This window comes from Glycine soja, chromosome 18 (assembly GCF_004193775.1).
Source record: "Glycine soja cultivar W05 chromosome 18, ASM419377v2, whole genome shotgun sequence".
NCBI classification, from domain to species: domain Eukaryota; kingdom Viridiplantae; phylum Streptophyta; class Magnoliopsida; order Fabales; family Fabaceae; genus Glycine; species Glycine soja.
In genome coordinates this window covers 25,773,235-25,845,323 of record NC_041019.1, presented here as the reverse complement: position 1 = coordinate 25,845,323, position 72,089 = coordinate 25,773,235, and the positions used below count along the sequence as shown (strand labels likewise).

The window sequence follows — 72,089 nt, the reverse complement described above, 5'->3', positions numbered from 1 at the left end:
AGAACAATGCATGCCCTGCTTAAAAAGTACGGGGTGGTACACAGGGTATCCACACCATACCACCCCCAGACCAATGGACAGGCAAAAATTTCTAACAGGGAGATCAAGAGAATTTTAGGGAAGATTGTGCAGCCAAGCAGGAAAGATTGGAGTACCAGGCTTGATGATGCTCTCTGGGCACATCGGACTGCCTACAAAGCACCCATAGGAATGTCTACTTATCGGGGTGTCTTTGAAAAGGCATGTCATCTTCCAGTGGAAATTGAGCACAAAGCATACTGGGCAGTGAAGACTTGCAACTTCTCTATGGATCAAGCTGGTGAGGAAAGAAAGTTGCAACTGAGTGAGTTAGATGAAATCCGCCTAGAAGCCTACGAGAATGCCAAGTTCTACAAAGAAAAGACCAAGAAGTTCCATGATAGCATGATAGTTAAGAAGGACTTCATGGTTGGGCAAAAAGTGCTATTGTATAATTCTAGGCTTGGACTCATGAGTGGTAAGTTGAGGTCTAAGTGGATTGGTCCTTTTATTGTTACTAATGTTTTTCCTTATGGTACAGTTGAGATCAAAAGCGACTCCACAAACAAGAGCTTCAAGGTCAACGGACATCGACTTAAGCCATTCCTCACGAACCCTTCTTTAGTGGACGTAGTGGTGGAAGAGACTTCCTTACTCCACCCTACTCTTCCTCCACCATGACTTAGGGAGTTCTTCTTTTCCTATCTTCTTCTTTGCTTTTATTACACTTGTCCAATTCTATTTGATGGTTTAATTGTTTTAATCTCTTAATTGTGCTACATTGAGGACAATGTGTTGTTTAAGTATGGGGGGGGGGGAGTGTTCTTTGGTTTTTGTTAGTTTTGTTGGTTTTGTTAATTTGTTAGTTGTGTTAATTTGTTAATGTTGATTAGTTTCGTCGGATTTTTAGTTTAATATTTTGGGTCAATTCTGTGTGCGTGTACGACTTTGCATGTTTTTCTTTGAATCATAGGATATGTTCAAGAAATGGGTAATTTTTTTTAAAATAAAAGTTTTTGACATTTTGTGACTTGAAATCCTTGATTCTCCTCTACATGTCATGATAGTTTTGAAAGCTCAATTTGAAAGTGATGAGTTTACCTTTGTGAGAATTTGAGCCATCCATCATCATAATCATTTGGTGTGTTTTGCCCCATTGATTGCGTGCACAATAGCCTTGGCTTGATTCTTGTTGATGCTTCCTAATTCACGTGCATATTTGGATATGATTGAGGCAATTTTGTTCTTATAAGCTTCTAGCCAAATGGACTTACCTTGACTTAATTCCTTTGATAGCCCTTTTGAGCCTTGTTTCCCTTTCCTTGTTTTGAAGCTCACTACAAACCTTAAGTGAAAAACCATGATATCACCATATCCTTAAGGAATTTTGGAGCTTTGGAATTGTTTTGGGAATAAGTGTGGGGGTTTTTGTTTCATTGGATAACATGTTTTGTTGGCCATGCTTCATGATATATTTTGAGCCATACTTGATATACATTGCATATTGGTTAAATGTTGGACATGCTGAATATGATGCTGTTTCTCAAAAGGCTACAGAGCAAAAAAAAAAAAACAAAAAATATTATAAAAAAAAATCGAAAAAGAAAAAGAAAAACAGTAAAGTTGAGTGAATAAGAAAAGAATGATGAGACTCTTGGTTCTACTCTTTATGTTTAAATTTTATCTTTACTTCTTTTTATTTTCTTATGTTTTCTTAATATGCACTTATTCCCCATTGCTCCTCTATTCCTTTGGGATTCAGCCACTTATTCCATATTTTTCCATACCTTGTCCTTGGCCCCATTACAACCTTAAAAGACCTTTTGATCCTCATGTGCTTGTGTTTATAGGTTGATTGTCAATTTTAGGATCTTGCCAAGTTTATGTGGTGTTTGTTTTCATGGGTGCTTTGAGGGTAAATAGTAGCCTAGACACTTGAGAGATAGAGTGTATATCTTGTGAGGCTTTATCACTTTTCATTCTTGAGTTGATTAACTATTTTTCCATGATTGGGTTGCTTGGATGATTTTCATGAATGTCTTGACTTTTCGGATCTCCTTATGTTAGATGTTACCCATTCCTTTCATTCCTTGATGTTCATTGAGAAATATGTGAATGTTTTCGTTTTCCTCTCTTTGATATCCTTGGATTTTGTTCTTTGTTTCATTTTGCCCAGGAGTGCAAAAGGCTAAGTATGGGGGGTTTTGATGTGCCATCATTTTCTTCTATTTTCTAAACCCTTTTTGCACCATTTTAATTACTGATTGGTCTTAATTGTCAATTAATTAGGCAGTTTTATTATTTGGTCTCATTTAGCTAATTTGATGTTTTTAATCTAATTTCAGGAATTAATGAAACATTGGGCTTAATCCGGATTTTGGTTGTGCACTTGAAGAGGGAAAATAAAGCAGCGCTTACCTTAGTTAATTTTTAATTAGGAAATTTCGTAATTTTATTTTATGTGGTTTAGTGTTTATTTTGTTTTGGGTCAGAGTATTGTAATAGGGCCCAGTGACTTTGAGTGACTCTTTTTAAATAGCAGCATTGGGATTTGTGCAAGGCATTCTGTTATGTCATTCATTATTCAGAGCTTTGTTTAGGGTTTTAAGTTCTTTCTGTTCTAATGCTACTGTTTTCGTTCTTAATGCAATTTCCCATTTCCTGCTTCTGATTACAATTTTGTTCATGTTTCTTCTTCTACTTTCATTTACGTTTCTGTTTTCATTTTCGTTTCTGTCTCATTTATGTGTCTGTTATTTACGTTTCTGCTTCATGTTTCTTTTACGTTTTCTGTTTGAATCTATGGAAGGCTAATTATTCTGGTGTTGTTTCCTTCTGAGGAAGAAGCCCAACTCTCTATGAGGTTTTGTCTATAATGTGGTTCCCTGGCAGTTTTCCCTTCACCAATTAACCCAAATTCGTGAACATTAATCAGTGCACGCTTCGTGTTCGATTAATTGCCTCTGAGCCTAACTTGCGTTCATGCTTAATGGACGAAGGGCTAACTGGTGTATGTGGTGCCTAATCACGTATTGACAACCCTAGGTTGATTTTCGCTTAGTAAATTGAAATAGGGTTGGATTAAGTGGTTACTGTTAGGGACGAATTCTCCATAACCCAGGATAAGAGAATGGCTTCTGAATAAGAGGAAACAACCCATTTTTAATATTATTAGTTTCGTATTCCAGTTTACTTGTTCTGCTCCTTAAATCACTAAACAAACAAACCCCCCCCCCCCAATCGTTACTGTTACTGCAAGTATATTATGAACATTTGGTTTATCACTGCTCGTTGGGAAACGACCTAGGATCACTTCCTAGTTATTGCATTATCATGTTTATTTGATTCGGGTACGGCCTCGATCAGTGCAAAAAGCTAAGTGTGGGGGATTTTGATGTGTCATTATTTTCTCCTATTTCTTAACCCTTTTTGTCACCATTTTAATTACTGATTAGCCTTAATTGTCAAATTAATTATGCAGTTTTATCATTTAATTTCAGGAGAATTATAAGCAATTGGGCTTGGATCCGAAATTGGGCTGAACCGGCTTGGACTTGTAGAGAGCAGACAATTTTATTTTATTTCATCCAATTTTATTTTATTTCGTCTAGTTTTATTTTATTTCGTTTTGGGCTTGGACTTAAAATAGATTTGTAAGCTTGGGGATGAGGACCTATATAATAGAACTAGGTTTTTAGTATTAGGGAGCATGAAATTAGGAGAAGAATTTTAGGGTTTTGCATGTTACTGTTCACGCGCACTGTTCTCGTACCAATAAATTTTGTTTTCTGCTTCAATTTGAAATTTCATTTTCTGCTTCTCCCCTTGAATTCGTTTTCGTTTTCTACTGATTAATAGAAGGCTGAGTTTCCAGTGTTTTTTTCTCTTGAGGATCAAGCATAACTCTCTTTAAGGTTTTGTTATTACTATTGAATTCTGTTCAGTTTTTCCCCTTCGCCAATTGCTCTATATTTGTTGCTACTAATCCATGCATGCTTAATGCTTGATTAATTGTCTCTATGCTTAATGTACGTTCATGCTTAATGGACATGTGAGAGGGATTAATTGGTGTATGTGTTGCTTAATCATATAATGACAACCTTATGTTAATTTTCGCTTAGTCAATTAATTTCGGGTTGGATTAAATGGTTGAACTGATTAGGGACAAATTCTCGTAACTTAGGATAAGAGACTTGCTTTTGAATCAAGGGGAAACATGTTTTAATTCTATTATTTTCTTATTCAAGTTTGCTTGTTGTTTAATTTACAAAAACAAAACAAACCCCCTCCCCCAATTCGTTACTGTTTGATTAACATATATTATGAACGTTTGGTTGATCATTGCTCACTGAGAGACAACCTAGGATCACTTCCTAGATACTGCATTTTTAATGTTTATTTGATTCGGGTACGACCTCGATCAGTATGATACATTGGAAAGTGATTCGAATAAGCCTTTGTATCTGGGGTGCAAGAAGTCTTTGATGTTGTTGTCAACAGTGTTAAGTCTGGTTAATTTCAAGGCCAAATATGGGTAGAGTGACAAAAGTTTCACTTCACTGCATCAGGTATTGCAGGATATGCTTCTAGAGGAAAACATGCTACCAAAAAGTTACTATTAGGCAAAGAAGATATTGTGTCTGATAGGTATGGAGTATTAGAAAATTCATGCATGTCCATATGATTGCGTACTGGACAAACATGAGTTTGAGGAAATGCATAAATACTCCAGGTGTGGGGTATCACGGTACAAAGTGAAGGATAATGATGAGTGTAGCAGTGACGAAAGCACAAAGAAAGGCCCCCTAGCGAAGGTGTTATGGTATCTTTTGATCATTCTAAGGTTTAAGTGTCTGTTAGCTAATGAAGATGATGCAAAAGACCTTACATGGCATGCAAATGGGAGAAACTACGATGGAATGCTCCGCCATCCGGTTGATTCCTCCCAGTGGATGAAGATTAATCGTTTCTATCCAGATTTCGACAAAGACATAAGAAATCTTAGGCTTGGACTTGCCACTGATGGAATGAATTCATATGGTAGTTTAAGCACTCAACACAGTTCGTGGCCTATTTTGCTAGTAATTTACAACTTGTCTCCTTGGTTGTGCATGAAGCAAAAATACATAATGTTGTCTATGATGATATTAGGGCCAAGATAGCTAGAAAATGACATCAATGTTTATCTTAGTCCCTTGATCGAAGACTTGACAAAGTTGTGGGACGAGGGGGTTGCCATGTTTGACGGGCATCGAAATGAGACATTCAAGTTGCGTGCAATCCTATTTTGTACCAATAATGACTTTCCAACATACGAGAATTTGTGTGGATATAGTGTTAAGGGCCATCATGCATTATCTGTGAAGAGGACACAAGCTACGTACAACTGAAACATGGAAGAAAAACAGTATACACTCGACATAGACATTTTCTAAAACCTTATCACCCTTACCAAAGATTGAAAAAAGCTTTTAATGGAAGTCAAGAGCATGAAAGTGCACTAATACTATTAACAAGTCACCAGATTCTTGAGTGGGTTGAGGACATCAATACTATATTTGGAAAGTCCCAAAAGAAGCTGACAAGTAAAACTTGCCTATGGAAAAAGAGGTCAATATTGTTTGATCTTCCATACTGGTTTGATCTACATGTTAGACACTGTATCGATGTTATGCATATGGAGAAAAGTGTGTGTGACAGTATCATTGGCGCTTCTTAACATTCAAGGTAGGACAAAGGATGGTTTGAATACTAGTCAAGATAGGTATAGGTGACCAGTTACATCCAAGGTCTGATGGTAACAAAATATACTTGCCTCCAGCATATCATACTTTGTCAAGAAAGGGGAAGACAAGTTTCTGTCAGTGTCTACGCCGTGTCAAAGTGCCATAGAGATACTCTTCAAATATTAAGAGTCTTGTGCAGCTGAAAGCTATCAAATTAGTTGGCTTAAAGTCTTATGATTTCCATGTCTTGATGCAACAATTGTTAGCCGTGGAGATTTGAGACATTTTTCCTAACAAAGTGAGGCATGCCATAACTCACTTGTGCTGTTTCTTCAATGCCATCTGTAGCAAAGCCATTGACTTTGTAAAGTTAGATGAGTTGGAAAATGAGGCTGCTATTATCTTGTGTCAGTTACAAAATGTATTTTCCTCCTTCATTTTTCGACATCATGGTTCACTTAATTGTTCATCTGGTGAGGGAAATTAAATTGTGTGGTCCCATATATTTATGGTGAATGTACCCAGTTGAGCGATACATGAAGATATTAAAAGGGTATACAAAGGATCTACACTATCCTAAAGCATTCATTGTTGAAAGGTACATTGCAGAAGGAGCTATTGAATTTTGTTCAGAGTACATTGAAAAGGCAAAACCAGTTGGGCTTCTTGAGTCTCGGCATGATGAGAAAGTGGGAGGTTGTTAGTTGTCTTATACGACTAACTTTTGTATAGAAAACATTTTCCAAAACTTGTATAGTTCCCCCAATTTATAGTTATTTTGTAGGGATTTGTAAATAAATCTTATTTTCTTGTTATAACTGTCTCTAGAATACTTTCCATGTGATTTAATGATAAAATCTGTACAATTTCAGGTCAAAAGAGGCTAAATTGTGAAGTGTAAAAGTAGTTGTTGCACTAAGCGCAAGCATTGGGCTTAGCGCGCATCCTGGGCTAAGTGCAGCTTCAGCGCGCTTAGCGTGACCAAGGAATCTGGAAGAGCACAGGAATCAAGGCCGCGGGCTAAGCGTGAGAGCAGCTCACTAAGCGCGATGTTTGTCTCTGACCAGGCTCAGCACAACAATGGTGCTAAGCTCAAAATCACTAACTCGTGCTAAGCGCGACAGAGTTTATTTAAGGCCTGAATTGTCAGAATTAGGGTAGACACACTTGGGACCAAAGCTGATCATTGGCACAGATTTCGAAGTAGTGCTCTAGAGGTGTCGCAACCTACCCTTCGGCGGGAGGGCGACGCGTGACTCGCGGGATGCGTGTTCCACGAAAGGAATACGCGCGGAGTCGCCACCAACATTTATTTGAGGAAAACGTCGGAAAAACCGGAAAAGACGTGATCTACGAACTTTTAAGTGAAAGGTTCGGGAGTTGTATTTACGCACGGGGAAGGTATTAGCACCCCACACGTCCGTCCCAAGGGACGGCAGCCTTTAATCGAATGTGCAAACATGACTTTGATTTTTTATGTTCCCTTTTTATGTCTTTATATCCTTTATACCCTTTTTATATTTTAACTCTTTTTGTGGTCGACAAGGGTGTTTCCCTTTGCTCCTACGTATTCCTCAATTGCAATGAGGAAATCAGACCTACGTAGTTCTTTCTTATCAAGTGATTCTTTTTTACTTAGGTGATCATTTTAAGGCGTTGGACCTTGAAAATGATCCATTTTACTTAGTAAGAAATTGAAATGATAAACTTCAAAAACCTATTTTTATGGACGAGCTTGACTAGGCGAGTTGATTTTAGCCTTAGTTTCACCTTAGTTATTAGTCAATTCGATTAAGAATGAGAAATCCCAAAGAGAAAACGTCCAATTGATTTTTCGCTTTATTTTACTAAAAAGATGTTTTTTGATTATTATATTATTTTTTACCTCTTTTTTTTATTTCCAACGTGGTTACGGCACGACCGAACGGTCGGAATTCATTTTAACCGAAGTTAACGGATAATACAATTCAAACGATCGGTGGAAATTTATTTTATTTTTAGATCAAGCGAGGAATGACTTAAATAAAATGGCTTAAGCACGTCAAAAGGGGGTATAAAAAGTAAATAAAACGAGAATAAAAATACACGAAACACAATGTGGACCACCACGGGTACATAGAATGAATCGAAAAGCTTGGTTCGAGGTACTTACCAATTGAAGATCGAAGAACGATGAAGAACGAATGACGAACGTCGAAGAACGGTCGAAACCTTCACGAAATTCCTCACGGAAACGTTACGGAAACGTTTCGGAAGGGCCTCGGCTTAGATTTTCTTCACGGAAACAATTTTTCCAAGCAAATTTGAAAGAGAGAGAAGTGCCTAAGGGGCTGACCCCTTTTCCACTTCACTTCCTCCCCTATTTATAGCAAAATAGGGGAGATGCTTGCCGCCCAGCTCGCCCAGGCGAGCTCAGCTTGCCCAGGCGAGCAGGGTTGCTTCCTCCAAAAGCAACAGCCTTCTAGAGGAATCTTCTGGAGGGCCCAAGTGGGCCTGGTTGCTATTTGCACCCCTATTTTTGCTAAGTACACCCCCTTGCCTTTTTTTTGGTGATTCTTTTTTCGTAAAGTTACGGAAACTTACGAATTTCGTAACGATACTTGTTTTCTTTCCGTAATGTTACGGAACCTTGTGGATTACATAACCATTCCCTTTTTGACTTACGGAATGTTACGGAACCTCACTAATTGTGCAACGATGCTTCCATTTGATTTTTGGTGTGTCACGGAACCTTACGGATTGTGCATCAATATTTTCTTTTGTTTTCCAGCATGTCCCGGAATTTCACAAATTGCCTAATGATGGGTGCCAAGCACCTCACAAGGACCAAACAAAAGTCGCATGTCATCAAGCAAAGGTCCCCGGACGAAATTAGGGTATGACAATTGCCCCTCTTTACTTGTCTTTTATTGGAGATAAAAGGAAAGTAAAGATAAGACACTAATTTCGTTCCTCTCGGTTGACAAGAGTCGCGGGTGACCATAAAATTTCCGCATGCAAATGACTTGTTGTTCCCGGCGGAACAAAAGGTGCAGAAGACGATGTCAGTCTCTGCCTGCTATTAAGCGTTCTGTCTTACAGATAGCAAAAGAATGTTTATACGGATAACCACTCGGGTATTTTCGCCCGTCAGCGTGACTCAAAAGTCAGTATGACAGATCTTGTAAGTGCGGAAGATGATGTAAATCTTCGCGTGTCAACGGGCTTGTCGGCCGCGATTGACGAAGGGTGCAGAATGACCATAATTTGTCTCTGCGTGCCATCGGACACAACTGTGTCTGAATGGCAAAGGGGTGCGGAATGACCATAATTTGTCTCCGCATGTCATCGGACCCACTGCCTCTGGATGACAAAAGGGTGCAGAATGACCATAATTTGTCTCTGCGTGCCATCGGACACGATTGTGTCTGAATGGCAAAGGGGTGCGGAATGACCATAATTTGTCTCCGCATGTCATCGGGCCCGCCGCCTCTGCATGACAAAAGGGTGCAGAATGACCATAATTTGTCTCTGCGTGCCATCGGACACGACTGTGTCTGAATGGCAAAAGGTGTGCGGAATGACCATAATTTGTCTCCGCATGTCATCGGGCCCGCCGCCTCTGGATGACAAAAGGGTGCAGAATGACCATAATTTGTCTCTGCGTGCCATCGGACACGACTGTGTCTGAATGGCAAAAGGTGTGCGGAATGACCATAATTTGTCTCCACATGTCACATGACCTCAGGGTCAGTATGACAGAGATTGTGGGGCGGCCGACAAAAGCAAGGCTCTTGCTCCTATGTATCCTCCAATGAGAAACTCAGACCTACGTAGTTCTAGATAACTTGTGAGACTTGAAAAAGTCTCCACCGGAAGATGCTGACATCTCCGGAAAGGGCGCAGATGACCACATTGGCCTCTGCTCATCAATCACACTTGGGGTCACTGAATGACGAGGTGCGGATAACCGTAAGGTGTCTCCGCGGGCTACCTGCTCTTGGGTCATGACAACAAAAGGTGGTGTGGTCGACAAAAGCGAGGTTTTTGCTCCTACGTATCCTCAAATGAGGAACTCAGACCTACGTAGTTCTGTATAACTTGTGAGACTAGAAATAGTCTCAGTGTTTTCTTCGCTAAAATGTGAACGTGCTTTAGTAAAGAGATAAAACTTCCAACTAATCAGATCAACATATGCTTTTCGGACAAAAAACAATGTGTCTATCGGGGAAGGAGAATCTGCTGATGAAATTTTCTCATAACCACAAATGAGATTCTGGATGTTTAGCATTTCGTTTCTAAATGAACATTTAGAGGAAACACTGGGTTCGACAAAAATAGAAGAAAATCACTCAAAGTGTATCAATCTCGCACAGGTAAGTGTTTCATCCTAATTCCGAACCATAGATATGTCATGACTTGACTTTGCAAATTATTTCCTATCAAATCAAAAATTACATGCGTGATCATGGATCAATAGGGCTTCCCTTGGGAATGGGTTCTTTTGGTGGGTTTTTTTTCGGCTTTTGTGGGTTTTTGGCCTTTTCCTTTTCTGTTTCTGTTTTGCGCGAGGCGAACAAGTCACCGACGCACAGGATTTTGGTTGGTAATCAAAGGGAGAAGACCACTTTTAGGTCATGGTTTCCTTTCCTTTCTTTTGTTCATTTGGTGACAATTCTGTACTGTTCAGATATTGTCTGGTCAAAAAGACCTCTCTGCACATTTCTTCTAGTTTCTTTGATCAGGAACTTTCTTTCCTTCCTTTTTTACTTTCTCCCATTCTTTGGTTGGGAATTTTCTTTCTTTTCTTTTTTCTTTCTCCCACTCTTTGATTGGGAATTTCCTTTCCCCTTTTTTTTCTTTCTCTTTGATTGGAAATTTTCTTTCCTTCTTTTTTGCTTCCGAGGGTAAGGATTGACATTCTCACCCTGGGTCAAGGTTTATGGTGAGTTAGGATTTTGGCTCAAGGCTTGTAGAATGGCTAGACATGATACATGTCAGGTTTTGGTTTGGTTCAAGGATAAAAAGGGATGCCCCACATTATTTCCATGACACAAATGCAAAAATGATGATTTGGAAACTTTATGCAAAGCTGGTCATGCATGCACCTATGTGGACACTCAAGTGTCAAATTTTTATGGTCATGTGATGCTAGGGCTCAGGATTCATTTCCTCTATTTTAAATCAATCCAATGTTTCCAAAATATGTTCTTTTATCAATTTGTGCATTCATTCGAGTCCATTTCGGGCGTCCGGGAAAATTTCACAGCATTCACCCTTCAGGTGTACACACATTTTTTCAAAAACTAGTCATGATCAGTGATTTTTTCAAAGAAAAGTTGGAAGTCATCTCTTTTCAAAAGCATGTCGGTTTTTCAGCTAAACAACTTATTTTTCTTTTCCTTTTTCCTTTTTTTTTCTTACTTGCTCTCTTTTTTTCTTACTTGCTCTCTTCTTTTCTCATTTGCTCTCTTTTTCCCTTTCTTTTTTTGATTTTTATTATTATTTTTTTTTTATTTTTTTGTTTTTATTTTTATGTTTGTTTTATTATTATTTTTTTTGGACGATGTTCCTAAACGAAGAACTCTACACGGTTCCAGAATTTCAAACATCATTGATAGTAATGATATAAACACTAACGCAACAATCCAAACAAAAATGTATGCGCTGTACAAATGACAATCGAAACAACAAAACAAACATTAGTCTCTCAAGTCAAAACATAACATAAAAATGATAAGAGAAATATGAAAGAAAACATGAATCTGGGGATCTCCCAGTCATGAAGCTCCACTCCCTCCCAAGAAGTCCAGCAAATCGGCCATCTCCTCGTCCTCGTGGGCCTCCTCTCCATCGCCGGGAGCCTCTGGGGGCGCCTCTCCGGCTTGGGCCTCGGGCCAATCCCCGGGTCATGCGACCTCTGCCCTGAATTGGTTTGGAGTAGGGCATGAAAAAGAAGCGAAGCCCTGGCTCTGCATGCTGAGGCTCATCTGGTACAAACAATCATGGGTCTGCACATGTGCCCGGTGGTTGGCTGCCTGCTGGCGAACCAAATGCCGTAAATACTGCTCCATGTCAAACGACCTAGCCGGGCCAGCCTGATGAGGTGGTGGTGGCGCGCCCACGGCCTGTGGAGCATTCCCCTGAGCATGCCTCTGGGTGCAATACTTCTCAATAAAAGCCCGGGTGATGGGCGGCCGAATCACCTTGGTAGGTGCCACGGGGACTCCGAACGACTGGCAGAGTCCTGTGATCAGCGCGGGAAATCCCAAGGCCCTATTGGACTTATCTGGATCCAAAGGGTGCCTGGTAGGCGCCATACCTGCATAAATATAGATGGCATCAGCGATTAACTGAGCCATATGGATGCTCATCCGCGTCAGGATGGCGTACACCAGCTGACACTTCGGCAGGGGGAGGTCGGAATTATGATCGGTGGGCAGGATGTTGCTGAGCAGCAAAGTCATTCATATCTGAGTCAGGGTGGTCATGTTGGTGCGCATGATTCGCACTCGCCTCCCTGCAGCAGTCCGGGCAAAATCCTGCCCCGGTATGCATAGCAACTGGGCGATGGCCTCCTCATCGAACCCATCAGACCGGTTCCTCCTCTGGCCATACTCGCACTCCTGGCCCTCTTCCAGCACTAACGGATATCCCAGGAGCTGGCCGATAGCATCGGCATCAAACGGGATCCACTGACCCTTTACCCAGGACCTCATGTCACGCACGCCCTCCTCTGTTGGCCAAGCATTGGCATAAAATTCGAGGACTATTTCTGGATCGAACTTGGCCATGGGGGTAACTAGTGATGCCCACCGCCGACGACCTATCTCCTCCTGGAAATCCGTATACTCATCGTCCCTGAGCTGGAAGCTTCACTCCCGGAGAAATGACCATCCCTTGATGGCCTCGAAGCGCTGCTGGTGTACGGCACTCCTAAAGCGGTGACTGTCATACTCAGGAGCGGAACTAGTTCCTTCGGCCGCCTTATCCTTCCTGGACCTCTTTGAGGCAAGCTTCCTCGGGGCCATTTCCTGCGAAGGCAAACATTTGGAAAGTTAGTTTTACCAAGAAATGCTACTCTTAAAACAAAAATGGCATACAACCTCCTCCAATAAACACAAACATCAATGTAAATTTAGAGCAAACTCATGCACATACTTCCTTATGAACATTCACTCGCACAAGATATTCTTCTACCTAAAAAAAATGCACCCATGCGCAATCAAGGCACCTTTGTTACCTAGATTTATTTATGTGTACTTCCAAGGTGTATTTACTACTTACATCACATGCACTTCCTTGGCTAAACTTACATACATGCATACTCAAAGCATCTTGGCTACCAAAAATTGCACACGTGCACATTCTGGTATTTCTAATACCTATGATATACAAACTTTGTGATGAATCTTGGCTATCTACACAATAAGGTGCTACATTTCATGCTTTATTCAAGTGTTTTTACTACCTAAAGCCGCATGCAAATTCAAGTATATTTCCTTTTGCTGACTAAAATTGTATTCAAATTAAAAGGTATTTTTGTAAGGTATTTTCTCTACATAATATGCAATATATATATATATATATATATATATATATATATATATATATATATATATTTTGTGAGACATTTTGACTACCAAAAAAATTACATGTACATACATCCAAGTATTTTGCTACCACACCCAAAGTGTAACTTGCCAAAGGTATTTTGCTACCTATTCTAAACCTACACATTTATGATGAGCAAAATCCCTAAACACCTAGGCGTAGGGAAATTGTAGCGTGGCTCATAGCTGATTACTGGCCAAAAGGGGTAACTTTACCCAATATGCACCTCCTCTTGTGTTCTTTTGCATAAAAACTTTGGTTCCTAGGCCTAGGATATATGTGGGGCAATTACTCTAGCCCTTTCGGACTGAATGCATGTCTCAAAGAATAGAAAATATGTGCAAACGAAAAATGCCCCATGGGTTGTTTCCCTATGAAAACCACGCGCTAATGCCATTGAGGCATTTCACCGAACACTTGGTGGGCGCGCGTTTAGGCATCAATAGCAAGAGAACGGGGACAATGTGGCATGTCCCATTGCTTCAAAATGCATTATAGGCCTAGGGCCATCTCATACAAACCCCCAATTCAACCCAATCAAGCAAGAAAACAAACCAAAATTGCCCCACATATTTGAGCACATTACCACAATTTAGAGCAACAAAAGGAGATCAAAATACACCAATGAAAAGCTAGAAAGCTTAAGGATGGAATACTTACTTGTTGGTGATGAATAAAAGCGCAAAACGGAATAAAAAAATGCGAAAAATGATGACCCTAGGGCTGCAAACTCGTAAATCCCATGGGTATTGCATTTGAAGGGGGGAAAAAGAAGTTTTTGAATGCAAAAGCGCCCCCCCTTTCGTCACCTTTATATTTGGGTGTAGGGGTTGCTCGCCCAGGCGAGCTAACCTGCATTTTTTTTTTTGTTGAGGGGAACATTAACCATGTCCCCTCCTTTTTCACGGGTTAGCGTTTACCTAACTTGAACCTACTTAAGTCAGAATTAGGCGTTGATTACTTATTTTTAAAACAAACAAATAGTAAAAGGAAACTGTGAATACAAAGTGTCGCAACCTACCCTTCGGCGGGAGGGCGACGCGTGACTCGCGGGATGCGTGTTCCACGAAAGGAATACGCGCGGAGTCGCCACCAATGTTTATTTGAGGAAAACGTCGGAAAAACCGGAAAAGACGCGATCTACGAACTTTTAAGTGAAAGGTTCGGGAGTTGTATTTACGCACGGGGAAGGTATTAGCACCCCACACGTCCGCCCCAAGGGACGGCAGCCTTTAATCGAATGTGCAAACATGACTTTGATTTTTTATGTTCCCTTTTTATGTCTCTATATCCTTCATACCCTTTTTATATTTTCTCTTTTTGTGGTCGACAAGGGTGTTTCCCTTTGCTCCTATGTATTCCTCAATTTGGGATGAGAAAATCAGACCTACGTAGTTCTTTCGGAACAAAGTGTTTGGTTTAAGTTGTTTTTGTCTTTTTTTGCAAAATATGTTTTTTATTTGAACAAAAGGGTCATTTAAGGTGTTGGACCATTAAACGGTCTTTTGATTTTGAAAGGAGAGAAACGTTAAGGCATTGGACCATTAACAATCTCTTGTTTTTGAAAGGAGAGAAACGTTAAGGCATTTGGACCATTAACGATCTCTTGGGGTGGTCGATAAAAGCGGGGCTTTTGCTCCTACGTATCCTCAATTGCGATGAGGAAATCAGACCTACGTAGTTCTTGCAAAAGCGGTAAAGTTACATGTTGATTTTATGCTTTTGAACGGTCCATGTTAACCGATAAAAGCAAAGAGGACCGTTTAAGGCGTTGGACCTTAAAACGGTTTTTAGTGATTTTCGGACAAAACTTGATTTGTGAGTCTATTTTAGTCTTAGTTTCACTTTGGTTATTAATCAATTCATTCAAGGAAACTTTCAAAGAAAAACGTCCGATTGATTTTTTTTATTATTTTATTCAAAGATATTTTGATTATTTTATTATTATTTTACTTTTTTTGGTTTAACCAAGGTTATAGCGTGAACGATCGGTTAGATTTCGTTTTAACAGTGATTAAACGAGATTACAACACAAATGATCGGTTGAAATTCATTTTATCATTTATTAGACGAGAAAACGGCTTAAATAAATGGTTAAAGCACGTTAAAAACGGAAGAAAAGAAAACTGAAAGTAAACGAAATTAAAGTGAAAGTAGACAAAACAAGAAATGAATTGAAAGTCTCGAATTCGAAAACTTACCCGTTGAAGAACGAAGAACGAACGAAGAACGGATGAAGAACGGTGAAGAACGACGAAGAACGATGAAGAATTTCCACAGAATCGCTTACGGAAGCGTTACGGAAGTACTTCGACTTGATTTTTCTTCACGAAAACGTGTTTTTTGCCCAAAATAGCCGAAATGCATAGCCAAAGGGATCTTGAACATTTTGAAACAGCTCCCCCCTCCCCTATTTATAGAAAAAAAGGGAGGTGCTTGCCGCCCAAAGACTTAATGAAGAAGATTTCTAAGCGCACCCGAATTACTAAGTTCACCCCCCTTTTCGTATTTTACGGAAAAGTTACGAAAGCCTTACGGAACTGTTTTCGAATTTGATTTTCATCTTTTTTCTCTTCCCTTTCACCAATGTTAAGTGGAATATGCTTACCCAAGGTTTTCGGAAATTTTACGGAAGTATTACGGAAGCCGCGGAAGCCCCGAAAACCATTTTTCAAAAACGTGGAGGAGCTTGCCGCCCAGTTGCTTCCTCCTTAAGCAACCCAACTTCCAAAATGTTCTAGAAGGGCCTAGATTTGAATTGCTATTTACACCCCTATCTTGATAAGTTCACCCCCTTACCTTTTTTGGTGATTCTTTTTTCGTAAAGTTACGGAAACTTACGAATCTCGTAACGATACTTGTTTTCTTTCCGTAATGTTACGGAACCTTGCGGATTACATAATCATCCCCTTTTTGACTTACGGAATGTTACGGAATCTCACTTAATTATGCAACGATGCTTCCATTTGATTTCCGGTGTGTCACGGAAACTTACGGATTGTGCATCAATATTTTTTGGTTTTCCGGCATGTCCTGGAATTTCACAAATAGCCTAATGATGGGTGCCAAGCACCTCACAAGGACCAAAGAAAGGTCGCATGTCATCAAGCAAAGGTCCCCGGACGAAATTAGGGTATGACAGTTGCCCCTCTTTACTTGTCTTTTATTGGAGATAAAAGGAAAGTAAAGATAAGACACTAATTTCGTTCCTCTCGATTTGACGAGAGTCGCGGGCGACCATAAAATCTCCACATGCAAATGACTTGTTGTTCCCAGAATTTCACAAATTGCCTAATGATGGGTGCCAAGCACCTCACAAGGACCAAAGAAAGGTCGCATGTCATCAAGCAAAGGTACCCGGACGAAAATTAGTGTATGACACTAATTTCGCTCCTCTCGGTTGACGAGAGTCGCGGGTTACCATGACTTGTCGTTCCTAGAATTTCACAAATTGCCTAATGATGGATGCCAAGCACCTCACAAGGACCAATGAATGGTCGCATGTCATCAAGCAAAAGGTCCCCGGACGAAAATCAGTGTATGACACTAATTTCGCTCCTCTCGGTTGACGAGAGTCGCGGGTGACCATGAAATTTCCGCATGTAAATGACTTGTTGTTCCCGGAGGAACAAAAGGTGCAGAAGACTATGTCAGCCTCTGCATGCTATCAAGCGTTCTGTCTTACAGATAGCAAAAGAATGTTTATACGGATAACCACTCGGGTATTTCCGCGTATCATCGGGCCCGCCGCCTCTGGATGATACAAGGGTGCAGAATGACCAAACTTGGTCTCTGCTTGTCATCGGGCCCGCCGCCTCTGGATGACAAAAGGGTGCGGATAACCGTAAGGTATCTCCGCGTATCATCGGGCCCGCCGCCTCTGGATGATACAAGGGTGCAGAATGACCAAACTTGGTCTCTGCTTGTCATCGGGCCCGCCGCCTCTGGATGACAAAAGGGTGCGGATAACCGTAAGGTATCTCCGCGTATCATCGGGCCCGCCGCCTCTGGATGATACAAGGGTGCAGAATGACCAAACTTGGTCTCTACTTGTCATCGGGCCCGCCGCCTCTGGATGACAAAAGGGTGCGGATAACCGTAAGGTATCTCCGCGTATCATCGGGCCCGCCGCCTCTGGATGATACAAAGGTGCACGTCACATGACCTCAGGGTCAGTATGACAAAGATTATGGTGCGGCCGACAAAAGCAAGGCTCTTGCTCCTACGTATCCTCCAATGAGGAACTCAGACCTACGTAGTTCTGGATAACTTGTGAGACTTGAAAGGTCTCCATCGGAAAATGCTGACATCTCCGGAAAAGGCGCAGATGACCACATTGGCCTCTGCTCATCAATCACACTTGGGGTCACTGAATGACGAGGTGCGGATAACCGTAAGGTGTCTCCGCGGGCTACCAGCTCTTGAGTCATGGCAACAAAAGGCGGTGTGGTCGACAAAAGCGAGGCTCTTGCTCCTACGTATCCTCCAATGAGGAACTCAGACCTACGTAGTTCTGGATAACTTGTGAGACTTGAAAAAGTCTCGGTGTTTTCTCCACTAAAATGCAAACATGCTTTAGCAAAGAGACAAATATTCCAACTGATTTAGAGCAGCATATGCTTTTTTGAGTGAAAAACAATGCATCTACCGGGGAAGGAGAGTCTGCTGATGAAATCTCCCATAACCATAAATGAGATTTTGGATGTTAGCATTTTGTTTCTAAATGACCATTTAGAGGAAACACTGGGTTCGACAAAAATAGAAGAAATCCACTCAAAGTGTATCAATCTCGCACAGGTAAGTGTTTCATCCTAATTCCGAACCATAGATATGTCATGACTTGACTTTGCAAATTATTTCCTATCAAATCAAAAATTACATGCGTGATCATGGATCAATAGGGCTTCCCTTGGGAATGGGTTCTTTTGGTGAGTTTTTCGGCTTTTGATTATTTTTTTGCCTTTTCCTTTTCTGTTTTGGTTTTGCGCGAGGTGAACAAGTCACCGACGCACAGGATTTTGGTTGGTAATCAAAGGGAGAAGACCACTTTAGGTCATGGTTTCCTTTTCTTTCTTTTGTTCATTTGATGACAATTCTGTACTGTTCAGATATTGTCTGGTCCAAAGACCTCTCTGCACATTTCTTCTGGTTTCTTTGACCAGGAGCTTCCTTCTTTTTTACTTTCTCCCATTCTTTGGTTGGGAATTTTCTTTCTTTTCTTTTTTCTTTCTCCCACTCTTTGATTGGGAATTTCCTTTCTTTTCTTTTTTGCTTTCTCTTTGATTGGAAATTTCCTTTCCTTCTTTTTTTTTTTTTTTTGCTTCCGAGGGTAAGGTTTATGGTGAGTCAGGATTTTGGCTCAAGGCTTGTAGAATGGCCAGACATGATACATGTCAGGGTTTGGTTTGGTTCAAGGATAAAAAGGGATGCCCCACATTATTTCCATGACACAAATGCAAAAATGATGATTTGGAAATTTTATGCAAAACTGGCCACGCATGCACCTATGTGGACACTCAAGTGTCAAATTTTTATGGTCATGTGATGCTAGGGCTCAGGATTCATTTCCTCTATTTTATATCAACCCAATGTTTCCAAAATATGTTCTTTTATCAATTTGTGCATTCATCCGAGTCCATTTTGGGCGTCTGGGAAAATCTTCACAGCATTCACCCTTCAGGTGTATACACATTTTTTCAAAAACTAGTTATGATCAGTGAATTTTTCCAAAGAAAAGTTGGAAGTCATCTCTTTTCAAAAGCATGTTGGTTTTTCAGCTTGACAACTTATTTTTTCTTTTTTCTCCTTCTTTTTTTTTTATCATTATCATTTGTTTATTTCTTTTTCTTGTTTGTTTTTTTCCCCCCCTTTTTTTTCATGAGGTATTTTGCTACCTAAACATGTGTATATTTTTGCGAGGTATTTTTGCTATATACATGCATATCCAAGGTATCTTGCTACCTAAACATACATATATATGTTTTGTAAGGTATTTTTGCTGTATACATGCATATCCAAGGTATCTTGCTACCTAAACATACATATATATATTTTGTGAGGTATCTTTTTGCTACATACATGCATATCTAAGGTATCTTGCTACCTAAACATACATATATATATATATTTTGTGAAGTGTGTTTTTGTTTACATACATGCATATCTAAGGTATCTTTCTACCTAAACATACATATATATATTTTGTGAGGTATGACTACCTTCCGAGCTTGTGCTCGTTTTATTTAAATTCCTAGGATCATGAGCAACTAGGTGTGTCTTACTATGAAAAGTGATCAAACAACAAGCACAGATTCAAAAGGTACTAGGTTGCCTCCTAGTAGCGCTTCTTTAACGTCTTTAGCTGGACGCCTTATGACTTGTCGGTCACTGACCTAGTACTTTGCTTACCTTTGGCTCTGGACTTGGTCGCCTGCTGGTCGGCCATGTGTCGTAGGCAACGCTCTAACCTTTTTGCGGATGAGCTGAGGTGAACTCTAGAGGTGGTGGCGGTGTGTCTATTGCCCGCTACCGGCCATCCCAATGCTGCTGTGGTGTTTCGCCCTGCGCCTGCCTGGGGGCGCAGTACTTCTTGATGAAAGCTCGATTGGTAGGGGGCCTGATGCCCTTGCTGGAGGTGACAGGTACTCCGTAGAACTGACAGAGACCCGTAATTAGAGCTTGACAACTCCAAGACCCTGTTGGACTTCTTCGGGTCCACTGGGTGTCTTGCAGGCGCGATCCCTGCAAATAATAGATGAAATCAGAAATCAGTTGAGGGAGGTGCATACTTATCTATGATGATGTGACCTTGCTGGGGGGGTACGGGCACCCTGTAGGATTGATAGAGGCCCGTAACCAGAGCTGGAAACCCCAGGGCCCTGTTGGACTTTTCCGGGTCCACTGGGTGTCTTGTGGGTGCGATCCCTGCAAACAATAGATGGTATCAGAAATCAGTTGAACTATATGCATACTTACCCATGTCGGGACGACACAGACCAACTGATACTTTTGCAGGGGGAGATTGGCATTGCGGTCGCTGGGCAGAATGTTGCTAAGTAGCAACGTCATCTATATCTATGTAAGAGTGGTCATGTTGGTGCGCATGATCCGCACTCGTCTCTTTGCAGCGGCACGGGTGAAATCTTGCCCCAGTATGCATAGTAGCTGTGTGATAGCCTCCCTCTCTGGTTGTGCTCGCACAGTTGGCCGTCCTCCAATATCAGGGGGTGGCCCAGGAACCGTTAAAAGGAAACTAATGGTCCCTTAACCGGGAGTGCAAGTCTTGGTTAAGCATTTAAGGATAGAGGACCTTAAATTCTCTTAAGGTGCGGATGTGGAGCACACTGAAAATGAGGACACGTAGCCCTCTAAAGGTGAGGGCGTGCAACCCTCTCAAGGTGAGGGCGTGCAGCCCTCTGTTGGCGAGGACGTGTAGTCCTCTAAAGGTGAAGGCGTGTAGCCCTCTGTTGGCGAGGACGTGTAGTCCTCTAAAGGTGAGGGCGTGTAGCCCTACGAAGGTGAGGACATGTAGTCCTCTGATGGCGAGGGCGTGTAGCCCTCTGAAGGTGAGGACGTGTGGTCCTCTAAAGGTGAGGGCGTGTAGCCCTACGAAGGTGAGGACATGTAGTCCTCTGAAGGTGAGGGCGTGTAGCCCTCTGACGGTGAGGGTAACTAGTACCCAAGGTGAGGACGTGTAGCCCTCTCAAGGCGAGGACATGTAGTCCTCTGGAGGTGAGGGCGTGCAACCCTCTGATGGTGAGGACGTGTAGTCCTCTCAAGGCGAGGACGTGTAGTCCTCTCAACGGTGAGGGTAACTAGTACCCAAGGTGAGGGCGTGTAGCCCTCTCAAGGCGAGGACATGTAGTCCTCTAGAGGTGAGGGCGTGCAGCCCTCTGATGGTGAGGACGTGTAGTCCTCTCAAGGCGAGGACGTGTAGTCCTCTCAACGGTGAGGGTAACTAGTACCCAAGATGAGGGCGTGTAGCCCTCTCAAGGCGAGGACATGTAGTCCTCTGAAGGTGAGGGCGTGCAGCCCTCTGTTGGCGAGGACGTGTAGTCCTCTAAAAGTGATAGGTACAAGTACCCAAGGGTCCACCCTTATGAGAAAGCAAGAGATCGACTCATCGAGAGGGCTGGTCATCCCAAATCCACAAGATTTGGACATTAGATGTAGGAAATCTATGCAGTTAACATGATTTTTAGGGATGCAGATGCATGCAACCTTTGTCGTGAAATTTGGTAAATGCGGACTTCATATGAAACAATGCAATGTAATGGAAAGTTGTACAATGACATTCTTTCCCTATTTTGTGATTTTGATTTTGATTTGATTTTTTTTGGAAAACATAGATTGACTGTCCTTTTGAAAGAGGTGATAATTCATGCGACCTTATCCTATCTTTTGCAAATCTCTCCGGGAACTCCCTCAAAGTGTATGTTCTTTTTGATTTAGTCACTTGACCATTTTGGAGTGACGGCAATGGAGCCATTTGATGTTTAATCAATCCATCGAAATCCTAAGGTTTGTCCCCCCCTTTTTTGTTGAAAACATCGATGGGTGAGAACTTTTGATCGGCCCCTATGTTAACTTGAGGCTCATGGACGGTGCCCCTCATTGCCCCAGTGTAAGGCTTTGAGGTACCAATCGTTGCCTTTCGTCATGACCTTGTAGGAGGGAACCTATTGGGTGAGAACTTCTAATCTGCCCCTAGGTTCGCTTGAGGTTTTTGCATGGTGCCTTTCGTTGCCCCAGTGTAGGGCTTAGAGGTACCAAGTGTTGTCTTGTTTTCACGACCTCGTAGTGAGGAAGAATGAAAGAAGCAGTTGATTCTTGCAAAAAGAATTTTCCAAGGACGGGAAATAGTTGAAGGATCTTTCAGTTGATGGATTAAGTCAAATGACTCCTATGTAGAAGCAAGATGTTTTGATGTCTTGATGATGCTAAAGGATCAAATGCTTCTAAGTTTTATTCAAGACAAGAATCCAAGAAAATCAAGATATATGATCAAGTTTGATCTCTTTAGAATCTTTAGGAAGAAGTTTCCAAATTGAAACAAACAAAGGTTTGACCAAAGAATTCTATCATTTCAATTTGAGATTTGCTCTCTGGTAATCGATTACCAGTAGTTAAAAATATTTTAATTCAAATTTTTAAAACATGTAATCGATTACATAAGTCTTGTAATTGATTACCAGAGGGGATTTTCAGAAAATAATTTCCAAGAGACATATCTATTCAAATGTTTTATGAACGGCCATTCAAATGTTTTAAAGAGAGTTTTTATTGCCCAAACAGTTTTATCCTCTCGAAAGATCAAGAGTATTTATGAACTGAAATGTCTTATCCTCTCAAAAAGGTTCCTTGGTCAACCACTTGCATATTCAATAAGGAATTTTGATTGGTCTTCATTGTACAATCTATCCCTTTTAAGAGAGATTTCTTCTTCTCTTCTTCTTACTTCTGAAAAGGGATTAAGAGACTGAGAGTCTCTTGTTGTAGAGGATTCTTGAACACAAGGGAAGGGTTGTCCCTGTGTGCATTGTTAATCCGAAAAGAGAGAGTGATAGTTCAATTGGGGAATAGTCTTTAATTCAACCCCCCTTTTTCTTAAGGTAACTGAGGCCATTTGTCCAACATCCTATTCTTGATAACTCACTTCTCTCTAAAAAGACAAAATGAGGTCACATGAACGTCTATATTTTTACTTGAAAACACAGTCAATCAAATGCTTTTTTATTTTTTATTTTGAAACTTATTTGTTTTGAACTTTGCTCGTTGTTTTACGGTACCCCCACCAACGTGCAAGATGAGTAATCTCTGATTGAACGGTCTTGGAAGTCAACACTCAGGAGCGCAGGTTGCTTGAGCAAACAGACCAATGGCTTACACCCACATTCCGGTGAAAGTTGAATAAGCAAACATGCGTTTGTGAGAGGATGAGGGGCAAAGATATCAACTTTATCCATTTCATTTAACATTGTAGCTGTGGTTAACAATAATGGCATAAACTTGGAAACCATGATCAGTCATTAGGGACACCTAACAACAGCTTTCAAAATTGCCCCATGTGTGGCATCTCTTGTCAATGTCAGGATTTACACGCAATTCTCCTCAAATTTCAGCCAGCCCGCATCAATTAGACCTTGCACCTTACGCTTCAGAGCCCTACAATGCTCAATGGAACGCCCCGGGGCTTCTCCGTGACAAGCACACGTTGCGTTCGAGTCGTATTCTCGGAGAAATGGAGGTTGATGAACCTTGGCTAGGGTTATGGCTACCATTGAATTATCAAGTAGATATGGGATCAAGTTTAGCATATGACAACGGAATTTGGGGTGAACCCTACAGGCTTTTTGCTGCAAAATTCCTTTTTGTTGGTGTTTTTTTTTGGTTTGTGCTAAAGGTGGTCTTCGTCATTGGAAGTGCGGTAGACAAACTTTGTGGTTGATTTAGGGATGGCCTTTGTGGATAACTGGGTGGTGGGGTAAGGAGGAGGTTTGTTATTGGCTGAGTAATGACATTGTTGGGTTGGTGGGAAACTTGGCCGTACAGGAATGGCAGTCACAGCATGGGTTTCTCCCTCATCCTCACCCTCTTTATTTGCCCCAGTTTTCTCAGTCGTCCTAGTAGGATGATCAAATTTGCCTTTTTTCATACCCACATCGATCCTTTCACTGGCAAAGACCAAATCCTCAAAGCTTTGAAGGTGTGTAGCCCACCTTTTTCCATAGCAGAATATTGGTAATGTGTCTACTATCATTGTCATCGTTTTTTCGTCATTGAGGTGCCACTTTGAGCTGCCAGGTTCTCCACCTTTGGGTGTATTCTTTGAAAGATTTGTGCCCCCCCTTTTGCACATGTTCTGTAGTTGCATCCTATCCGAAGACATTATACTGACACTGCCTAACGAAGGCCACCCCTAGGTCCTTCCAAGAATGGACTCAAGAAGGTTCCTAAGTTAGTATACCAGGCGACAGTTGTCCTAGTAAGACTTTCTCAGGAAAAATGTATCAGCAGTTTCTCATCTTTTGCATATGCCCCCATCTTCCGACAGTACATCTTTAGATGGTTCTTGGAGCGAGTAGTCCCCTTGTACTTGCCAAAGTCCGGCACCTTGAACTTGGGAATGACCATGTTTGGGTATTAGGAACAACTCTTCTAGGTTAGCAAAGGTATAATCTTCACCTCCTTCAATGGCCCTGAGCCTTTCCTCTAGATGATCCAACTTTCCCATTTCTGCCATAGCACGAGGGTTTTTACTTGTCGTGGAATGCAAGAGGTGTAGTTGTGGGTGATACTGAGGGCCTTCCAAAGGGTTTTCAAAGGGTATACCACCAACTACTTGCCCTTCAGTGGCATATCCGAGCCAAGGCTCGAAGTCAGCTAGATTGTGGTGGGGAATTTCATGTGTCTCCCCTATGGTTTGAGAGATATGTGCCTGATCAGATTGAGGTTATTGGTTCTCAATGAGTATCGGAGTGGAGTTATTGAGATTTTCATTGAGAGTGTATGCCACATTGGGTGGTGTATAGTTGGGAGGCAAGCCATATGATGGGAAGGCGTGCTCGTTTTGAATTTGCACATCATGGGGTCGTCCGTACTTCCCAAATCTTTGCCTATCATATTTGAGGTTGGATGATTCATTTGGTTGATGCCGGAAGGGGACGTCGGGTTCACCTTAGCGACAGCGCTAATAGCGGCAACTATAACCGCATTGGCTTCCATTATCTTCTTCATGCTCATCATGGCCTTCATCATTGTGGCCATTTGCTCTTTTATGGCCTCCATTTTCGGCCTTCATCTTCTCTTGCACCTCCTCTGCTTCACCCATTACTCTAGCTCTAGCACGAGTTCGGTAAGGGCGCCGTAAAGCACGTCCTTTTCTTTTTGATAAGTTCATTTTATTTTATTTTATTTTATTTTTCAAGGAAAGAATGCAATGAGCAATGCAACCAATGAAAAGCATGGATGTATGCGAATGATGTACAGTTGAAGTATTGCGAATTTTTACGCAAGATATGGGGTTGAATCAATTTAGATTTTCAACATGATCCATGACATCTTTGTCAAGGTGAAACTGGAAGTAACAAGGACATCAACAATCCTAACTATGTTTGGCAGTAGACGAAGCAGTGATGTGACTCGATTCATTTTTTGCCCCAATTTTGCAAGACGGTTACTTCCATATTTCAACTTGACTTGATGAACCTTTTTGTAAAAGCATGAGCTTGGTTCAACCCCGTATCCCAGGGAATGGCAATTTTGATCGCCAATACTTCAACAACATTTCATAGGGATGAAAGACTCGAGAATACGCATGCTATGCATGGAAAATGTAATTATGAGATTGAGATGCCCGAAGAAACACCCTTTCTTAGTTAAACATGCATCAGGTACCATGTTCAATCATTTTGTTTTTAAGTGAAATGGGTTTATGATCCCAACATGGTTGGCTCATGGTACGGAATATATGCAACTAAGAATGCTGCGTGAATTTTTGTGCTTCCTTTTTTTGTTTTCGTTTTGTAGAGGAAAATGCAAGGCTCATGCATGAGCAAACATGAAAATAAAAGGTATGCAGTTTGTAGAACAAAAAGTATGTTGAACGCATATGCATGATGATGCAATGACTCATGCAAAATGTGAGGCTGGAATATGATAACGGACAAATGCAGGAACGATATGTTCATTATGATGTTATGAAGAGATGCTTATGCGATGCATGATATGAATGCATTTTACGGATACGGGAGCCCGAGAAATTGTTTCCTTCTTGGATACAACGTTTGGGCAGCATGGCACCCAACGCATGTTTTTTAAGAAGGCGACACGGACCCTCCGTCGGTTTGCTAAAGTGAGGGGATCAAAGACGAAACCCACGCATGATGCATATGCGAAAGGCACAACACGGGGATGTACATAGTACAATAATATTCACAAACAAATATAAGCAAAAGGGTATATGATACTTATGCATGGCAGTGTGAAAAATGGCACGCAGCGTGTTTGCTCCGTGCCCCTATTTAAGGGACCTATAAGGGAGAGAGCTAACTAGGCTTTTAGTGATAACCCCCAAGGTAGTCATATCTCTCTTGATGGTTTCTAGAGGTATCATCCCCTTCGAAGAACATACTGCAGCAGTAGGGACTACTAGCAACAATATGTTTTCAAAGAGAAAAACTCTAGATGAGGGTTCACTGTAATCAAGCAAGTCGGAGACCTAGCATGATCACGGATTCACCTCCACTCCTTATGTTCCCACGAACCCGGGTATAGGGCCCTTTTTCAACTCACCGTGTGTGCAAATAGTGTTAGTGTTTGTGTGCATCAAATGAATAAATATTTACCTCATGCATACAAAAAAAATGCACAAAAAGCATCAAAGAGTTATATATACAAGAACATAATAAGGGGAAGCCAACAAAGGAGTAAGTCATGGCAAAATTTGCACAAGATTAAATGGCCTAACTCTCTAAAAAACAGTCCCCAGTGGAGTCGCCAACTGTCGCAACCTACCCTTCGGCGGGAGGGCGACGCGTGACTCGCGGGATGCGTGTTCCACGAAAGGAATACGCGCGGAGTCGCCACCAATGTTTATTTGAGGAAAACGTCGGAAAAACCGGAAAAGACGCGATCTACGAACTTTTAAGTGAAAGGTTCGGGAGTTGTATTTACGCACGGGGAAGGTATTAGCACCCCACACGTCCGCCCCAAGGGACGGCAGCCTTTAATCGAATGTGCAAACATGACTTTGATTTTTTATGTTCCCTTTTTATGTCTCTATATCCTTCATACCCTTTTTATATTTTCTCTTTTTGTGGTCGACAAGGGTGTTTCCCTTTGCTCCTACGTATTCCTCAATTTGGGATGAGAAAATCAGACCTACGTAGTTCTTTCGGAACAAAGTGTTTGGTTTAAGTTGTTTTTGTCTTTTTTTGCAAAATATGTTTTTTATTTGAACAAAAGGGTCATTTAAGGTGTTGGACCATTAAACGGTCTTTTGATTTTGAAAGGAGAGAAACGTTAAGGCATTGGACCATTAACAATCTCTTGTTTTTGAAAGGAGAGAAACGTTAAGGCATTTGGACCATTAACGATCTCTTGGGGTGGTCGATAAAAGCGGGGCTTTTGCTCCTACGTATCCTCAATTGCGATGAGGAAATCAGACCTACGTAGTTCTTGCAAAAGCGGTAAAGTTACATGTTGATTTTATGCTTTTGAACGGTCCATGTTAACCGATAAAAGCAAAGAGGACCGTTTAAGGCGTTGGACCTTAAAACGGTTTTTAGTGATTTTCGGACAAAACTTGATTTGTGAGTCTATTTTAGTCTTAGTTTCACTTTGGTTATTAATCAATTCATTCAAGGAAACTTTCAAAGAAAAACGTCCGATTGATTTTTTTTATTATTTTATTCAAAGATATTTTGATTATTTTATTATTATTTTACTTTTTTTGGTTTAACCAAGGTTATAGCGTGAACGATCGGTTAGATTTCGTTTTAACAGTGATTAAACGAGATTACAACACAAATGATCGGTTGAAATTCATTTTATCATTTATTAGACGAGAAAACGGCTTAAATAAATGGTTAAAGCACGTTAAAAACGGAAGAAAAGAAAACTGAAAGTAAACGAAATTAAAGTGAAAGTAGACAAAACAAGAAATGAATTGAAAGTCTCGAATTCGAAAACTTACCCGTTGAAGAACGAAGAACGAACGAAGAACGGATGAAGAACGGTGAAGAACGACGAAGAACGATGAAGAATTTCCACAGAATCGCTTACGGAAGCGTTACGGAAGTACTTCGACTTGATTTTTCTTCACGAAAACGTGTTTTTTGCCCAAAATAGCCGAAATGCATAGCCAAAGGGATCTTGAACATTTTGAAACAGCTCCCCCCTCCCCTATTTATAGAAAAAAAGGGAGGTGCTTGCCGCCCAAAGACTTAATGAAGAAGATTTCTAAGCGCACCCGAATTACTAAGTTCACCCCCCTTTTCGTATTTTACGGAAAAGTTACGAAAGCCTTACGGAACTGTTTTCGAATTTGATTTTCATCTTTTTTCTCTTCCCTTTCACCAATGTTAAGTGGAATATGCTTACCCAAGGTTTTCGGAAATTTTACGGAAGTATTACGGAAGCCGCGGAAGCCCCGAAAACCATTTTTCAAAAACGTGGAGGAGCTTACCGCCCAGTTGCTTCCTCCTTAAGCAACCCAACTTCCAAAATGTTCTAGAAGGGCCTAGATTTGAATTGCTATTTACACCCCTATCTTGATAAGTTCACCCCCTTACCTTTTTTGGTGATTCTTTTTTCGTAAAGTTACGGAAACTTACGAATCTCGTAACGATACTTGTTTTCTTTCCGTAATGTTACGGAACCTTGCGGATTACATAATCATCCCCTTTTTGACTTACGGAATGTTACGGAATCTCACTTAATTATGCAACGATGCTTCCATTTGATTTCCGGTGTGTCACGGAAACTTACGGATTGTGCATCAATATTTTTTGGTTTTCCGGCATGTCCTGGAATTTCACAAATAGCCTAATGATGGGTGCCAAGCACCTCACAAGGACCAAAGAAAGGTCGCATGTCATCAAGCAAAGGTCCCCGGACGAAATTAGGGTATGACACAAAGGATACTGGGCTGCCTTGCAGCGACGTTCTCTGCTTGTTTTGCGCAGAGAAGGGGCAATGATCGGTCGGTCGTGACCCCACCCCCACTCGCATCCGTCCCTATGTACCTACAAGCAAGAAACAACCAGGTGTGGCCAATCTTGACCGCGTCGTTGTCTTACCTTGATTGGTTTCTGCTGTTCATGTTTTGTCTCTACCCCATAAGGTAGCCCAAGATGATCCTGCCCCTGTTTTACCATAACAATATGCATGCGTATGCGTATGCATGAATGTTTTCAAACGCAGCAAATTTTAGTGAAAGTTGGTTTAGGTTCCATTTTAATTAAGCGCTTGGGGCATCCCATGAATTGAGCGGAAGGGCTCAGGTGATCACGAATTAACGCAAGGTTTGAAACCAATGTGAGGACTAAAACCTCGAATCCACGTTCATTTCTTTAAAAGATCGTAACGCGAGATGCAGTAGACGGGGAATCCCTGGGGGAAATCCAGAAAACACATAAAGATAAAGAACATGCAACAACATCCTTAATTGCCCCAGATTCTAAGCATAATATCGCTTGACGACATCAGAATTCACGGGTGAAGGTAGCTCTTCGCCATCCATGTTGGTAAGTACCACGGCTCCTCCGGAAAAAGCCCTCTTCACAACAAAAGGCCCTTTGTAGTTTGGGGCCCATTTTCCTCGATTGTCCTTGACAGCATGGGACATTTTCTTTAGCACAAGGTCTCCCTCATGGAACTTGCGCAAGCGTACCTTCTTGTCGAATGCACTCTTCATTCTTTGCTGGTACAAGCGCCCATGACTCATGGCCGTTAAGCGCTTACCCTCAATGGCCCCGATGACATCTATTCCCCACATGGAGAAAGGCCAAGGGGCGGTCATGACATTCAGAGGATGCGGTGGAGCATTGACATTGTCGGCGAACGCTTGACATTTGTGGCATTTCCTCACATGGACACAACAATCACTTTCCATGGTAAGCCAGTAATAACCTGCTCTTAGGATCTTCCTGGCCATAGCATGCCCATTGGTGTGCGTTCCAAACGAGCCCTCATGGACTTCCTCGATCATGTGATTGGCCTCCCTGGCATCCACACAACGCAGGAGTGTCATGTCGTGGTTTCTCTTATACAGTATGCTTCCGCTCATGAAGAAGCCGGCCGCCAACCTTCTCAATGTCCTTTTATCATTGTCGGCAATTTCTGGCGGGTATTCTTTGCTTATAACATATCGCTTGATGTCGAAATACCAAGGCTTACTGTCCCGTTCCTCTTCTACTTGGCAACAATGCGCGGGTTTGCCACGACACCAAAATTCAATGTAGGATAGATCCCCGTGCGGCGTTAGCTAGAACATAGACGCCGAAGTAGCAAGCGCATCCGCCATTTGATTTTCCTCGCGGGGAACATGATGGAAGGAGATCTCATCAAAGGTCTTAGCCAATTCCTTGATATAGGCTTTGTAGGGTATCAGCTTGGAATCTCTAGTTTCCCATTCCCCTCTCAGCTGATGGATTACCAACGCTGAGTCGCTGTACACCTTGAGTAGTTTGACATTAGAGTCAATTGCTGCCTGGACGGCTAGGGCACATGCTTCATATTCGGCCATGTTGTTGGTGCAGTCGAATCCTAGCCTGGCTGTGAAAGGTACACATTGATTGTCCGGAGAGACCAATACTGCTCCAACGCCATGGCCTAGAATGTTTGACGCTCCGTCAAACCATACGGTCCATTTGTCCCGATCTTCGTCTAATTTTTCCTCAAACAAGGCCATGATGTCCTCATCCGGGAATTCAGGATGCATGGGCTGATAGTCGTTAAGAGGCTGTTGAGCCAAATAATTTGCTAAGGCACTTCCTTTTATCGCCTTTTAGGTGACGTAAACTATATCAAACTCGGATAGCAGGACTTGCCACCGGGCGATTCGTCCCGTGAGAGCTGGCTTTTCAAAGATGTACTTAACCGGGTCCATCTTGGATATCAACCAGGTAGTATGGCTCAGCATGTACTGCCTTAGGCGATGGGATGCCTATACTAAAGCACAACACGTTCTTTCGAGCAAGGAGTAATTTATTTCACAGGTCGTGAACTTCTTACCTAGGTAGTAAACAACGCGCTTTTTCTTTCCGGATTCGTCATGTTGCCCCAGCATACACCCCATTGACTCGTCTAAGATTGTCATGTACAAGATGAGAGGCCTTCCAGGTACTGGTGGCATAAGCACAAGGGGATTCATAAGAAACTTCTTGATCCTTCCAAAAGCCTCTTGGCAACCCTCATTCCAGCGATCAGTTTGGTTTTTGCGTAAGAGCTTGAACAACGGCTCACAAATGGCGGTGAGCTGCGATATGAATCTGGCAATATAATTCAAGCGTCCCAGGAAACCTCAGACTTGCCTCTCAGTACGGGGTTCCGGCATCTCAAGGATGACCTTTACTTTTTCGGGGTCTACCTCTATCCCTTTCTGGCTTACGATGAAACCAAGCAATTTCCCTGATTTGACCCCAAAGGTACACTTGGCGGGGTTCAACCTTAATTGATATTTCTTAAGCCTTTCGAACAACTTCCACAGGTTGACAAGGTGTTCTTCCTCGGATTTAGATTTAGCAATTATGTCGTCCACGTAGACCTCGATCTCTTGATGCATCATATCATGGAACAAAGCTACCATGGCCCGTTAATAAGTTGCCCCGGCATTCTTGAGTCCAAAGGACATCACCTTGTAACAGAACGTCCCCCACAGGGTGACGAAGGTAGTCTTTTCCATATCCTCTGGCGCCATCTTTATCTGATTGTAATCGGAGAAACCATCCATGAAGGAAAATAAAGCGAAATTGGCCGTGTTATCCACGAGGATATCGATGTGTGGCAAAGGAAAATTGTCCTTGGGACTGGCCCGATTCAGGTCCCGATAATCCACACACATTCGTACTTTCCCATCTTTCTTAGGGACCGGTACAATGTTGGCAACCCATTCTGGATATCGAGCGACGGCCAGAAAACCAGCGTCAAATTGCTTCTTCACTTCTTCTTTTATCTTCAAGGATGTTTCGGGCTTCATCCTTCTCAGTTTCTGCTTTACCGGGGAACACTCGGGATTTAGAGGTAATCGGTGTTGTACAATGTCAGAACTCAAACCGGGCATATCTTGGTATGACCAAGCAAAGATGTCTTGGTAGTCTTTTAGCAGGATTATTAATTCTTCACGGATAGGTGCGGTAATACCTGTGCCTATCTTTACTTCCCTTTTTCCACTGCCAATTCCCAAGTCTACTAGTTCTGTTTCTTCTTGATGAGGCCCCATCTCTTGGTCCTCATGGGCGACCATCCTTTCTAATTCTAGGGGAAGTCCTACATCCTCGTTCCCTTCATCTTCCGTTTGATTCGTTTCTTGCTCGAAGTTGATAAGCGGGTCTCAAGTATTAGTACCTTCGGGGGACTCGTCATCGGATCTGCCGTTTCAGAAATAAAGAAGTAAACATGCAAATGAATGAGAATGGGTAGAGACGTAGGAATAGATGAAGAAAGATCCTTGTATTATAAATTCAAAAACAAAAGACACAAAGCCTTAACAAAAGGAAAAACTCTAAAGCCTAGGCCCAACTATAGAGCTTTTAAAACCATAAAGGTTTACATTATGCTCGTTGCGTAAATGCCGGGGCGTTCCTCCACTCGCCAATTTCCCAGCTGGAAATCAGGAGGGCATGGTCGTACCAAATCCAATGTACTCGGGACATCATCTTCGTATATCGCGACCACTTGACCTTCGTCCCCAGACCCACGCTTATAAAGCTCCTACTTATGTGGCAGGGCGGGCTTCCTTCACCTTCTTGTCTCAACCGCGAGCCTTGACTACCGCTCTTCCTTCCCGCGATGCTTCTCTTTATATCTGCCTGAGTGGGCTTATAGCCTAACCCATACTTCCCACGATTTCCTTTGGCATTTATCAGGTTAGTTATGCCGCCGTTATCTTTGCCTAAACCCATTCCGGGTTCGTAACCGTTCCCCAACATAACTCGGGCCATCATTACTGCTACATCGGATAGGCAAGGTTGCCCAGAGAAGGAGTCCACGGAGGAAATGCTTACCACCTCAAAAGACTGGAAAGCGGTTTCTAATGACTCCTCTGCGGCTTCCACATAAGGCATAGAGGATGGGCAGCTCACCAAGATGTCTTCCTCGCCTGATATGATGACCAGATGCCCTTCCACTACGAATTTCAACTTTTGGTGGAGTGTTGAGGGAACAACTCCTACTGAGTGGATCCACGGGCACCCCAACAGACAGCTGTAGGGGGGGTTAATATCCATTATTTGGAAAGTAACTTGACAGGTGTGAGGGCCTATCTGTACTGGGAGATCGATCTCCCCCCTAACCTCTCGGCGGGTGCCGTCGAAGGCACGAACCACCATTGAACTCGGTTTTAAGTGGGAGGCATTGAATGGTAATTTCTCCAAAGTGCTCTTAGGCATCACGTGTAAACTGGAACCATTATCGATGAGCACTTTGGCTACGATATGGTCCATACACTTGACTGATACGTGCAAAGCTTTATTATGCCCTCTCCCCTCGGCGGGGATTTCTTCTTCGGCGAAGGCGAGATAGTTGTTGGCAGTGATATTATTGACCAGCCCTCTGAAACCTTCTATCGAGATGTCTTGGGCCACGTGGGCCTCGTTCAGAACCTTTACTAGCAGAGCCCGATGAGGCTCGGAACTCATGAGTAACTCCAACAGCGAGACCCTAGCCGGAGTTTTGTTGAGCTGTTCGATAACCTTGAATTCGCTTTGCTGAATTATACGGAGGAACTCACTGGCTTCCTCTAGCGACACCTTCTTTTTGCCATCCCTTTTCTTCGGAAGACCTTTCGCTGGAATATCTTTATTCGAAGCGAGGGGTGCTTCGTCATCTTGTTCCTCCACCACTTTTCCTTTCCCCTTGACGTTCGCGGGTTGGACTGGTAGGTCCGGAGGCGCAAACACACGACCGCTATGGGTCACACCACTCAGTCCCGTGATATTTGTTACCTTAGCCGACAACGAGATGACATCGGTGGCTTCTTCTTCCTTCTCCCTCGGAGGTGTATATCTCCATGGGACTGCGTGGCTATTTTGGTACGGGAAAGGAACAGGTTTAGCTGCTAAGGGGTGTTCGGGTTTTTGCGAAGCTGTGCCCTTGGTGAAGTATATCACCAAGGGTTTGGGCTTTGCAACACTGCTCCCATCCGTGGACTGCATGCATATATGCTGCTCTTCTCTTCCTTCACTGCCAACTTCCAGTCGACCTTGATCTATCATCCGCTGTAACAATTCCTGTACTCCCAAACACGTTTCCATGTCATGCAGCTCGCCGGAATGCAGCAAACAGGAATCCTCTTTACGCCCACTATGGGGAATCACACCTCCCTTTTGTAGGGCCTCAAAGATAAACCTCCTAGGGGTTGCCACATCCCTTAAAGGTTTAGACTTGCGCGGCCTATCGGACTCAACGGCGTTAATTGCTCCCCCTCCATGATTGGCGAGCGGGTTGGTTCTCACATTGGGCCGATCCTCTTGGAAAGTCAGCCATCCAGCATCTATCAAATGTTGGACCTTGTATTTAAGGGCCAAGCATTTTTCAATGGAATGCCCCGGGACACCCCCATGGTACTTGCAAGTTGCATTAGGGTCATACCACTTTGGGAAAGGGGCTTGGAGGACCTTTCCGGGAGTCACCACGGCCAAATGGTTGGCGATGAGGGACGGCAAGAGGTCTTCGTATGTCATTGGGAGTGGGGTGAATTCTTGAAATGGCCTCGGAGGGAAGTTCCTTGTTGCGTTGGAATTACCGGCCGGGCGAGTTGTGTTCGGAGTTGGAACTTGGGGAGCTTCCCTCTGGGTGGGTGCCTTAGGCTGCAGGGGTGCTGAACTAGAGGCGTTCTCGGTATGAGCCGAGAAGCTCGGGTGATGTTGTGCGTACAGATGGGTACCATGAGGTGTCTACGGGGGCTTGACCCATGCGGGCATTGAAGAGACGGCATGGGCATCTCCTTCCTTCCTTTTTGCCCCCGTTGTCCCGATTCTTTTGGCATTCGCACTTGTGGAGGAAACGTAATCGAACTTTCCTCTTTTCAACTCTACCTCGATTCTTTCCCCGGCGAACACTAGGTCCGCGAAGCTGGACGGCATGTAACCTACTAGCTTCTCATAGTAGAACACTGGCAGAGTGTCTACCATCATGGTGATCATCTCTCTCTCAACCATGGGAGGAGCTACTTGTGCCGCCAGGTCTCTCCACCGCTGTGCGTATTCTTTAAAGGTTTCACCCTCTTTCTTGAACATATTCTGCAGCTGAGTGCGATCGGGAGCCATATCAGAATTATACTGGTATTGCCTTAGGAAGGCAGTAATCAGATCCTTCCAAGTACGGATACGGGAAGCTTCCAAATTAGTGTACCAAACTACCGCGGCTCCGGCCAAGCTATCTTGAAAAAAGTGTATTAATAGCTTTTCATCCTTAGAGTGTGCGCCCATCTTGCGACAGTACATCTTGAGATGGTTTTTGGGACAAGTCGTCCCTTTATACTTGTCGAAGTCCGGTACTTTGAACTTCGGGGGAATAACAACATCGGGTACCAAGCAAAGGTCCGTCATGTCTGCGAACGGATAGTCCCCAAATCCTTCCACGGCTCTCAATCTTTCCTCGAGGAGATCGAGCTTTCTCCTTTCTTCAGTTGCCGGGGGCGGTCCTTCCGTGGACAAAACTATTGGTTGTGTCGCGATGTTGGGTTGAGGCAACATGCTGGGTGCTGGCCCTTCGGGGATCGGAGGGTAGAACTCGACATCCCTTCGAGCATAGTCCTGAGGGTCTTTGTGGACCTCGTCGGGCTGTTGAGGAGGCTCTCTTTCAAGGACGGGAGAAGCGATATGGCCCGCATCGTCTTGCAAGGCGGGTGGTGAGTAGTTGGGCGGCAATCCATAAGGGTAAGCCGCTCAGTTGTATCCCAGGTGAGGGTTGCCATCGTGCCCCAGTGTGTCCCTTCCCCGTCCTACTATGTTTGAGGGAGGATAATGCGCAGTTGCCAAGAGAGTTGGGTCTGCTTCGGCAGCCGAACTGACAGTGGCAGCGGTCGCCGCGTTTTTCTCCATGAGCTGCCTCATTCCTAACATGGCCTCCATCATGGAGGCCATCTGTTCTTTCAGAGCCGACATGTCGGCTTTCATCTGTTCCTGTGTCTCCTCTTGATCACCCATCGTTCTAGATTTGGATCTGGTGCGATAGGGATGCCTTGTGGCGCATTTAGTTATGGTGTTTTTCCCTAAAAAACCAAACGTGAGGAGTGGGTAAAGAAAGAAAGAATGCATGCTAGAGATAAAATGCAGGAGTGATTTGATTTGCACAAGCTTTTTGGAGTAGAAACATGGGACCAACTCATTTTATTTCAAAAAGTTGTATCTAGTCAAGGTCTGAGAGACCATACAAGTTTCCTAGCGATTTCTAATTATGTGGGCCATTAAGTCTATCATATGCTGACAATAGCCGAGAAGCCCATGAATTTCTTCAGGGGCGGAGTAGGTGTCCGCCATCGCCTTGGCCTTGGCTAACAACCGGGGAAGTTCTTGACTCCCGTTCAAGGTAAGAGCAAACCGATCCATCCACACGGTTGCCTCTTGGTGTAAAGAGTCGATCACCCTTCCTCTAGCCTCTTTTTCCGCGTATACTTGGGCATACTCGTCCGCGACCCTATGCTCGTGGGCCGTGGCTAGACCTAACTCTTCTTGGTACTTGGCGATGATAGCTAGCATGTTGGTCTCCGTCTCGCATAAACGCTAAGACAAGCTTCTTTTGGACCTTGAACAGACAACTAACTAGTCTTTCAAAACCATGCTATGTGCTCGCGACTGGTCCCTCTCTTCCCTTCGCAGCTTGAGTTCATTGTTGCTACCCCACAGAGCTCCGCGAAATTTGTTCCGGCCATACTCTTCCTTGCGAGCTCTCTTGGCCTCTTGTTCAAGGGCTCTCGCGGTAGTTGCATTCTCTTCCCGTAATCCGGCACACTCCTTCCGGATGTGTGTAGCGGCCAACTTGAACTTCTCCTTGGCAAGTTTCGCCTTTCCTAACTCGCTTTTGAGAGCTTGGACTTCTTCGTCCTCTTCCGGTGCTTCAAAACTCTCTTCGCTGACGACTTTTAACTTGGCGAGCCAATCTAAACCTCGTACATGAACTTTCAGCCATTCATGGTAACCACCAATGATGCCATTACGAATGCCCCTAAGTTCTTGATCTTTCCTTAACGGGGTTTCCCATGCCTTATGGATTCTTTGTATAGCCTTGAAATTTTGTGCGCCGAAATCCCTCACAAGGAAAGGAGACATGCTTTCTTCCGTCGGTGCTCCCCTCATGGGGTACCCTAGTTGTCATATAGCGAGTGCAGGATTGTAGTTAATACAACTCCTCGTTCCTATCAGCGGAATGTTTGGGTACCCTCCAAATGAGAAAAGAACTCCCTCCTTTCCTTCCTTCCATCAGGGGAACCAATTGATTGTTCTACCTCCTATCCCAGCCAAAAGCTGGTCCCAATCTATTCCTCTCTTTTCAGTACACGAGCGATGGTTCTGGAGCGGACATGGATGCCTCGTGTCTTGCTGGAACAGGTGTGAAACCAACCAAACATAGAGGGCGGGCAAGCAACAGATGATCCGTGCGCTACTCTTTTCGCACCTTCGGTTAAATGTGTCAAATAAATCGGCCAAGACAGCTACCACCGGACTTTCTTTGCTATGGTGGTATGCAAGGAAAGCGTCGATTGCGGCTAGGTCCACCAAACCATCTACGTTTGGAAAGAGGACGACCCCAAAAATTAGCAAAGCTAACACATCCATAAACGGGACCCAATCTCCTTGATTGGCCATACCCCTCGCCTTGTCTTCTAGGTACTTCCGTGGTAGGCCCGCTATGCCGTTTCGAGTCTGTTTTATGCGGTCCAAACCTCTTGCTGAATCCTTGACCACAGTTGCAATTCTGCTCAAAGAGGGGAGACACCCGAAGGAAAGGTATCGTTTTCTTCCCCCGAGAGGACATCCAAGAATTTCCTCAAATTCTTCAATGGTTGGTACCAATTGGAAGTCTTCGAACGTGAAGCATCTCAAAGGCTGGTCGTAGTATTGGGTGAGTGATGCAATGACTTATATGGATATCTCTGCTATGGTCAACTCTAAGATCTTTCCATAAATCTTGCGGAAGGCTTGCATTTGGAGAGGTTCCATCAACCGCCCTAATTCCTTGATGCTGGTGGTATCTAGGCTTTTAACCTTGACTTGGTAAAACCTCTTGCCGGTTTGATTTGTCCCCATGCTTACTAAAGTGAGACAAAAAGCTGGTGCAAATCAAAACTCCAATATCTCATGGGTGGAATGGATGAATGCATGAAGGAATGCATATGACACAGATGCAACTTAGGAATGCGGGGGCCCGAGAAATTGTCTCCTTCTTAGATACAACGTCTAGGGTTAGCAAAGTGCCCCAACGTATGTTTTTTTTTTTAAAAAAAAAAAAAGAAGGTGACACGGACCCTCCGTTGGTTTGTTTACAGAGGGGATCAAGACAGAACCCGTATGCGATGCATATGCAAAAGACGCAATACGGGAATGACAATATTCACTAAACATAAGAAAAAGGGTATATGACTATTTATGCATGGCAGTGTGAAAAAATGGCATGCAGCGTGTTTGCTCCGTGCCCCTATTTAAAGGACCTATAAGGGAGAGAGCTAACTAGGCATTTAGTGATAACCCCCAAGATAGTCATATCTCTCTTGATCGTTTCTAGAGGTATCATCCTCTTCGAAGAACATATTGCAGCAGTAGGGACTACTAGCAACAATAAGTTTTCAAAGAGAAAAGCTCTAGATGAGGGTTCACTGTAATCAAACAAGTCGGAGACCTAGCATGATCACAGATTCACCTCCACTCCTTATGTTCCCATGAACCCGGGTATAGGGCCCTTTTTCACTCACAGTGTGTGCAAATAGTGTTGGTGTTTGTGTGCATGAAATGAATAAATATTTACTTCATGCATATATTTTAAAACGCACTAAAAGCAACAAAGAGTTTATATACACAAGAACATAATGAAGGGAAACCAAGAAAGGGGTAAGTCATGGTAAAACATTGCACAAGATTAAATGGCCTAACTCTCTAAAAACAGTCCCTAGTGGAGTCGCCAACTGTCGCAACCTACCCTTCGGCGGGAGGGCGACGCGTGACTCGCGGGATGCGTGTTCCACGAAAGGAATACGTGCGGAGTCGCCACCAACATTTATTTGAGGAAAACGTCGGAAAAACCGGAAAAGACGCGATCTACGAACTTTTAAGTGAAAGGTTCGGGAGTTGTATTTACGCACGGGGAAGGTATTAGCACCCCACACGTCCGTCCCAAGGGACGGCAACCTTTAATCGAATGTGCAAACATGACATTGATTTTTTATGTTCCCTTTTTATGTCTTTATATCCTTTATACCATTTTTATATTTTTACTCTTTTTGTGGTCGACAAGGGTGTTTCCCTTTGCTCCTACGTATTCCTCAATTGCGATGAGGAAATCAGACCTACGTAGTTCTTTCTTATCAAGTGATTCTTTTTTACTTAGGTGATCATTTTAAGGCGTTGGACCTTGAAAATGATCCATTTTACTTAATAAGAAATTGAAATGATAAACTTCAAAAACCTATTTTTATGGACGAGCTTGACTAGGCGAGTTGATTTTAGCCTTAGTTTCACCTTAGTTATTAGTCAATTCGATTAAGAATGAGAAATCCCAAAGAGAAAACGTCTAATTGATTTTTCGCTTTATTTTACTAAAAAGATGTTTTTTGATTATTATATTATTTTTTACCTCTTTTTTTTATTTCCAACGTGGTTACGGCACGACCGAACGGTCGGAATTCATTTAAAACAAAGTTAACGGATAATACAATTCAAACGATCGGTGGAAATTTATTTTATTTTTAGATCATGCGAGGAATGACTTAAATAAAATGGCTTAAGCACGTCAAAAGGAGGTATAAAAAGTAAATAAAACGAGAATAAAAATACACAAAACACAATGTGGACCACCACGGGTACATAGAATGAATCGAAAAGCTTGGTTCGAGGTACTTACCAGTTGAAGATCGAAGAACGATGAAGAACGTCGAAGAACGGTCGAAACCTTCGCGAAATTCCTCACGGAAACGTTACGGAAACGTTTCGGAAGCGCCTCGGCTTAGATTTTCTTCACGGAAACAATTTTTCCAAGCAAATTCGAAAGAGAGAGAAGTGCCTAAGGGGCTGAACCATTTTCCACTTCACTTCCTCCCCTGTTTATAGCAAAATAGGGGAGATGCTTGCCGCCCAGCTCGCCCAGGCGAGCTGAGCTCGCCCAGGCGAGCAGGGTTGCTTCCTCCAGAAGCAACAACCTTCTGGAGGAATCTTCTGGAGGGCCCAAGTGGGCCTGGTTGCTATTTGCACCCCCATTTTTGCTAAGTACACCCCCTCTGCCTTTTTTTTGGTGATTCTTTTTTCGTAAAGTTACGGAAACTTACGAATTTCGTAACGATACTTGTTTTCTTTCCGTAATGTTACGGAAACTTGTGGATTACATAACCATTCCCTTTTTGACTTACGGAATGTTACGGAACCTCACTAATTGTGCAACGGTGCTTCCATTTGATTTCCGGTGTGTCACGGAACCTTACGGATTGTGCATCAATATTTTCTTTTGTTTTCCAGCATGTCCCGGAATTTCACAAATTGCCTAATGATGGGTGCCAAGCACCTCACAAGGACCAAACAAAAGTCGCATGTCATCAAGCAAAGGTCCCCAGACGAAATTACGGTATGACAAGAGGCAACAAAGAGGAGCAGCTTTGTAGAGAAACTTAGGGTTTTCCATTTCTAGAGAGATTAGTGTGTGTTAGAGTGATTGTGAGATGCTGAGAAGAGGAGGAGGGATCCCCCTTCTTGTGTAAGGAGCAGTTATTCTCTACTCTTAATTGATTGTGTTTCCCATGTTCAATGCTTCTTTCAGTGCTTAAATTTTGTATGCTCTTGGTCTGATCACCCATTTGTGTGCATAGTTAGGTGACTTTAGCATTGGGAAATGTACTATTGCCTTAGAACTTGATTGAAGCAGGATTGAAACTTAGTCTTAAATGAAGGATCTAAGGATTAAGTTTTGGTTGTAAATATGTTGTTACGATAATGTTGTTTGGTCTAAGTCTAGTCCAACAAGAGGGAGCTGAGGACAAAGCTTAGGTTAAATTAGTCTAAACTTTCGTAAGCTATTTAAGTTAAGCCTAGTCCAACAAGAGGGATCTGAGGACAAAGCTTAGTTTAAGTTAGTCTAAACCTACAAGGGCTATCTAAATTAAGCCTAGTCCAACAAGAAGGATCTGAGGATGAAGCTTGGATTGATTCAGCCTAACTAGGGATCAAGGTTTAGTAATTTAAGCTACAACATAGAACACAAAAGCATGATTGATTAGAGAAACATCTTTATATACATCAGCTTGTTTGTTAGAAAGACCCAACACTTTTACCTACTATTGTCAATCTTACTTACTTGCATTTTTACTATTTTTAGCCTAGACTTAGTTTAATTTTGTCTAAACCATCAATTATCAATGTTTCCTTCAACAATGCCTTATTTATGAATTTAACCCTGTCTAATACTAGTTCCTTGAGTTCGATACTCGGATTCATCCATTTTAATTTTAAATACTTGATGATCCGGTGTGCTTTCCGGTGAATCGGATTTCCTTTGAACATATTTGTATAAAGAAAAATTGGACCAAAAAGTAACTGCAGGGGAAATCCAACAGAGGTTAGTGTTCATGAGGAATTGCAACAAGCTCATTTGTATATACTGAATAATAGTAATGAAGTTCTTTCATACATAGTTCATCATGAAGCCTTAGTCAAGGAAAGTAACCCAAAAATGACCAAGAATAGGGTGTTGAAAGAGCATAACAAGACTTTCCTAAATTGGTTTAAAGATACAATCTTTGGTGACGATAATGTATCTGAAACATGAAGAAAGTTAGCAAATAGGCCTAAAAGAAATGTTAGAAGTTGGCATGGATACGATATCAACAAGTATTTGTTCTACACCAAAATCACAAGGCGACAAGAGTACAATGCAAAACAGTGGGGTTACTCTTAGGGCTAAATCCCAACACTTTGCTACTATGCATGATGACAATGCATGTCTGGTGTCCATGCCTTACTTTGGAGTCATCGAAGAAATCTGGGAGCTTAAGTATTTTTAATTCACTGTGTGTGTTTTCAAGTGTAAGTGGGTTGATAGCAATATGGGAGTGCGAACCGATGATTTCAACTTTACTTTGGTAGATTTGAATAAGCTAGCTTATTAGAATGATCCTTTCATCATGACAAAACAAGCTAAATAGGTGTTTTATGTTCAAGATCCTTGTGATGAAAGGTAGTCAGTCGTTCTACACGGAAAAATCATTAGTCTTAATCTTCAAGATGATGATTCAACCCTTGATACTTGTCTCTACCCTTTCTCTTCACAAATGCTTAACATCAACAAAGAAGAAGAAGTTGACAATGTCCATGCAAATCGTAATGATCATAATGAAGGAGAATTAATTAACATTGAATAATGTAATTTTTTTTATGTATTTACTTGTTTCCATATTTACAATTACATAACTTACATATACTTTTGAGTTGATTTTAATTATTGTTGTTTTTTAGCAGGCACATGACTACACTATCGAGGTCCCCTCCTTTTCCTAAGTCAGCACCTTCGCCGTCTACCCTAAAGTAAACTAGAAAAGCAACACAACTCTGATTATTGGCTACTAGACCCGTCATGATGGAGAGACCAGCGATTCATGTAGATTCTGCCACTGGGAAAGCTGATGGTCTCCACAGAAGGAAATTAAGGATGCATTTGGGGATCGTCGCTCGAGACAAGGTAGATGTTACATTTGTTAACTGGAAAGAAGTTTCTACAGCTCAAAAGGATTTGATTTGGGAGGACATTCAGGTATTTGAATTAAATGTTAAATGATATTGTAATTGGTTGTACTAAAAATCTTATAATGTTGAATGTTGTTGACTAGGTATTAAATGTATTTTTTGAATCGCAAATGTTCCAGAAGTGTTTGACCAAAGGACGAAGAAGAAAATCCTTAAGATGGTAAAAGAACAATGGAGGTAGTTTAAGTCAGATTTGACCTCTAAATGGGCTTTGGCACAAGGCAAGGAGGAGGACGATGACACTGTCTACGAGAAGTACAGTATTAGCAAAGAAAAGTGGAACCAATTTTGTCAGAGTCGTAGAGATCCTTCATGGGAGGTTAGTTGACTTGCATTATTTATGAATTTGACAGTTATGCATTATTTTAAAGCGCATTTTGTTGACAATTTTTTGTCTAATTGTGACAAGATGTTAGAAAAAAGGCTCAAGCCATCCAAAAACTAAACACTGCCCCTCACATGTTGTCTCATGGAGGTTATGATTTACTAGAAGAAAAGTTAATGAAGGAAAAACAAAGAAAAATGATTGGAGCAAGAAGCTCAATCTGGGAGCACACAAACAATCCTTGATTCTCCATCTCCCATTAGACGACATATGAAGTTGAAGATGACTTGCACCAAAAACTCTGGAGAGATGACATCTGACACGGCATGCGAAGTTGCAGATAGGATTGTAGTTATTTTTTTATTGCAATGGTCAATTTTTATAATAACAATACTAGTCCGTAAACTCATGCAATATTTTGTTGACTGCAGGATTCCCTTGAAGAGCAGTTAGCACAGGGCAACTTTGTTGCCCATGGACATCAAGATTCCCTTCAATGGTCAATTTTTATAATAACAATAGTAGCCTGTAAACTCATGCAATATTTTTTTGACTGTAGGATACCCTTGAAGAGCGGTCAGCACAGGGCAGCTTTGTCACCCATAGATGTCAAGATGACTGATATCATTGGGCAACCAAAGCACTCTAGCCGTGTTCGTGCTGCTGGAGTCGGTGCCACGATTAATCAATACTTAGCACTGGCTTCAGCAAGCTTCCACACCTCTATGTCAATCAACCCTGAAGAGTTGCATCGATTAACAAAAAATATTACGGAGCAACTAATAAAAAAAATTAGAGATGAGCTGGAGCAGTCGATCAATCAAAAAGTGACTAAACAACTAATGTTGTCCTTCAACTAGATGCAGTCCTAGATGCAATCCCAGGGACTCGTACTACCTCCTGAACCTGAGGTTGGTCTTTCTGCTTCTTGTGTCAGCACAATGGAAGGTCGTGTCAACCCCTCAGGGTAGGACCCAAACACGGGTGAATCAGACAAATATGGGTTGTATGTTGATGACAATCCTCCCCGCCTGGTTGCCCTTGGAAGAGTTTATGAAGGGTTGACAACCATCCACAGCATCCTTTTAGGCAATGATCAAGTGAAGGTCATTGTTGAGGAAGTTTGAGATGTTGATGCTCACGTCCCTGTTCCCACTCAAGAGGCTCAGTTAGTGGGGCAAGCCCTTAACACCTTCCTTGCTTAGCGGACTCATCTTGTACAAACTTTTTTAGAATATGTATTTCCTTTTGTTGTGTTTGTTATTATTAAAAAAGGACTTGTTAGAAATAAAGTGTTGAATGTCATTGACTTATGTTTATTAACTATATAGGATAAGCAAGGACCTAATGGACCAATTAAACCTATAAATAGGGTGGAACCTGATGACAATCCCCTATACCATATAACATTGGCATCCTGCAACTTTTTCTCAAGCCTATGCACGTGTCGTAGGATTCAACTGTGTTTGGGGGTGTATAATGATGATGTCCCTTTGTACATAAAACATGAAGATCTTTCTGAAATAGCACACAATGGTCAATGTCTCAACATCTTTGTTATACAAGTATGAATTTTGTTAGTCACTTTACATTACAGTCTATTGCATAACTGATTTATTTAAATTGATGCATTACTTACTTTATTTTAACAATAATAGGAACATGAATGAGTTAAATCCGTGATCAAGAAATGCCTCTATGTATGGATTCCTTGATCCATAGTCCATACAAAGATGTGGGCAATCACAATTTGAATATGAGAATTATATTAAGAAATGGATGCATAATTAACAGAGAGATGTCTACATAGGAGCCTACTTGAATGGGTAAGTAAAACTGAACAAATCAATTTAAATAATGTATGCACTATAATAACTTAATGTTCTCCAATGCAGTGTATATTGGCAACTGGTCGTTATATGTCCTAAGGACAATGTTATCGTCTAGTTCTATCCCTTGCACAATGAGTCCAACAACTACTTGAAAGGAATTATTAACAGGTCAATTGTAATTTGTAAGACATTTACTTTATCATTTGTAAGACATCAATATTTTAATTGTACAATATGTATGCATGTTTCTCTTAAACCAATGCTTTGAAAGGATTCAACGATAACCAAGGAAGTAAATCCAAGGCTGCTACTAAATTTATTCCAGTTAAAGTAAGTAATTTAAACAATGGTTGATATCTTAAAAATTACATTTTATTACTGTGTACACTAATTTTCAGTTAACTTTGAATATCTTATTGAATTAAGTGTAATATGAAAATAGGAAACACTGAGTGAGGCTATTATGTGATGCATTGGATGTCAACGAAGGTTTCAAGGATAATGGAGAAATGGTAATTGTTTACTTCAAAACTAATTTCATTTGTTATACTTGTTATTATTTATACCGATTAAGTTATGGTTTACTATATCATGCAATATTTTATTGATCCAAGACCCTTGGAACCAGAGAGAATAAAGGCAATTCGCATTCAGTGGGCTAGATGTTATCTCAGAGGTAGAAATGAAACACTGGGTGTTTAAGGAACTTTACAGTTGTATAGTTATGTTTAATTAGATTCAGTTATAGTAGATGATTTTATGTATTGACATTATTGATTTGTTTTACTATTTCTTATAATTAATAGTAATTATTCAATAATAATATAAAAATTTGTACTATAAAACTGCCTGGATTGGTTTGTTTTTTAATTTGCAGGTTTGGGTAATATTAAAAAAACAGATAGGATATTAAAAAAATTGCAAAAAACATATATTTTTCTATAAACCGATGTTGTGGTGCATAAAAACTGATGTTGTCCCACACCATCGGTTTTTCTAAATACTGATGTTATGAGTGCTCCACAACATCAATTTTTCTAGAAATCGATATTGTCAGTGCACCACAACATCAATTTTTAGAAAAATTGATGGTTTCAGGTGTACCACAACATCATACATTATTGTTTTCCTTAACTATTTCTTATAATTGAAGGTAACTATTCAATAATAATATAAAAATTTGTACTGTGAAGCTGCCTGGATTGGTCTATTTTTTAATTTGCAGGTTTGGGTAATATTAAAAAACTAGACATGATATTAAAAGAATTGAAAAAAAACACCGATTTTTCTAAAAACTGATGTTGTGGTGCATAAATCAATATCGGTTTTTATCCGATGTTGATTTATGCACCACAACAATGATTTTTTGAAAAAACCAATGTTGTTTTATGCATATTTTACATTTTTTTGGTTTATTTCTTTTTATACGACATCAATTTTCTTAAAATCGATGTTGTGTAGTGTATGTTAACATCAGTTTTCATAAAATCAATGTTAACATTGATACTTTTAACTTTAGTGGTTTCAACATCGGTTAAAAACTGATGTTGAAAGTCCAAAACAACCGATGTTAAAAACCTATTTTCTAGTAGTGAAGGTTTGAAACAAAAACCATATATAAAGGTCGGCACACGTGATCACAAACTAGACCTCCATACATTGACTTGCGTCCGTTCTCCATCACCGCTTTGTCACGGTTCAAAGGAACTTCCCCATCATTTGGAAAATTCCATTTGTACCATACCATGCTATCCTTATAAACTACAACTAGGTGACAAACTTTTATATATGATATCTTGTGTTGTCCAATGTTCACCTTGGAATATAATTTGATTCCTCTTCCACCACAGGTAATTTAGAGTGATTACAAATAGTTAGCATCATTGCACCATGCACCATAATACAATTTGAAAGGTTATAGCTTAGCCCTAGAATCCAATCATATATTTAGAGTATACAACTCACCTTCTGCATCAATTCGGACAAAGAACTTCCATGCTAACTTTGACTCATGGAAATCCTTGAATAAATGCATAAAGGACTCGTCATGATCATCACAAAGTACAAATATTTGAAGAGCTCATACCAAAACACATCCTTCTAACATTTGTAAGAACACATTCATGATTGATCTTCCATAAGAAGCCTTTAAAACATTTTGGTCCTTCCCATTTACTTATTGCCTTGAAAATTACTTGTTTTCGAGAAACTAAAGGGTTACTAACAACCTTATACTTAGCCTGTGTTGAAAATTCACCATCACTTATTTTGCTCTAGGCCATTATGTCACTCATATCAGATTGTTGTGGAATAACACCATTTACAATTTGCAACACAACATTTGAAGGTAAATAATCAATAAATTTGTTAATCATCCAACCTCTATTTGGACTCATGTAGTTAGCCACCATTTTCTGAAAATCATGTTCTAGAACATTGTTAGTTGACACCTCCACGAGTCTCCCACCCGAAGAGATCTAGTTATCCTTCCAAAATCTTATAGATTTTCCATCACCCACTCTCCAAATAATGTAGCCACAAAACTTATTCCATGTTGAGCACATAATCTCCAGTTTGCCTTTGTTAAAAAAAGCTTCATTCACTTGCCTTATTTTCCTTAAACCTAATCCTCCATTTTCCCTAAGAGTGAAAATTTTATCCCATGACACTAGATGCATTTTCTTCTTAGTGGAGGTACCCCTTTTCATACCCTAATTTTATCCAGGGACCATTGTTTGTCGGCATGCGACCTTCCTTTGACCACCTCAAAAAGTTTAACACCCATCGTTGTGGAATCCATAAAGTTTCGAGATGTTTCGTGAAGAAATCGGTCAAAAACACGAAAACGGGAGTGTATTTAGCAAAGTTGGGTGTGTGTAAATAAACTGTTACACTCTAATTTCATCCGAGGACCATTGTTCATCACTTCGAAAGGCTTAACATTCATCGCGGTGGAATCTGTAAAGTTTTGTTAGATTTCAGAAAGAAAACAGTCCAAAACACAAAACCGGGGGGGTGAACTTATCAAGATAAGAGTGTAAATAGAAATTTGAATCTAGGCCCTTCCGGAACATTTTGGAAGTTGGTTTGCTTAAGGAGTAAGCAATTGGGCAGCAAGCTCCTCCACGTTTTGTTGAAAAATGGTTTCTGGGGCTTTCGTGGCTTTCATAATGCTTCCGTAAAATTTCCGAAAACATTGGGTAAGCATATTTCACTTAACATTGGTGAAAGGGAAGAGAAAAAAAGATGAAAATCAAATCCGAAACACTTCCGTAAGGCTTCCGTAACGTTTTCGTAAAGTACGAAAAGGGGGTGAACTTAGTAATTGGGGTGCGCTTAGAAATCTTCCTCAAGAGGCCTCTGGGCAACAAGCACCTCCCTTTTTTCCCTATAAATAAGGGACGGGGGCTGTTTCAAAATGTTCATGACCCCTAGGCTATGCATTTATGCTATTTTGAGTAAAAAGCATGTTTCCGTGAAGAAAATCGAGTCGAAGTGCTTCTGTAACGCTTTCGAGACGTTTTCGTGAGCAAATCTGTGAAGATTTTTCCTCCGTTCTTCACCGTTCTTCATCCTTTCTTCGTTCGTTCTTCATTCTTCAACCGGTAAGTGTTCGAATCCGAGACTTTCAATTCATTTCTTGTTTTGTTTGCTTTCATCTTCATCTCGTTCACTTTCAATTTTCTTTTCTTCCGTTTTTAACGTGCTTTAACCGTTTATTTAACCGTTATCTCGCCTAATAAATGATAAAATGAATTTCAACCGATCATTTGTGTTGTAATGTCGTTTAATCATTGTTAAAGCAAAATCTAACTGATCGTTCACGCTATAACCACGATTAAACCAAAAATAAGCAAAATAATAATAAAATAATCAAAATATCTTGAAAAAAATAATTATAAAATAATCAAAATATCTTTGAATAAAATAATCAAAAAAATCAATCGGACGTTTTTCTTTGAAAGTTTCCTTGAATTAATTGACTAATAACCAAAGTGAAACTACGGCTAAAATCAACTCACAAATCATGCTTTGTCCGCAAAAGTCACTTAAAACCGTTTTAAGGTCCAACGGCTTAAACGGTCCTCTTTGCTTTTATTAGTTGACATGGACTATTCAAAAACATAAAATCAACACATCGCTTTTGCAAGAACTACGTAGGTCTAATTTTCTCATCGCAATTGAGGATACGATAGCCCTGCTTTTGTCGACCATCCCAAGAGATCGTTAATGGTCCAACGCCTTAACGTTTCTCTCCTTTCAAAATCAAAAGATCATTTAATGGTCCAACGCCTTAAATGACCTTTTGTTTGGTTCAAATATATCTTGCGAAAAAGGATAAAAACAACTTAATCAACGTTTAGTTCTAAAAGAACTACGTAGGTCTGATTTCCTCATCGCAATTGAGGATACGTAGGAGCGAGGGAAATACCCTTGTCGACCACAAAAAGATAAAAAATACAAAAAAACATAAAAAGCATAAAAACACCAAAAGACATAAAAAAAGGGAAAATAAAACATTTTGAAGTCATATTTGCACACTTAATTAAAGGTTGTCGTCCCTTGTGACAGACGCGTGGGGTGCTAATACCTTTCCCGTGCGTAAAAACAACTCCCGAACCTTTCACACTTAAAGTTCGTAGACCACACCTTTTCCGGTTTTTTCGATGTTTTCCTCAAATAAACGTTGGTGGCGACTCCACGCATTTTCCTTTCTTGGAAGACGGACTCATGAGCCCCGCATCGCCCTCCTGCCGAAGGGTAGGTTGCGATACCCCCCATATAAAATTCCTACAAGCTTTGTCAATATACTCACAAATAGACTTAGGGTGAAACATAGACTGCATAACATAAGACGGTAATGCTTGCAAAACTGACTTTGTAACCATGACCATTGTTAGTCGTCATTTATGACTAACTTTTGTATTGAAAAGTTTAATAAAATGTATGTCTTTTCCTCAATTTATGGTTCTTTTTGTAGGTTTGTACATATTTTTATGTTTAGTTTAATTTTTTTCTCACTAGATACTCCCTATATTGTGAATTAATGTGGTTCAACTTCATTTTCAGGTGAAAAGATGAAGAATAAGAAGGTTGAAGCAGCTGGTGTCTCGCTAAGTGAGGCATATGCGCCTAGTGAGTTACATCCACTAAGCGAGGCACTCAGCTCGCTTAGCGGGTTGGGAGAATCTGAAAAGCATGCACGCGCTTAACGCGCCATCAGCTCACCCAACGAGTCATTTGTTTCTTCTGGCGCTCAGCGCGCCCAGCTCGCTAAGCCAAAATTCACTAGCTCACGCTTAGCGCGAAAATGGCGCTAAGCGAGCCTTCAGGATCAGGAAGCCCTTTTAAAGGCTGAAGTTGGAGAAAATAGAAAAAAAAAAAGAAGAACAACAAGAGCCTACCCGTAGAGCGTGAGAGACGTAGTAGAAGAGAAAATAGAGCAAAAGAGAACCAAAAATCTCAACTTTCAAGAGGATTCTAGGTTTATGAGTGATTTTTAGGTTTCTAGAGGTGGATGAGACATCCTCACCACTATGTAATCTTAATTTTACTTCAAACCCTCATCTTGTTGCTGAAAGGTGCTAACTTGCAATGGAAGGCTAAGTCTCTTGTTGGGGATTTCTTCTGAGCTTTGATGTAAAACTCTTCACTATCTATTTTGATGTTGTTTTTATGTGTTCATTGCTTCTATCTGCAATTAATTCTTGCATGCTTGTGGATTGATCACCCATTTGTGTGTAAAGTTAGGATTTTTAACATTGGTAAATGTTTTAAATCCTTAGAACTGGATTGAGCAGGCTAGAGAATTGTATGTCTGGACACGGAGTGCATGGATTTAGTTTTTAATATGCTGTAATCTTAATGCAACTCGTTTAGGCTAAGTTCGACGAAGAATCCTAGAACGAAGTTTAAATAGAATTAGTCCATTTACGCAAGGAATTGGTGTTTGGGGTATTTGCTATCAGCATAGAACACAGAAACAACCTTAAATATAGAAAAACACATAATTACATCAACTTGTTTAGTAGAAGGACCCAACATTTTATCATTTGTTTATCTCTCACGATTAGATAGCAAATTTTGTAGTTATTTTTAGAATTAAAGAAATTATCTTTTGTTATATTTTTGGGTTCCATACAAATGTCTGCTTATTAAACGAACACTTTTGTGAATGAAACAAACTCCTTGTGATTCGATACTCGGTTCTTACCATTTTATATTACTTGTGCGACTCAATACACTTGCTGATTAGTATTGTAGTTGGGCGAGTCCCGAACAAGTTTTTGGCGCCGTTGCCGGAGAGTTTCTTTCCATTTGGAAAGTTTATTTCAGTTTGTAAGCATTGATTCTTTATTCTTTGATTAATTTTTGTGTGAATAGTTAGTTGAAATTTATTTTTCTCTTGATTTTGTTAACTGTTGCTCTTGTTAGTGTTTTGTATGCGAGGTATCCCTTCTGCAGGTGATTTAGTTCCACTAGATTTGGAAATAGAAGCCACTTGTAGGAGGAACAACGCAGAGAGAAGAAGGAAAATAATGTAGGACAAGACAACACCACAAATTCTAGAGGAACCTCAATCATCCGAGTCGTCTTCTATTTTTCCAGAGCCAAGAGAATCAGAAACAGGTGCATCTGAGGCTGCCATAATGGCTAAAGATCAACCTAGGAGGGTTACTCTTGAGGATTACTCTAGCTCGTTTGTGCCGCAATTCTACACAAGTATAGCGCGGCCAGAAGTTCAAGCACACAATATTACATACCCTCACTCTTTGATACGGTTAATTCAAGGAAATCTATTTCATGGCTTGTCGAACGAAGACCCATATGCACACTTGGCCACTTACATTGAGGTATGTAATACAACCAAGATTGTCGGTGTGCCTGAGGATGCTGTGAGTCTGAGTTTGTTCTCATTTTCATAATGGGGAAGCCAAGAGGTGGTTACATTCATTTAAAGGAAATAGCTTGAAGGCTTATGATGAAGTAGTTGAGAAATTTTTGAAGAAATATTTCCCTGAGTCCAAGACAGCTGAAGGAAAAGCAGCCATCTCTTCATTTCACCAGTTTCCGGATGAGTCTTTAAGCGAAGCATTAGAAAGATTTCGTAGTTTGCTGCGGAAGACACCGACTCATGGATTTTCATAACCAATTGGGTTAAGGCCGCAGTTTAAGCAGTTATTGGATGCGTCTGCTGGGGGAAAGATCAAATTGAAAATCCCAGAAGAGGCTATGGAGCTTATTTAGAACATGGCTGCAAGTGATCATGCCATCTTGCATGATCAAACTCATATTCCCACAAAAAGAAGTCTGTTGGAGCTTTCCTCTCATGATGCACTATTGGCACAGAACAAGTTGTTGTCTAAGCAACTTGAGACTTTAACAGAAACATTGAATAAGTTGCCTGATCAATTGCAGGTTAATCAACCTTCACATTCAACTGTTTTGCAGGTTGGAGGTTGCAGCATATGCGGACGAGCTCATGAGTCTGGATGCTGTATTCCCTTAGATGACACAGCCCAAGAGGTGAATTACATGGGAAATCAGCCCAAACCAGGATTTCATGCAGGTTGATTTGCAGGTTTTCAGCAAGGTTCAAATTATAATTAGAATCAAGGACAATGGAGGTCCCATCCTGGAAATCAGTTCAACAAGGACCAAGGTGGACCATCCAGTAGGCCTCAAAACCAAGGGCTTAGCCTTTATGAAAGAACAACCAAGCTGGAGGAGACTTTGGTGTAATTTATGCAGGTCACAATGTCAAATCATAAGAGCACCGAGTCTGCCATTAAAAACCTGGAAATTCAAGTGGGGTAGTAGGAAAAGCAAATAGCTGACAATTCTTCTAGCAGTTTTGGAGCAAACACAGAGAAGAATCCAAAAGAAGAATGCAAGGCTATCATGACTCGAAACAGAAAGGCAACCCTTGTTGAGGATGAGGGAAGAATAGGTGATGACAAACAACAGCTAGTGAGTGAAGATGAAGGAGACCAGTTGAAGGAGAAATCAATAAATGAGAAAGAAAAAGAGGTAGAAGAGAAAAATGATGGTGAGAAAGAAATAAATGAAGAAGAAAAACAAAAAGAAAAAGAAAAAATGAAAAAGAAAAAAATGAGAAAAATAGAGAAAAAGAGGAGAACGGGAAGACAAAGAGTGAGCTTGCAAGAGAGAAGAAGAAAGAGGTTGTTCCATGCTCAGGGATAGAGCTGTCATACCCTTTGGTGTAATCAAAGAAAGACAAGGAGCAACACTTAGCTCGATTCCTTGATATCTTCAAGAAATTGGAGATAACCATTCCCTTTGGAGAAGCCCTACAGTAGATGCCACTCTATTCAAAGTTTCTAAAGGATATGGTAACCAAGAAGAGCAAGTACATTTATAGTGATATTATTGTTGTGGAGGGAAACTGCAGTGCTGTGATTCAAAGAATCCTTCCACCAAAGCATAAGGATTCGGGGAGTGTCACAATCCCTTGCTCTATTGGTTCAGTGTTTGTTGGTAAAGCTCTCATTGATTTGGGGGCCAGTATAAACTTGATGTCTATCTCCATGTGTAGGAGAATTGGAGAGTTGGAGATTATGCCAACTAGAATGACACTACAGCTTGTAGATCGTTTTATAACAAGACCATATGGGGTGATTGAAGATGTTCTAGTAAGGGTGAAGCATTTTACTTTCCCTGCAGATTTAGTGGTTATGGATATTGAAGAGGACACTGAAATTCCCTTGATTTTGGGTCGTCCCTTCATGTTAACAGCCAGTTGCATGGTGGATATGGGAAAGGGTAAGTTGGAAATGGGCATAGATGATCAGAAGATCAGCTTTGACCTATTTGATGAAGAGAAGCACTTACTAGACCATAATGTCTATTCAAAGGTAGAGGAACTTAATAATGAGATGGTTCTGATGGCCAGAGCCAAGCTTGCTCCAGATCCATGAGGTAATATGCATCAAGCTAATGACGTTAAACGAGCGCTTACTGGGAGGCAACCCAACTCTCTCTTTTTATTTTCTTAATCATTGCACATAGTTAGGATTAACTTGTTTGTGATTGCTTGAGTGAGTTATCAGCATGTTTTGCATCTTGATATGGGGTTGATTAAGCTTCTTTGAAGCTGTGGATGAGATATAACTTAGGAATTTTTTCACTCATCCACTCGCTCAATGTGCCCTGTGCCCTAAGGAAATCATTGTGCATGCGCTGAGTGAGTCACTACTCGCACTAAGCGCACCAACCCCTACTCATTGGCTGATGGGGCCTCGCTAAGCCTAAAAAGCTCTCTAGAATTTCATCTTTTGGAATTGTGCTAAATGAGTCATCTCGCTAAGTGCACAGCTTCATCTCATTAAGCACCTCAGTGCGCTAAGCGCAATTCCCTCTTTGTCTGGACCTTGTGAATTGGGCCCAGCGGGTCAGCTTGCTAAGCCCCAATCCCTCTCAGGTTTGGAATTGCGCTAAGCGAGACCATCTCGCTAAGCGCGCCTCATTACTGCGTCAGGAAGCATTTAATTCGCTAAGCCGACACATGGCCTGCTAAGCGAAAGTTGCAGACCAATCAGAGCTGCAGATCTCGCTAAGCACGTACCTTTCGTGTTATGCCCAAATCCTTCTCGGGTTTTCTAATTTTTGAATTGGGCTAAGCGAGATGTCCCGCTAAGTGCGTGAGTTTGAATTCTGAAAATTCAAAAGTCATTAAGTGCTCACTTAGCGAGTGACCCGCGCTATGCGAGGCAATCGAAATTGCCAAAAATAAGACTTAACTGCTCTGGGCAGTTTCTCTTGTACAAATTTTATATCATTCCTCATCATTTGCATTCTTGCACTCCCTGCACTATACTCACCTTGCTTCCATTCTACTTCTGTGCTCAGCAATCCAAGTAAGTGACTTACTTTACTTTTTAATTTTCATTATTGAACCTTAGGATAAAAGCCATGCTTGGGTTTTCAAAGCTTTGATTTTGTGTTGATTCTGCTATTATTAGGGTAGTTATTAGAAAGCATGTTCTTAGGGGTTTTGTTTCGCACATAATGTATGTTGTTTTGCTGTGAATTTCTTAGGTTTTGAGGCCTAATAGAGGCCTGTAGTTGGGGGCTGCAAAGCCCCAATTTTTTTGGAATTCTCGATGTTCTCGCCAAACGAGCCTGCTCGCTAAGCGAGTTCATCAATTTTTGGTGAATTTCTGGGTTTTTTGTTGAACTCGCTAAGCCGGCTCTGTCCCGCTAAGCGTGTTCATCATTTTTGTTTGAATGTTTGAATGTCTATACGAACTCACTAAGCAACTACACTTCGGCTTAGTGAGTGTTTAAATTTCCAGATTTTGTTTTTATGTTCATATGAACTCGCTAAGCCGACATGCCACGCTTAGCCAGTTGTGTTGCTTAGGTCAGAGTCAACGAGGCTGTTGGTCTTCGGTTGGTGACTAAGCGAGTCAGTCTCGCTAAGCCACCATGGCTCTGTAGCTTGAATAAGCCTGGGCTAAGCGAGTCAGTCTCGCTAAGCCTAAGGCAATTTAGTTTTTTGAGTTTTTGTTCATGCGCTAAGCGAGTCAGTCTCACTAAGTGCAATTTCTTCTCTATTTTGGAATTGGGCCTAGCGAGCCGGCTCACTAAGCCAATTATGTTCTAGTGGTCAAGTTTGGCTAAGCACCTGCTGGCGCTAAGTTTGTGTAGTGTGTCACGCTAAGCGAGTCAGTCTCGCTAAGCGTAATTGGCTCTCTGTTAGAGAATAAGGCTTAGCGAGCCATGCTTGCTTAGCCATTGTGCTGTGTCAGCTAAGCGAGTGTGTATCGCTTAGCCAGAATCTGTGTTTTTGTGATGTCACGCTAAGTGTGAGCTATTATTTTTATAAGGCACGCTAAGCGAGTCAGTCTTGCTAAGTGTCCATTCTATTTTTCTATTTTATTTTTCTACTTTTAGTTTGAAATAAAAACCTGTCTAACTTAATTGTTGTGACTATTTTTGATGCAGATGGCCTCCAGAAAGAGAAAAGTTACCACTTCCAGACCCAGGGAACCTTATGATACTACCAGGTTTACATCTGAGGGCGTCTGGGAGAGGTACGAGCAGAACATTCACTTCCGGAACATCCTTCCGAAAAGGAATGTGGTTTTGTACATATCGGAGTATGATGAGTTCCGCAGAGAACTTCAGAGGCGCTGTTGGCACAAGGCCTTGACTAGGCTGTTGGATGGGCATATTGATGTGGCCCTGGTCAAGGAATTCTACACTAATCTCTATGATCGGGAGGACAAATCTCTGAGGCAGGTTAGGGTGAGGGGAAAATTAGTTAAGTTCGATGTTGAGTCCCTCAACGCATTTCTAGAGACACCACCAGTCTTGGAGCTTGGGGAGCAGTACACCACCTACACCAGATTCTATCATTCGCACCCAGACCCTCAGGAGTTTGCTGCCGGACTCTGTATTCCAGCGCACGGTTTTGTTCTTAATGCTGAAGGGGCACCTTGGAAGCTCCTGAGGAAGGACCTCACCACCCTCGCCCAGACATGGAGTGTGTTATCATACTCCAACCTCGCCCCCACCTCTCACATGTATGATCTTAACATGGACAAGGCGAGGTTAGTCTACGGGCTCATGATGAAGATGGATATGGACATGGGCTTGATCATCTCAGGCTAGATCTCACAGATGGCCCAGTCCAACTCCTCTCGGCTCGGCTTCCCAGCTCTCATCATCGCCTTGTGCGTGGCCAGAGGAGTCATATCCAACTCTTTTACCTTCGAGTCCCTGTGCCCTACCATTAATTTGGCATACATCAGGAAGAACTGCTGGAACTCGGATGATCCCACGATGATGTGCCATTATTTTCTCCTATTTCTTAAACCTTTTTGCACCATTTTAATTACTGATTAGTCTTAATTGTCGAATTAATTAGGCAGTTTTATTATTTGGGCTCATTAAGCTAATTTGATGTTTTTAATCTAATTTCAGGAATTAATGAAGCATTGGGCTTGGACTTGAAGAGGGCAGACTATTTTATTCTACCAAATTTCATCTTATCTAGATTTTATCTTATCTATATATTATTTAGATTTGATCTCATCTAGATATTATTTCATCGAGATCTTATCTTATCTAGATTTTATTTTATTTATGGGCTTCGATTTAAAACAGATTTGTAAGCTTTGGGGTTGAAAAACTATATAACAACACCAAGGTTCTAGTTTAGTCTCTTCTCTTCTCTTCTCTCTCTCCTCTCCTCTCCTCTCTCTCTTTTTCGTTTTAGAGTGCTACTCTCTTTTTCGTTTTAGTCACTTTTCGTTTTAGCAATAAAATTTCATCCTTGCTTCAATCTACAATTTTGTTCTCTATTGATTAATGGAAGGCTAAGTCTCCAACGTTGTTTTCTCTTAAGGATCAAGCACAATTCTTTTTGAGGTTCTAGTATTACTATTAAATTCTGATCAGTTTTTCCTCTTCACCAATTACTCTGTATTTGTTGCTATTAATTCATGCATGCTTAGTGCTTGATTAATTGTCTCTATGCTTAATTTATGTTCATGCTTAATGATCGTTCATGATTAATTGGTGTATGTGTTGCTTAATCACATAATGAAAGCCTTATGTTAAATTTCGCTTAGTAATCTAATTTAGGGTTGGATTAAGTGGTTGAACTGATAAAGGATAAACTCTCGTAACCTAGGATAAGAGACTTTCTTGTGAATCAAGGGGAAGCTACATGTTTTAATTCTGATATTTTCTAATTCACATCTATTCGATGTTTAATTTACAAAAGCAAACAACCCCCCCCCCCCCCAATTCGTTACTATTTTCCTACTATAGAGTTATTAGTGCCGATGCTGCAGAGCCTGCACCATGGCTTATGCCTGGTGATGCAGAGTATCCATGATTTGGCTCAGCATCGGCCCATCATCAACATGGAGGATTTCATGGCTTAAGTGGCCTGGCAAGAAGTCTAGCCTTCTTCTCTGGGGCAAGGTGACGCTCCTACAGCCCAGGATGATGCAATCCTACCCCCCAAGGGCATTGGATAGAAGACTCCAAGAAGATTGGGCCAAAGATGCAAGAGAAGGCCCTAGGGTTCTCATGAGCCTTAGGGTAGATTTCGGGCCCATGGGCTAAGTATGAGCCCACTTATCTTTGTACTTATTAGATTAAGGTTTCATTAATTTTGGGCCTTGTATTTAGGGCTCCATAATCTAGGTACGGTACCCTAGAAATGTACAATTTTCCAGCCCTTGTATTTTAGGGCACCCAGACTAGTTTTTGTATTGGGGTTAGTTTTGTAATTTCACATGCATTAAGTGAATATTTGATGTGTGTGTTGAGAAATAAATTTAATTGAATTGGAAGAAGCCCAATCCAATTAAATTTTAGAGTGGAAGGTGAGCATTTGCTTGCTACACCCCATTGCCACATCATATAGTCACACTTTGTGCATGTCCTTCATGATTTACATGCCTCATGACACACCTAAGCACACTTAGTGGAGAATCTTGGACTTGATCTTGGATTAGTGGGCTGAATCATATCTGAAATTCACTAATCATAATTAGTTAAATTTTGGCTCCAAAATTTGGCTCCACAAATTCAATTTCAAATTCAAGTGAAATTTGAATAGAAATTCAAATTTCCCTCCAATTTTGTGTGATACTTAGGCTATAAATAGAGGCTATGTGTGTGCATTTTTCCAACTTTGATCATTTGAAAATTAAATTTTAGATTTCAGAGCTCTTTTAGAGCACAAAATTTCGTGCTCTTCTCTTCCTCTCCCTTCATTCATCTCTTTTTTCCTCCAACCTCTTATCCATGGCCTCCTATGGTGGTGAGCTTCTTCTAGACTCATCTTCTCCTTGAAGTGTTGTCTCCTCTTTCTCTTCCTTCTCCATTCCACTGCCATTCATCTTCCAAGAAGCAAAGGAATCCATTGATGAAGAAGATCCTAGGCCTACAAGCTCCAATGGAGCTTACATCATGTGGTATCAGAGCATCTTCGTCTAGGTGATGTTCTTTTGCTTCCTCTTTCTTTTTGTTCGGTCAATTCACTTTAATTCCTTGTTCTTCATCTTATTCTCCATGTATATCCTCTATTGTCTTGTGGTTTGGTGCTGTTTAGAGTAGATTAAAAAAAATAAACCGATTAAATCTTAGATCTACACTTGTTCTTGCATTTCTATTGTTCAAATTTTATAGATCTACTCTTGAATCATTTTTTTGTGTTGATTTTAGGTTCTATCATTTTTCAGTTATAATCTTCTTGTGCTGAACCTTTAGATCTAAATTTTCTTCCAAAATATTGATTAGAAAAAAAAACAGAAAAATCTAAGTGTAAATCACTTAATCCATGGTGTCTTAGAGTCATGTTTAGACATAATAATTGTCACATTATGTTCTAAGTTTTGTGTTAAATTTTTATTTTCTTGATTTAATTCTAGATACTTTTGTTCATGTATTCTTGTCATTTTTAGCCTATCTTTCGAATTTTGAGTCTAATCCATGCATGTTATTTAGTTCATAACATGTTCTAAATCAATTCCTAGAAGTAGTCTTGTCGTTGAACTTTTTTTTTGTTTTCTAAGTTTCCTACATAAAGCCTATGATGAAGTTGAGTTGTGGTGCTGAGTTGTGGCTGGATTTGTGAATCAAAATAAGTCTTAAGGTCTCTTGAATTGTGTTATTCAAGATAATTGAGCATAAGCAAACACAAATTGTAACTATCCAAGCCTTAAGCAACATAAACACTACTCTTGATTTCTAGGTTGAAATCGCTGGTGCTGGCAGCTTGAACATATGAACGTGTATAAATTACTGGGAATTGGTCGCTACGAATTTTGTGCTGAAAGTTTTACTGAATTTTCTAGACATCTGAAAAAAAATTATAAAAAAAAGAACCAAGTGATTTGGATAAAAGGAAAAAATAATAAAAATCACACAAGTTGCCAGAAAAATCAATGTCCTGAAAAAAAGTGAAAGGGAAGTGTGCTTGTTGTTTTGGCTCGAAATTTGTTCTATAATTGGTGCCTATTTTATACCAATCTTATTTCTGAAATTTCAATTGAAAATTAGTGTGAAAACAAGTGCCAAAACTAGAGGTTTCTTGAGTCTTTTTTTTGTTTTTTTTACTCTACTCTAGAGCCATTCTAAGTTTCTCTTTGAGTCCTAGCTTGCTTTTATGTGCTTTTCATTGCTTTAATTGTTGAATCATCCTTGAAAATTTGTCTTGTTAAAACTCTATTGGTTTAGCTTTCATCTCATTTTTTGGTCTTTGGTTATTGCTTGTCTCTTTGTTTCCTTGTTTGTGAGTTGCCATATAGGGAATTGGAAAGGAGGATTGGTGCCATCCCTTGAAGAATTTGAGTCAAGAAGCAAGGGGAAAACCACCTTAAGAGATATTGGACTAAGAAGCACTCCAAATCGAGTGAATCACCAAAGAGAGAACAACTACCAAAATTGAGGACCTTTTTGTAATTTTATAATTGACAATTTACTTACTTTCATTGCTTTCAAATTTTGTAACAAAAAGGCCTTTCATTGGAAGTAAGTTGGGAGCCTCCAATAGGTCACCTTACTTCCATTTGTGTGTAATAATTTTAGGCAATTTTCCCTTAGGATTGTGAGTATTTTGTTGGGAACCTTAAATGTGGTCATCCAAACACTCTTAGGATTCGCCTAGTTTACATTTCTTGCTTACTTTCAAAGCTTATTTCCTTTACCCTCCATTGTCAAATCGCCTAGATAGCTTACCTTTTACCAATTAGTTTTTACCTTATCTTTCACACCTCTTTTAGTGTTTATTTTGGCTAGTTTCAACCATAGTTTCTTTTACCTTTTGTTTTCAAACCCCCAACAAGAAAGAACCATAACTTAGGAACCAACATGAGTCTTCATTCTTCATCTAGTGTTAATGGTGAGGGTTCTACTCCTAAGGACCCTTTGTATAAGATATTAGATGAGTTGAGATCCCTTAAGTTGTGGAAAGAAAAACAAGAGAGAAAAGAAAAAGGTAAAAAAGGAGTGGAAGAAATAAGTCAAGATGAAAGAGAGAAAATAAGAGAGGAAGAAAGAAGAAAAATAATGAAAGAAATGAAAAAAAGAAAAACATGTCTCCTATAGCACTCATAACTCTTGCAAGAGCCTAAGTGAAGAACTTTGTGACTATTATGAAGGAAGGCATAGGGCACATCCTAGACCTTACTCCCATTGGAGAGAAAAGGAAAGAAAGCCTCAAGAGGCTAACATTAACCTCCCATACTTCCATGGGAAGGACAATGTAGAGGCTAACTTAGATTGGGAAATAAGGGTAGAGCAACAACTTAAAAGGAAGTCTACTTCAAAATCTTATGGCTCTCACTCTTATCCAAAGAAAGACCAAGGTCGAGGCATCTTAGGGGTGATACCTTCTAAGCCCAAAGATGATAAGGGGAAGACAATATAAAAGCAACCCCTTAAGGCTAGTATGCAAGAGAATACTAGCTCCATAAAGTGCTTTAAATGTCTTGGAAGAGGGCACATTACTTCTCAATGCCCCACCAACAAAACCATGATTATGAGGGGGCAAGACATTTATAGTAGCCAAGATGAGACTACTACTTCACCTTCCTCTAGTGAAAGTGAAGAAGCAAAACAGGAAGAATCTATTAAAGAGATCTACCCCCAAGAAGAAGGACAACTTTTAATGGTTAAGGAGGAGTGTAAGAAGGCAAGTGTCTCCTCCAAGAGGTTAGCTAAGAAGGAAAGACATTTTGAAATAAAGACAAATATTAAAGAAATTTCCCCTCTTAGACAACCTCCACATTTTCTCCTTTGTAAAAAGACACTTGTTAGCATTGCCACACCTCTTAGGCTTGAGTTTATTCCTCAAGTAAAGGAGTTGTTGGATGAGGGTTTGGTTCGCAAGAGCTTAAATCCTTGTGCTTTGTTGGTGCCCAAAATAGGTATTATTAGGCACCAAATCCCTATGATAGGTGGTATGATGAATGTGTTGAGTGGTGCAACACTCTTTCGTAAAATCACTCATGCACCCAACATCTTCATGATTTGTGTACATAGGGACTCATTAGGTAGGTTTGTTCTTATTTTTTGTTTCAATGCAAACCTAGGTGCTCATGTGGGACACCTTAGGTTTGTCGTAATTTTTTGTAGGAACAATCAACATGAAAATAAAGAAAAAGGTATGTTTTATTCCATTACTTTCCTTAACTTTTTAAATAGTGATCAAGGGCTTCCCATGGACCCTAAGAGAATAAAGGTCATTCCTGAGTGGCCTACTCCACCAAGTATAAGGGAAATTTGGGGCTTCAATATCTTAACAAACTTTTACAAAAGGTTTGTCCCATATTTTTCTATACTTGTAGCACCACTCATTGAGTTGGTGAGGAACTATATTCTCTCATGGGAAGATGGCCAGGAAAGGGGTTTTTAGTCCTTACCGTACTCTAACATACCCAACATCACTAATACATATGTTTTTATTCTTTTTACAAGTGTTGAGGAAAGAATCCATGAGTTTTAAGAACCTATGGATTTGAGGTCAAATGCTTTTCATGGGGTAGGGAATGATGCAATCTACCCCCCAAGGGCATTGGATAGAAGACTCCAAGAAGATTGGGCCAAAGATGCAAGAGAAGGCCCTAGGGTTCTCATGAGCCTTAGGGTAAATTTCGAGCCCATGGGCTAAGTATGGGCCCACCTATCTTTGTACTTATTAGATTAAGGTTTCATTAATTTTGGGCCTTGTATTTAGGGTTCCATAATCTAGGTACGGTACCCTAGAAATGTAGGATTTTCCAGCCCATGTATTTTAGGGCACCTAAACTTGTTTTTGTATTAGGGGTAGATTTGTAATTTCACATGCATTAAGTGAATATTTGATGTGTGTGTTGAGAAATAATTTTTAGAGGGGGAGGTGATAATTTGCTTGCTACACCGCATTGCCACATTATATAGTCACATTTTGTGCATGTCCTTCATGCTTTACATGCCTCATGACACCTAAGCACACTTAGTGGAGAATCTTGGACTTGATCTTGGATTAGTGGGCTGAACCATATCTGAAATTCACTAATCATAATTAGTGAAATTTTGGCTCCACAAATTCAATTTCAAATTCAAGTGAAATTTGAATAGAAATTCAAATTTCCCTCCAATTTTGTGTGACACTTAGGTTATAAATAAAGGCTATGTGTGTGCATTTTTCCAACTTTGATCATTTGAAAATTAAACTTTAGATTTCAGAGCTCTTTTAGCGCACAAAATTTCATGTTCTTCTCTTCCTCTCCCTTCATTCATCTCCTTCTTCCTCCAAGCTTTTATCCATGGCCTCCGATGGTGGTGAGCTTCTTCTAGACTCATCTTCTCCTTGAAGTGGCATCTTCTCTCTCTTTTCCTTCTCCATTCCACTGCCATTCATCTTCCAAGGAGCAAAGGAATCCATTGATGAAGAAGATCCTAGGCCTACAAGCTCCAATGGAGCTTACATCACAGGAGCCATAGCCATAGGCCGAGGCCCAACCGAAGTCACACGAGAGGCCACTCCACGGACTTCGCCTGCTATGACACCACTTGTGGAGGTCTCCGAGGAGAAGGATGGTGCTGCAGACACAAATTATGTAGCTGATATGGTAGAAGCACATAGCACTTGGGATCCCTGGCCCGCTACAGCTCAAGAGACATCTCAGCCAGCCCAGGATGCTCCCTCCTCAGTTCAGGATGAGCCTGCACCAGCACAGGAGGAGCCATGACAGGATTTTGATTTATTTTTCCTGTTTTTGATACATTTTATGTTCAATTTATGTTTTTAGTTTTAGTTTTATGTTTCAGTTTATTTATTTAGCAAACTTTATAGCTTTTTGAATAGTTTACAATTTTGATTTGATTATGCAGTGGTTTGCTTTGGTTTGAAAATTCTATGTTTGTGAATGATTTGAATTGATCAATTGCATGGATTGAGTGAATTGTGATGCCTAGATCATTTGCTTTAAATAAGTATGTGGTAATTAGAAGAGAAAGAACATGAATTAGGGACACAATTGAAAATTTTAGCGTGTTTGACAGATAAATTGTGAAGGTAATCATTAGCCACAACCCGGTGAGTTGTGTGAACTTTAATTGTGAGAGAACGACTAGCATTGGGTACCGATTTTTGCATGAATCTCTGAATACTGAATGAATGCATGATTTTGGAAATAATGAAGGCCATGATTGATTGAAATAGATACTTAGCCAAAAAGCTTACCCTGTTCATGAATGATGAATCCCTTGCACCCATGTTGAGCTTAATTTTTTTGATTGATTGAGCTGAACCTTGAGCCTGTTAAGTCATAATCTCCATCTACCTTTCCTTAGGTTGTAGGAGAGCATCATGGTTCAAAGAAAATTTGTCCCAAATTTGGGGGAGATTTTTGGGTGATGATAATAGTGGTAAGACAAATAACAACCACACAAAAATTTGTCTGGAAGCAGTAAATAAAAGCTGCTAAAATAAAAAAAAAAAAGAAGAAGAAATTTCAAGAATAAAAAGTTGTGTGGGCTGTTATTTGAAGCTAAGTGCCTTAAATGTAAAAGGCAAGTAATTGAAGCTGGAATAAAAAGGAAAAGAGTTGATCTAAGGATGAATGCTCTCCTAGAACTTAAGCTTTTGCATCCTAGAAAAACCATGAATTGTTTGCAGCCCAGCCTCATTACAAGCCTAGAAAGTCCTTTAGATTCAAATTGTGTGTTTGTAATTGTATGTCATGAGATGAAATTCAAAAGTTGGGACTTGTGTTGGTTGTTGATTGAGAAATTTCCTAAACACTTGTGCTTGACTGAAACAGTGACCGTAAGGCATTGGCTTGATGAACCTTCCTTGATACTTGTCTTTCTTGCTAACTTATTTCACTTGTGTTGCTTAATAATCATTGTTCCTATCTTTGAAATTCTGCATATCGTTAGGAGAAGTTGTTGGTTGAAAGCATTGCTTGCGACTTGTGTTCATGCGATTGAATTCTTTGGAACAAACACAACTTTGAATAACCATTGTAATCTTATCACTTGATGACAAGTGAACTATTCTTTCTTTGCTTGAGGACAAGCAAAACTGTAAATTTGGGGGATTTGTTAGTCGTCATTTACGACTAACTTTTGTATTGAAAAGTTTTATAAAATTTATGTCTTTTCCCCAATTTATGGTTCTTTTTGTAGGTTTGTACATATTTTTATGTTTAGTTTAATTTTTGCTCAGTAGATATTCCCTATATTGTGAATTAATGTGGTTCAACTTCAGTTTCAGGTGAAAAGATGAAGAATAAAAAGGTTGAAGCAGCTGGTGTCTCGCTAAGCGTGGCATATGCACTTAGTGAGTTACATCTGCTAAGTGAGGCACTCAGCTCGCTTAGCGGGTTGGGAGAATCTGGAAGAGAATCTGCAAAGCATGCACGCGCTCAGCGCGCCATCAGCTCGCCTAGCGAGTCATTTGTCTCTTTTTGCGCTCAGCGCGCCCAACTCGCTAAGCCAAAATTCACTAACTCGCGCTTAGCGCGAAATGGTGCTAAGCGAGCCTTCAGGATCAGGAAGCCCTTTTAAAGGCTGAAGTTGGAGAAAATAGAAAGAAAAAAAAGAAGAACAACAAGAGCCTACCCGTAGAGCGTGAGAGATGTAGCAGAAGAGAAAACAGAGCAAAAGAGAAACAAAAATCTCAGCTTTCAAGAGGATTCTAGGTTTATGAGTGATTTTTAGGTTTCTATAGGTGGATGAGGCATCCTCACCATTGTGTAATCTTAATTTTACTTCAAAAACCTCATCTTGTTCCTGAAAGGTGATAACTTGCAATGGAAGGCTAAGTCGCTTGTTGGGGATTTCTACTGAGCTTTGATGTAAAACTGTTAACCCATTTGTGTGTAAAGTTAGGATTTTTAGCATTGGCAAATGTTTTAAATCCTTAGAACTGGATAGAGCAGGCTAGAGAACTGTATGTCAGGACACGAAGTGCAGGGATTTAGTTTTTAATATGCTCTAATCTTAATGCAATTCGTTTAGGCTAAGTTCAACGAGGAATCCTAGAACGAAGTTTTAATAGAATTAGTCCATTTACGTAAGGAATTGGTGTTTGGGGTATTTGCTCTCGGCATAGAACACGGAAACAACCTTAAATAGAGAAAAACACATAATTACATCAACTTGTTTAGTAGAAGGACCCAACATTTTAATCATCTATTTATCTCTCACGATTAGATAGCAAATTTTGTAGTTATTTTTAGAATTACAGAAATTATCTTTTGTTATATTTTCTGGTTCCATACAAATGTCTGCTTATTGAACAAACACTTTTTTGATTGAAACAAACTCCCTATTATTCGATACTCGGTTCTTACCGTTTTATACTACTTGCACGACTCAGTACACTTGCTTATTAGTATCGTAGTTGGGTGAGTCCCGAACAACCATTCCAGAAGAGGATAAATTGTTTGCCTTCCAAACAATCAAACGCCGGTGAACTTTGTCTATAATAAACTGGAAGGTAATTCATGAGGGCCTTTTATGAAAATTTGGGACACAAGGTAATTGCCTAGGTCCTCAGTCCACTGCATCCCTATAGCATCACTCAAATGTTGCTTGAGATTTCTTCCCACAATATTTAAAAATAACATGCGAGATTTCTCTAAGCTTAATTTCTATCTGGAGCTCTTGCAAAATAGATTTAGAATATTCTTCATCACATGGACATGCTCTAGGATAGCCTCCACAAATAGAATAACATCATATGCAAAGGCTAAATATGTTATAGGAGGGCCATGTCTACTAAGATGAATATGACGCTACACTCCTTGGTCCATAGCTATAGAAATAAGAAGGAAAAGCCTCTCAATGCACAATACAAAAATGTAAGTAGAAAGCATAACTCCTTGTCGAATTCCTCTAGAAGAAATACAATCCTCCAAAGCTTCACAATCCCACAACACCTTAATTGATGCAGTAGAAAAGAAATTCTAAATAAGATTAACAATATTCTCAGGCAAATCTGTTGGATCAAGTGGCCTCAGAATAATTAAGAAGGGGGGGTTGAATTAATTATTCCTAAACCTTTACTAATTAAAAAATTACTCTTCTAAGGCTTTTACTAAGTTGTTAAGAGAATAAGGAGTAGAAGAGAAACTTAATAGAAAGTAAAAGCGGAAATTAAATGCACAACGGAAATTAAAAGAGTAGGGAAGAAGGAGACAAACTCCCTTGTTCTCTTTGAACAACCAAGTGGATGTACCCTCCACTTGAACTTATCCACAAGAGATGTACCCTCTCTTGTTCTCAGTTACAACAACCCAAGTAGATGTACCCTTTACTTGTACCACAAAGGATGTACCCTCCAATGTGTTAAGACAAAGTTCTCAGGCGGTTAGTCCTTTGAATCTTTGTAAAGGGGAAACAAAAGATATCTGAGGCGGTTAGTCCTTTGAAATCTTTTGTTTAAGGGAAAGGGAAGAATAAAAAGAATTCTCAGACTGTGTCCTTTTGAATTCTTTGAAAAGGGAGAAGGGAGACACAAAAGAATTCAGGCGGTTAGTCCTTTGTTCTTTTGGAAAAGGGAGAAGAGAGACACAAAAATAATTCAGGCGATTAGTCCTTGTTGAATTATTTTTGGCAAAGGGAGAAGAGAATGAAAAGATATAGCACACTTTTGTTTTCTGTAGAAGAACAAAGTTTGGAAAATAGAAAACTTAGAAAGCTTTTTGGCAAAGGAAGAAGAAGAAAGATGAGAAGCAAAGGTTTCAAGATTTCTCAAAAGTTGTTCAAAGAAGTTCAAAAGTTGTAAAAGTTATTGTAATGCAAGTCAAGGTCTTGCTTTTATAGACTCTTCATGTCTAGTCAAGAGAACCATTGGAAGAGTTATAACCTTGAGAAAATCTTGAGAAAGCCATTGGAAGAGTTACATCTCTTGATTTTTTATTCATAACTTGTCACTGGTAATCGATTACCATAACCATGTAATCAATTACACAATGCATTTTATGAAAAGATGTGACTCTTCACAATTGAATTTGAATTTCAACGTTCAGATACACTGGTAATCGATTACCAATATATTGTAATCGATTACACCATTTAAAAAATATTTGGAATGTTGCAAATTCAGTTAAAAGCTTTTTGAAATCAAATTCTATCACTGGTAATCAATTACGGGTAATTGGTAATCGATTACCAGAGAGTAAATACTTTGGTAACTTAGAAAAATTTGGAAAAACTTTTCTTGTAAAACAAAACTCTGCTATGTTTGGTTTTCGAAAAATCTTTTTCAATACTTCCCTTGCGAAGTCTTGACTTGTTGCTTTTTGGTTCCTTCTCTTGAATCTTGAATTCATCTTCTCTTGAATCTTGATTCTTCTAGATGTCTTTTCTTTAATCTTGATCTTGAACTTGCTGACTCAATCTTGACATCATTCTTTTGGGCTTTTTGTCATCATCAAAACTACTTGAATCATACTTGATTCATCATCATGAAGCTTGCTTCTACAATTGGGGCTTTTTCAGCCCCCTCAACTTAGGCCTCTATTAGGCCATCAAATCCTAACGAAAATATGTCAAAATAAGATACATTGTATGCGAATCAAAACCCCTAACACTATTCTAACTAACAACTAACCTAACATCATGCAGTCAAAATGAAAAACAAGGTTAAATGAAGCTTACTTGGATCGCTGAAATTGGATGCAAAGAAGGAAGCAAGGAGAACAAGCAAAGAGTGAGAGCACAAAGAAGAGAGAAAGCTCCAACGAAATGCCAAAATGTAGTTTAAAAGCACAAATGAAAATGTAACTGCCAAAGGCAGTTATGCCTTATTTTTGGTGGTTTCGAATGCCTCGCTTAGTCCGTCAACTCGCTAAGTGAGCATACATGCCGTTTAAGTTTCCAAACACACGCGCTTAGCAGGAAAACTCGCTTAGCCCAATGCAAAAAATCAAATTTTCCAGAGAAGACTTCGGGCTTAGCGCGAAGAGTTGCGCTTAGCGAGTTCTGCAGCTCTGATTGGCCTGCAACTCTTGCTTAGTGGGCAGTGGCCATGCTTAGCTAATAACATGTTCCTTAAATGTAGTAGTGGGCTACGCTTAGCATGGATGGCTCGCTTAGCACAATTCGAAAGAATAAAAATCCAGAGTAGTTTTTACGCTTAGTGAGTCCGTGCGCTTAGCCCAATTCGAAAGAATTAAAATCCAGAGAAGTTTTTGGGCTTAGTGCAAAGAGACGCACTTAGCGAGACCACAACAACTACTGATCAAGGGTCAAGGCGTTTAGTGCAAGCAAGAGCTCGCTCAGCGTAGGAAGGAAAATCTGCATTGCGTGGGATGTGCGCTTAGCGAGTGGACTACTGAAAATTTTTCTAAGTTAATTTTTTTCGTCCACTGCTTCAAAGAAGTTGTTCAACCCCTTTTATGCAATACAAAACATGCTTAAAATGATTTCATGCAACCTCAAATAAACCAACTCTAAAAACAATGCAATGAAAACAAAATTAAAAAGGACGGGGTTGCCTCCCAGGAAGCGCTCTTTTAACGTCATTAGCTTGACGCATGATACCTCAAGATTTCTATAAGTATAGAATAATGGTTAAACTTTGTCCATTCATTACCCATGTTCTGTCTGGATTCTTAGATTGAGGGTCACAAAGCCCTACTGCTCCATATGGTCTGACTTCCTTGATGGTAAATGGTCCGGACCATTTAGATTTGAGCTTGCCAGGAAACAATTTCAACCTTTAATTGAACAGCAGCACCTATTGTCCTGGCTGGAAATCCTTCTTTAGCAGCTTTTTGTCATGATAAGTTTTAACCCTCTCTTTATACAACCTTGAAGATTCATATGCAGTCAATCTTATTTCTTCCAACTCCAAGAGCTGTAGCTTCCTTTGCTCTCAGGATGCGGCTTCATCAAAGTTCAGAAATTTTAAGGCCCAGTATGCTTTATGTTCCATCTCCACTGGTAATTGACAAGACTTTCCATAGACCAGTTGGAATGGGGATAAGCCTATCAGAGTCTTAAATGCAGTTCTATATGCCCATAAAGCATCATCCAGTTTGAGTGACCAATCCTTCCTAGTTGAAGCCACAGTCTTTTCTAAAATCTTCTTCAATTCCCTGTTTGATACTTTCGCTTAGCCATTAGTTTGAGGATGATAGGGTGATGCTACCTTGTGTGTTACATTATACTGCTTCAACACCTTCTATAGCTGATTATTGCAAAAGTGTGTGCCTCCATCACCGATTAAGATTTTGGGCACCCCAAATCGTCCAAAGATGTTTTTCTTTAAGAACTTCACTACAGTCTTAGCATCATTCTGTGGGGCGGCCACTACTTCAACCTATTTAGACACATAATCTACAGCTACTAGGATGTATTCATTTCCAAAGGACAAAGGGAAGGGACCTACAAAGTCAATCCCCCAGCAGTCAAACACCTTAACCTCCATAATATTTTGTAGAGGCATTTCATTTCTTTTAGAGATGCCCCTCATCCTCTGACATTGATCACAATGCAACACATGCTGATGGGCATCCTTGAATAGCGTTGGCCAAAAGAACCCAGACTGTAGAACCTTAGCTGCTATCTTATCTCCACCATAATGGCCGCCACATGGTGAGTTGTGACAATGTTATAATATGTTCTTGGCCTCCTCCTTTGTCACACATCTTCGGAGAAGATTGTTAGCTCCTATCTTGAACAAGTGTGGGTCATTCCATATCATAGAGGAATTTCTTCCTTTGCTACCAAGTTAGATCCTTAGGGATGATTCCTGCTACTTTAAAGTTGGCCATATCAGCAAACCAAGGTCTTTCATTCACTATGAACAGGGATTCATCAGGGAATTCATCTCTGATCTCTGCTTCATTTGAAGTGACTTCCTCATTAACCAATCGTGATAAGTGGTTCACTACAACATTTTTCAGATCCCTTTTTATCATGAATAACCAAATCAAATTCTTGAAGCAGCAGAATCCATCTTATTAGTCTAGGTTTAGAATCAGCCTTGTTGAGCAAATATTTAATTGTTGATCAGTGTAAATGGTGACTTTTGATCCCACCAAGTAAGATCTGAACTTTTCAAGTGCATAGACAATTGCCAACATTTCTTTTTCAGTGGCGGCATAGTTAACCTGTGCATCATTCAAAACTTTGCTGGCATAATATATAACATGAAAGATTTTGCCTTTTCTCTGTCCAAGTATAGCACCTATGGCATAGTCACTTGCATCACACATCAATTCAAATTCTTGCCCCCATTTTGGTGCTGTGATCACCGGAGCAGATACTAGTCTGGTTTTTAGATCATTAAATGCTTCCACGCATTTTTCATTAAACACAAACACAACGTCCTTGTTCAATAGATTGCTGAGTGGTTTGGCGACTTTTCATAAATCTTTTATGAATCGCCTGTAGAACCCAGCGTATCCTAAAAAGCTTTTCACTCCCTTGACATTTATTGGAGGGGGGAGTTTCTCAATGACATCAATCTTTTCCTTGTCCACCTCAATCCCCCTCACTGAAATTTTATGCCCCAACATTATGCCCTCTTGGACCGTAAGGTGACATTTCTCCTAATTAAGCACCAAATTAGACTCTTCACATCTCTGCAATACTCTTTCCAAATTCGATAGACAACAATCAAAAGATGAGCCAAAGACAGAGAAATCATCCATGAAAACATCAATACATTTCTCCACCATATCAGAAAAAATTGCCATCATGAACCTCTGAAACGTAGCCGAAGCATTACAAAGACCAAAAGGCATATGCCTATAAGCGAACATGCCAAATGGGCAAGTGAAAGTTGTCTTCTCCTGATCTTTGGGATCCACTGCGATCTGATTATAGCTAGAGTATCCATTCAGAAAATAGTAAAATGATTGTCCTGCAAGTCTTTCAAGCATCTAGTCCATGAAGGGGAGTGAATAATGGTATTTACGAGTAGCATCATTCAATTTCCTAT

General features: G+C 40.6%; 1 protein-coding gene across 1 annotated transcript; it reads left to right on the top strand.

The window, feature by feature from the left end:
- Nucleotides 1-53,508: 53,508 nt before the first annotated feature.
- On the top strand, nt 53,509-54,096 carry LOC114397133. The gene has a single exon (XM_028359247.1). It carries the CDS (start codon nt 53,509-53,511, stop codon nt 54,094-54,096), a length of 588 nt encoding a protein of 195 aa, XP_028215048.1.
- The last annotated feature ends 17,993 nt before the right edge of the window (nt 54,097-72,089 follow it).

Bases quoted from the DNA above. Each gene is read 5' to 3' on its own strand.
- LOC114397133 (XM_028359247.1), top strand. From the start codon at position 53,509: ATGGTAACCAAGAAGAGCAAGTACATTTATAGTGATATTATTGTTGTG.